Below are 72,089 nucleotides of genomic sequence, written 5' to 3'. Positions count from 1 at the left end.
TATTGCTCTATCCGTGGTCATACTTCTCTAGGTGTCTATGTTCTGAGCCTCCACAGCCCTTGTATTCTAACTTCATATTTCAGAAATCTAAAGGTAAGTGTTCACTGCCTCTGATAACAAAGGGAACTTACTGTTCCCCCAAAGTCTCTTCCACCTTGGAGAATCCACTGTGTTCTCTTAGTAGATAAAAGTTTGAACAATTTTCCTTTCCTGGCAATAAATGACCTTTTATAGAGAAAATACCAAGTCAAGTAGCAGTTCTGAAGGTAGAGGTGTCAGGATGTCTATTGTGTAGCAGTTTCCTAAGATAGACTTCCCTCTTAAAAGGAAGAACTTAAGATTCCCCATGTTCTAGCACAGTGGTTCTTAATCTTCCTGATGCTGTGACACTTTAATATAGTTCCTCATGTTGTGGTGACTCCTAAACATAAAATGATTTTCATTTCTGCTAAATTTGCTACCCTTATGAATAGTAATGTAAATATCTGATATGTGAAAGGGTTGTTGGACTCCCAAAGGGGTCAAGACTCACAGGTCAAGAACCATTGTTCTAGAGGGGGGTGAAGCATTCTATCCTACAGGGAAACTCATTGAGCTCAGAAAGTAAACAACTGAAAGGCTTCAGGAAGTCCCTGAAACTGACCAGATTCATTTGGATGCTCCAAGCTACCTAGAAGACTCTCAATAAGCTGGAAAATGCTCAGACCAATTAAAACACCAGGAAGAGATACAAACCAGCAAAGCTGCCCTAAAGAGCTTCAGACCAATTGATCTAGGCGGGAAGGACATTCTTTTTTTTTTTTTTTTTTTTTTTTTCATTTTATTATTTTATTTTATTTTATATAACAAAGTCCAATTAAATGAAAACAAACATTTATACACAATATTTGGGAATTTTGGCGTCATTCTTTCCAAGCTACTTCCTGCTGGTAAGGGGCGCTGTCATGGGGATTCGAAGAAGATTCAGAAATCCTGGCTGTAGTCTGTAAGGCTGCTTTGTCCAGCTGTTTTGAATGTAGGATCACCTTGTACTCTGTTTCAGGCGGTCTGGCGTGATCAAACCACATTAGTCTGGAATCCGGAAGGAATCCGGAAGGACATTCTTTAACCTGTAAGCTGCCTACAGACTATACAATGTTTTCCAGGTTTCACGTTTCCATGAGTCATGACCCATGCTGGGGTGGGCTTTGGGTCATTTTGGCTCATGTAGGTAATCCCTAACCTATATCTCTGTGAGTAACCCAGTGAAACTCACTTTCAAAGGATTGAACTTTGCTATATTCTTACTTTGGTCTGCTGATGGTTCCTTATCTGGAGTGAGTAGACATTTGTTCACATACTACAGAAATGCTGTCATATAACAGTGTCAGAGTGGATTAGTAATTCTGTCTGTAGAGAACAACCAGGGCTGATCAGGCACATTGAGCATTCCCATCACACTGACTTTCTACAGGTCTTTGTCAGATCCACACATGCTACAGGAAGTTTGGGGCCAGACACTCAGAGTCCAGAAGCTAAGAAAACCTAGCATCACCAGGGAAACCTATAGTCAGGGCTAATACTGTTTGGGGAAGCAGCGAGGGCAAGGTATGTCCTGTTCCGCTGTGCAAACCACTGATGGTAACAGCAGCAAGCTAGCCAGGAAGCCACAGCTCCCTCTATTTTGGTGGTGGAGGTTGTTTATTTGTTTTGTTTCTGCTTTTTAAACATTTTTTAAATTTTTAAAATTTTTTAAAAATTTACCTGTGTCTTTCCATTCTTCCTCATCTCCTTTCCCCTATTCCAAAATCATGTAGCTCTATAATGAACTCTTCAGTTTTCCACTGGACAGTGGTGTCCAGTGATGGAGACTGTCTACTTTACCTATCAAGCACATGCTGAGTACAAGTGAGGCCGGATATGAGCAGTGCTCCTCATCAAGAAAAAGAACTGCAGCAGGGAATGGGCTCTGGACTTAGGTAACCTGCTTTCAATTTCAGCTCTGCTGCCAGCTGTGACTTTGAACGTCTTACTAAGCTCGCCATGCATTCATCTCCTCAAATGTTTCTTAAAACTTGACTCTTCAGAGCTGATCATACACATTATCCAAGGCAGAAGTGGTATAAAACATGAGCCCTGATATAAATCCCAGTTTGAAGGCATTCAAACACAGAAGTCAAGAAACAACCTTCATGGGCTCCTACACAGAAAACATAGCCACTCACTACAAAGAAACCGGAATTTTCTTAAAAGTCTATACAGAAAACAGCCCATACCAGACTGTGTAACAATGTCCATGGGATGCTGAGGAGAATGTGAGTCAGTCATCCTTCAAGCATTCCAGCCACAGAACACCACAGGCTTTCTTGAGCAAGCAAACAAACAAAGTATGGCAGCATTTAATCCCATCAGCCAATGAGAGACTGAACAGGAAACCATGAACCGGGGTCGCCGCGATAAAAGGTTGCTGATGGTAAACATTCGTGTTATTTAATAGCAATAAAAGCCAAGGAACCATTGAAGTCGCTGTTACAGAACAGAATGTAAGTGCCATAAAACTAAAATATAAAAAATAATATACACAATAAAACAAGGAATGCACATTTCCACATTCTTCCATCAGAACAGACAATAGATACTATCTAGTGGCTAATGTTTGCACATTGTTCTTCCAAGCAATAGCTTAGAGACAATCGATTTTGTGAAGAAGCCTTTTTTTTTTTTCCTCCTGAAGTGGAATCGTTCCTTGCCTTTTCCCCTTCAACTCTGAAGCCAGACACACATGGCAACTGAAGCTTTTGTTTTAAAATATTAACCTGATTTCTATATTGATTATTGGTCTCCTGTTTGTCTTTCCTTCTTTATTCCAGTCATCCATCCTTACTTCCCCCTTTCCCATCTGTCTATAGACATAGAAAGATGCCCATAACAAAGATCTTCCAAAGCAAGTAGCCGTTGTTTCTAGGTGAAAAGTGATACTATGGAATTCCAGATTTTATTTTTAATGTTTTATTACTTGAGTGAGTTAGTATGAATGTGCATCATTCTCATAAGAAAGCTATGACAATATCACTTTCAAAAAGGATAAGCCAAATGTAGTGATATACTCCTTTAGTCTCAGCTCTCAGGAGGCAAAGGCAGGCAGATAAGTGTAAATTAGAAGGCATTCTGTTCTACATAATGAATTCCAGGTCAGCCAGGGTTACATAGTGAGACCTGGCTCAAAAAGGAGGAGGAAGAGTAGAATGGGATGAGATATGTCAGTACAATAAGATGAAAATGGGCACGGACAGCTCTATCTGTGTACAACAATTATGTGAATGCATGTAGACACCTACTCTTTTCCTCTTTTCCTTAAGAGGGCCCCTTCAGAAAGACAATAGAACTAAAGTGAGTGGCATCTTTTATTTTTAACGTTCCAAACTTTCTCTGACATGTTGTGATATTTGTTTGTTTGTTTGATTGGTTTTTCAAGACAGAGTTTCTCTGGGTAGACCTGCCTGTCCTGGAAATCACTATGTACACCAGGTTGGCTTTGAACTTGGAGATATATAAGGGCTGGAAGGATAAGTCAGTGGATGAAATGCTTTCTGTGAAACGGTGAGGACCCAAGTTCAGATCCCTAGCACCCATATAAGAAATATGACTGTGGATATGGGTGAATGCAATCCATTATTATGAGGGTGAATATGGGGCAGAGGAATTGAGAGAGGAGGAGGGATGAAAGGGGAAGACTGGACCCCTGGGACTCATTGGTTAGTCAGTCTAGCTGAATCTCTGAGCGGTAAGTTCTGTGAGGTGTGCTGTCTCAAATAAATAAATAAATAAATAGAGTGGAGAGCAATAGAGAAAGATGCCTGACTATCTGACTTCAACTTCAAGCTTTCATGTGTATACACAGGCAAATCTTTGAAACTATGTTCTCAGAGTCCTCAGACCTTTAAGGTCAGAACATTGAGGCAGCATGATAGGGAAGCCATCCCCCAGCCTCCAAGCAAGTTCTGATTTCCCAGCATCCCTGTTTATCTGCCTTATATGCACTGTTGAACCTCAAAAGTTGAGTACTTTGCTTATTAACTCTTAATGCAGGGCTTGACTTTGCCTCTTGTTCCTTAAATACTACAGGAAAATTCTTCCCAGAAGAGTGAAGAAAGCCTGGAAACATATCAAGCAGGTCAGAGGCAGTAGGGACTGCACTGGGGAGATTTGCATTATCCAGAGGGAGTATCTCATTCAACAGTGACCCTCCTTCTAGAAGATGACATGCAGAGCAAGAGGCTCTAGAAAACTTAGACGCATGGTGTTTAACTAGAATGTACCAATTTTAAGACATTACTCCACTAACTCAAACAATGGGTTTTTAAAGATGCTAGGAAGAATATTCATTATATCCATCTGGGTTGGAGCTGAAGCTCTAGCTGCCATTTTCCAACTTCTACTTACAAAGGGCTAGCCTTTGTACTGTGATGCTGGAGCTGTAGGGACCCTGGCTTAGCATAGATGTCATCATTTAAATTATACAGCCATAGATAAGGGTGTTTGGGCCTACTATTTCCTTCTAATATCTTGGAAACCTTTTTCAACAAATAGAAGGCTAACCAACAGGCATCCACAGAGGAGGTAATGCCTAGTGTCCACCATGGACATCTGAAAATTCTTTGGAATTCTTGAACAAATGTAGATTATAGAAAACACCTCCCAGTGAGGTGTAGGGAAATAAGCCTGGCATGGCGTTGTGGGCAGCATTCCTTTGAACAGAACTTGGCATGTTCATTTCTGCTGGCCTGCTTGAACCACCTATGATGTTGCTTCTCCAGTTCCTCTGAATATTGCATTCCTTTTCATAAAAACACCATGGATGTAACAAACAAGGCATCGGAACACAAGACAACACACATTTTTGCCAAGCTCCTACAATCCTATGCCATGAAAAAGCCCAGCATGCTACCTGCTTCAGGATGTCCTGTGTGATAGCCCCACCCACTAACTGTTTGATTAATACTCCTGTCTGTTTCACCCCTTAATTTGTTTCCTGGGAACATATGCCTTTGATCTGTCACACTGGGAGGGTGTAACCTAGCCAAGCTGTTCCCCTGGAGTGAAATGTGTAGCACTTCTTAACTCCCAACTCCGTTTAATTTATTGTTTGTTTTTGCTCAAGGAGGGCCTATTTTTACAGCTGAACAGGTTTGGAAGCTGATTTGGGGTGTTTCATTTCCTCACGTGAAGAGTTATAATGAAGAGGATGGTGACCAGCTGTTTCCACCTCCAGCGAAGGGGACTGAGCTGCCATCGAAGCAAAAGGGACTTAGGTTAGTTGCCAGGAGGAACTTCCTGAGAGTTGCTGACTACCTTCCTGAGAGCTCTTTGGGATGACTGTTTCGTTTCAGAGGTGATGAATGTGAGAGCAAGGTTAATAGCACTAGAATCATCTGAGTCACTGTCCCTAATTATTGCAGTACTGGGTCACTAGTTGATAACTGTTGACCAAGGCCGAGACTTACAGATCTGGGTAAGTACAGATGAAGCCTCCCACATGTTAGATGTTCTGTTTCCTTTCCATCTGATTTCCAAGTAAATAACTTCGAAGTGAAGGGCTGGAGTACCAGCTCTTAAATATTTAAGGTTTGTTATTGTTGTTGTTGGCAAGTCAGTTATTATACAAAGCTTTTACTAAAACCAACCACATAAACTTGGACTATAAGGAACTACATTAAAAACAAAGGGATAAATATTCATGGCTTCAAGTCCCAATAATTTCACCGTGTTTTGCTCCTATGCCTAGCCCTGGTGTCTGCATCTATTGTCTTGATCCATTTCTGGGTGTTACAATGTAGTACTCCGAGAGTGGGAAATACACAGACTGAAAAGAACTCTTCACAGTTCTAGAGAATATGGAGTCCAAGGTCATCAGCATGCATGCAGTGTGAGTGAGATGATGTTTTGTCACATGAGAAAGGCAGAAGGGGAGAGGAGAACTGGGAATCTTCACAGGGCAGGACAGAGTCACCCAGGGAGGTGACTCCATGTTCTTGGGTGACAGAGCAGACCAGAGCCTACTCCCACAAGCTTCCAGTTGCAGCATCAGCCCTCCCTGGTTTCCCCATTTCCCAGCACTGTGTACTAGGGATAGACTCCAGCACATGGGTTGTGAGAGACACTCAGAGCATACTAAAATCTGAGCAGTGAACATAGTGTGCCAGGTTAGAGCTGGGCAGCCCTTCCTAGATCCACACCTGGTGATGGAGGTGCTAGGGTGTACCCAGTTTAGGTGCAAGCACTTACACCTCTGAAACTCAGACTGTGAATCAGGTTTTTTGCCCAAGTGAAGCATTAAACATTTATCAGCATTCATGGAAGGGGGTGAGGAGAAAAATAACAGGAACCTATCCCCCTGGTGACTAACAGGCCTTCTCAGTGTTCTCACAAATCCTTCTAGAGGCAAATAACACAAATGAAGGCTTTTGGAGAAAGAAAATGCTAAGCCTTGAATTTGCAGTCCTGCTATCACGAGTCCATGTTCACAAGTATATGGCATCATACTTGCCTTTAAAGTTTAAGTCCCAAAACTGTTTATTTTACCTTGAGCTAATTAGCACAGAATTTAGACTGACGATAGCTATTCCAAGTTCTGCATCTACTTCAGCACCTACCACATGACCCAACACACTATAACAGAAAAGAAGTACAGGTAAAATGTGCAATTTCAACCTTCCTACTAGATGAAGTAAAGCCAAAAGGGATAGAATAAATGAATTTTAGTAATTTATTTATTCTACCCAATACCTTTCAAGGAAATCTTATTTTATCATATAATTGACATCAAAGTATTGCTGGAGTGTTCTGTGTTTCCTTTCCTTTTCTAGTTTTGATAATAGTGTTTGAAATCTGCTGTGTATTGTGCATTCACAGCCAATCTCAGGCTACATGTATTTTGAGTGTTCAATGGCTTATGTGACTGTGTACTGGTTACTATATTGGAAAGGGCTGCTCTAAATTTTGGAGACTGCCAAGACTGGGCTAAGGCCATTGCCCTTGAAGTCTTGCACATGCCCAGATAGTGCAGGCAACGAGCAGAGGGTTTATGTCATGTTAGTGCCAGATGAAGCATGGAGTTCAATTCATCTCTCGACTCACAGATTTGGAGACAACTGAACTTCTGGGAGATTGTTGACTTGTTTTAAGTGACACGTTGCTACACTGGGTGCTTTTTGACTGTTTCCATTATATGATTTCTGAGTTGTACAATACTTACCCAACTGTCACACACCCCAAGTCCCTGTCACCTACCAATGGATTACTTTAGGCCAATTACTCAAATCCTTGTATTAAGAGAGAGAGAGAGAGAGAGAGAGAGAGAGAGAGAGAGAGAGAGAAATAATTCCTAGGATGTTCATATATATGCTCATTTTAAAACACATTATAGAAAACAGACAGTGGTTGGAATCTCTCCGATATATAGTGTTGATTCATGTTTTGTAATATAATCAAAAGTTTGGCTAAAGAGATCACCTGTGATGAAAACGGGTGGAAATGACAGGGCAGTGTTTTATCCAGCAGCTATGCTGCCCGACGGTCACCTTGATTTTAGAAAGGGAAGCTAGGGACTAGGTTGTTGTCCTTTGAGTACTTTGATAATAACTTTGCTTCCTGCTTAAAGGGTAAATAATGCTTCTATTTCTAATATCAGTATTGTAGTTAAAGCGGTGTATATATATATATATATATGTATATATATATATTTGCTTTTAATGAGAAAATGTTGATATATGTATAATGACATCATATTACTCAAACTTTGGCAGTTGAGAATTCAAAAAGATTTCAGAAATAGACTGCCGCCCATTCCCTCTCTTCCTCCTCCTGCAAGACCCTTTCAGGCGTACACTCAAGAACACAAAGGATTTCTACTGGGAACTGAATCCTTCATGGTAGAGGTGGAAAGAGAGACCAATAAAAGGAAAATGTATCTGTCTTCTATCTGTGTATGTTTGTATGTATCTAGCACCTATCTAAGTACCTAGCATCAGTCTGTCTACCTACCCATTTATCTGCATAACACTCACTCACCTCTCCTGGAGGGCTTTAGGATTTGGTAACTGATTGGAGTTTCTCAGCAGAATTTGCACATTGCTTTGTGGTATCTGCATGGGCCATTCTTTATTTTTAGCACAAGCTTCGGCATGCTCAAAGGAGCCATAGTTACTACAGTTCTGATCGCATTTCTTTAGAAGTCAGGATGGCATTTCCATTACCCCCAGGGTGTTGTAGTTAAGGAGAACAAATGCCCCTGCAATAAAATTAGGGGCCGATACTTTTAGATGATGTTAGTATTTTAATAACATCATTTTCTCCTAACGTATCTTTCACCCAGGCCAGGGAATTATGGGAACATTATTTAATTTAACTGAAAAAAAAAAAAAAAAAAAACTGAGTTCTCACAGTACATTTAGCTCTGTTCATGGTGCTTTTAGGGAATGGTTCTTTAAAATGTAAATAATGCAGTCTTTCCATTAAGATCATTCAGATGTTGTTAGTTAAGACCAGACATGAACACATTGAAAGGCAATATAAAAAATAAGTGATTATGTCCTCAAATTAATAATTAGTGTTTTCCCAAGCTGTCTTTTGCTGTATAGTAAACCGCTTAAAACTTGTGGGCTTAAAATAGCAACCATTTTATTTAGTGTCTATCTCTATGTCTCTGTGATTCTCCTCATTTGAGCCAGATTCCCCACCATCCCAATATGTTCCTGCAAGGCCTGTAGTTAGCTGGCAACTTGACTTCTATTGGGTGGGGTGGATGATTATTTCATCCAGCTCTCTTCAACTGATAAGCTGGTTAATCTTTGTGGGTTTTTATTTCATTGAATACTCTTTTCTCTAAGGTCTCTCAATCTCCAGCAGGCTGTCTTGGGTTATCTGCACATTTACAGGAATTGCAATGAATATAAATTTGGATGTGGGCTACATCCCATTTGTTAGAGTTCCAGTGTGAGACCAAGCCCCAAGCCATTGCATAAGGGGATTATGGACCATGAGACTCCAAACTGCAAAACAAAAGATAAGGAGCTTCCTTGTTTTTAAGTCATGGGAGGTATTTGGGATTTTTTTTTTTTTTTTTTTTTTTTTTGTTACTTCAGCACAGCCTGACCCATTGTGACTGATGCAGTAGCTTAGTCAGTCCCAGGCATTTGAAGCCAGTTCTACCATCCTTCTTTGGCATGGCTGCTGACTTTCCAGACAGCTGAACACTGAGTCCTTATGCACACAGCAACTTTTTGTATTTCTTTATAGAATGAAATTCTCAGAAGAAATCCCAAGAGTTTATGGGAGATGCCCAGGTACAGATGAGTGAGAAGAGGCTAGGAAGTCAGACTGGTGTGACAATGATAGACAATACTCTGAGTCAGGAAAGGCAGGATGGGGTGATGTCTAGAAATGACTGTCAGTCTACATGAGTATTCACAGAAAGGTTTCCTCGTGGCAAGGTGGCAGTTGGGAGTGGTTATCTCAGAGCATCACGGACTTTCCCTAGATGCACCTTCCAATCCATTCTCCACACCAGGAAGGAGGCAAGCTAGGGTTTACTGTGTCTTTTCTTCTAGGCATATATTGATATATTGATGATATATGCCTGCAGGAAAGTAGGTCTCACAAAAGTGGATACCCATATGAGTATGATGATGCACTGATATTTCTATTGGAGTTTACATATGGCTATGTGTAGGAAAAGAAAAGCAGATAATTTGTCATATTAGACAAAATATCTATATATATGGAGACAAAATAAGAATTTAAAATAAGCTGGATATGGTGGTGCACTCCTTTAATCCCAGAAATAAGGAGGGAGGCAGAGACAGGTGGACCTCTGTGAGTTTGAGACCAGCCTGGACTATATAGTAAGTTCCAGGACAGCCAGAGCTACAAAAGAGAAACTTTGTATCAAAAAAAAAAAAAAAAAAAAAAAAAAAAAAAAAGAACAAGAAGGAGGAGGAAAATAAAATGGCATGCTCTGAATGACATGGAAGGTAAAACAACACTTATGAGGAAAATTGCAGTATAATTTTCATGAACGATGACAAATACAGATCAGTAGTAAAATGATAAGAACCTAAAAGGTGGTCTCCACAGAGACATCCCTTACAGATGCTGGGAACTTGGTTATTTATTGGAAACATGGATAGAGGCTCCCACCCCAAAGCTACTGGATCTGACACTCTCGGAGAGAATCCAGATACCTGTATTCAGAAGAACACTCTGAGCTGATATGAGGGGCCCAGATTTGAATTTTTAATTTGTTATTATTGTGTATATGTGTGTACACAACAAGGGAGGGGTTGCACATACCATACCATGCATGTGGAGATGAGATATTTTTGGACTCAGTTATCTTTTTCCACCTCCATGTGGGCTTCAGGCATCCAACTGAGGTTAGCAGGCTTACACAGTGCAGTTTGAATGAGAAATGTCCTTTACAGACTCACTTGCTTGAGCCCTTGATCTTCAGCTGGTGATGCTGTTTGGGAAAGTTCTGGAAACTTTGGGAAGTGCAGCCTTGCTATAGGAAGCATGCCACTAGAGGTGGGCTTTGAGGGCTTACGGTGTGACCCACTCCGGGCTCTCTTTCCTCTTCCTGATGGCCTTGTGCTCTTGTGTTCATGTCTCCCTGCTGTGATTGTATGTCTACCTGAAACTGTAAGCCAAAACGGACCTTTACTTCCTTGTGTTGTTTCTTTCAGGCTACGGCAATTGCAATGATACTAAAACACACAACAAGTGCCTTTACCCACTTAGCCAGGCATTCAGATGTAAACGGCACTGCTATTTAAAAATGAAACAAAACTGGCTGGTTGAGTTGAACTGAAGAACAGCTAGAGGTAAAGTATGACTGATCAAATCAGAATGTGTGTGTGTGTGTGTGTGAGTGAGAGAGAGAGAGAGAGAGAGAGAGAGAGAGAGAGAGAGAGAGAGCATAAAGCAACATCCAAAACAGAGGAAGAAAATAACTGAAGGAAAACATAACCAGAGTCCTGTTGATCAAAGATGTTGTAGAAATCAGGAAAGATCTGTATTTCACATCAAAGTCTTACCTCCATCTTCTGTTGATAAGTTGAAAGGTATGGCAAACATAAGCCACATCTTTCAATAATATGACTGAGTTCACCAGGGACTATAAGGTTTAAGTGGGGTGTTCATACAGAATGAGCATGTGGACACTGACCACAACTAGTCTCATACCCTATTGCTATCAGCTGTTAACTATGTGGCATGCAGTAACCTTCCCAATCTCTATTCCTCATCTCCAAAGGGATGGTGGATGTTTACAGTGCTTTAAGTTTGTATTTGAATTTGAGATAACATATCCAGGGTTTTCCTCACCTCCTGATTCACAAACCAAGTATAACGGGCCTCATTTAATTCTGCACGTTTTTGTAAAATGAGGCAAAATTCCACAAAGCCTTTAAATTTGCCAGGCTTTTTAGCAAGATTTATTCTAAGCACATAGGTCATTGTCGTCTTTCAACAGAAATAGATTCTAAATATCAAAATGTTTTTTATAAAGTGTGTGTGTACCAGTACACTGACCCAGGACACATGTAACCATCTTTCATATCCTGTTCACCAAAGCACAAAGTAGAGATATATACAAAGAGATGCAATGCATTATGGGATCTCAAATAGGCTGTGGGAGCCATTTCGTTAGTGGCTATTCAGGACAGAGTTTGCTTCGAATTCCTTTCCATGTACAACAAGGGCTCAGCTAAAATGCAAAGCCCCCTGAGAAAAGTATATGGCCAAATCATCATTGGGAGAAATGAAAGACACAAACAAATATGATTAGATTTATGAATGAGTGTTCATAGAAATATCACCTTTAAAAAACAAAAATTACATTAAAAGTAAAGTCCAGGAGAGTCTCCTATAAATGCAGACTGATGAGGAGGAATTTACAAGGTTACTTATAACTGTAAGGATCTATTCCAAAACATAATGACTTAAAAAGCAACATTTATTCAGTTATTTTCATTCTAAGCAACACCTGGGTTTATTTCTTATGGGTTCTTCTGGTCATATGATATCAGCTAGGGGGTCTCTAAAGTGTTGGCTTGACTTGGGCCAGGACACTTGAAATGGCTTCACTCACACATGCAAAGTAGCAGATTTCATCTGAATAGCTGAAACAAGTAGAGGTTGGCTGGGTCTGCTTCTTCCCACACAGTTTTCCTGAGTTTATTTATGTGGCCACTGGGATGCAAAGTGTTCAAAGGGTAAAAAAAGGACACTTCCTGAATGCCCAAGTTTCAGAGAGTTGTTTTGGCACATTTGTTCAATCAAAGTACCTTACAATTAAAGAGCAGAGGGAATAGACTCATTTCCTTAGAGAAGTCACGGTCACAAATGCAGCCAAAGACTCATAGAGACTGTAGCCAATGAGTTTCTAGCTCAGACTTCTTCATTTCAAAGTTGGCTTTCCTGTTACCTGAAACTGACAAAGCTTTAATGAACTTCAAAAACATGTGGAAACACAGAAGTACAGAACAATAAAGAAGGAAAAACGTATCCCAGTCCATCGTGTGCTGTGTGGTAAATACAAGGCATGAGAAGAAAGGCTATCTGTGAAGCAGCTTCAGACGATGGCCTTTTCTGTTTCTTTTTGGTGAAAGTTCTGCAGTCTGGAGTCTAGGAGTTGTATTTGGAACTAGAAATGTGATTTTTTTTTTCTTTTATCAAGAAAAGTTCCATGTTTTAGAACAAAAAAAAATCCTTATCTGAACTCATAAAACTTGAGTTTCATCTTATGATTATACAAATTCATGATTGCCTAAAACTAAAAATGTCAGTTATAATTTACAATAAACACTGGAAGGGTGAGAAGCTCTGAGGTCATCTTGACCTTCAAACCTTAGGATGAGAACAAGGGGAACTATTTAAATTACATCTTAAGTGGCAGGTATAATAGGCCTACACATCTGTTTTCCAGTGAGAATGGTTCCACCAACAGAGTAAAAATATCAAGTCATTTTCTGACTATGTCTTCATGTGAGGGGTATTCTTGCTGGCGGGGTGGGGGGGTGGGGGGTGGGATATGCCCAAAGATGGCTGATTTGACTCTCTCTCTCTCTCTCTCTCTCTCTCTCTCTCTCTCTCTCTCTCTCTCTCTCTCTCGGTAATATTGGAGCAGAACTGGAGATCTCAGCTTCCAAGACTGAGCCTGTTTTAAAACCCCATTCACTTAACGTTGGGAAATGGTTCTCTGCAGAGAAAGCGATCCTTGATGAAGTTCTAATGATCTATGGTAAAATAAGAAAAGAAAGCCAAAATGCATAAGCTGACAAATGCACCCCACATTAATGATGTAAAATCACACATATTCCCTCCTTCAAGAGTTTCCTTTGTTCAGTATTTGTCCTGAGATGTCAGTTCCCAGATATTCTTTAGTGTCTTATTGGCCCAGATAGCTTCACAGGATAGGATGTGGGCAGCCTGAGACTAGAGTCCCTCAGGGGGTTGCCTCCTCTTATTCCCATTGCTGCTGCTTCAGATCCATGAACATACTGGTATTAAGCCTCTGTGGATTGAACTAATTGCTGTTCCCTATGTGGGTTGTGCGTTTGGTGGTAGTGGTGGTGGGGCTACTCGGTTCTTCATTCTTATTTGTAGTTCTAGTGTTCTTACCTGACAAATTTATAATCTGGAAAGTGTGTTTTATTTCATTTTTACACTGACTCATTTATGAATCCCAAAGTATGGGAAACACTTAGCCAGCTGGCACTGGAGTGAGGCAGTGCGAGCTGAGGATCTTCGCTTTGATCCTTCATTAGGAATGTTATGAGGTTTGACCTCTGGATGGAGCAAATTTATTCTTTTGTCCAAATGTCTTGAAACTTCTCACTGAAGCTAGCATTTGCAGCTTAAGGACACATACCAAAAGATAATGCCTGTTGCTGGACTATGCTTACGAATGGGCAAGGTGATTCCTAGGGAGGCAATGTCTTGAAAGGACTACTGAATTCAGGATAAAGTCTTGTAGTGTCTATGCTGCAAGGACCTGAAGGCAGAAGCCACTCATCTCCATGAACAGACCTGGAGAGTAGAAGCTGGCATTTAGTCAAGTCTGTTGTCCACGGCTCCTTTAACAAGCCTAAGAAGTGTGCTCACTATCTAGGATTCTTGGATTAACAACTTGAACCTTATCAAGACAGGCAAACACGCTCGGGGTTAGACAGCCGGGAAGTGGTAAACTCACCCAGACTGAGGCAAGGCTTTTCCTCCAGATCAGAGCAACAGCTAATCTTTCTGCTAATCCTTTCTCATTCTCTTTCTCTTTTGCTTTTGGGGGGTAATAAATCATCTCTAACGTGTGAAATCCCAAGGAAGCCATCCTGAGTCAATTTTAGGCAAGGTCCACAGGAATGTAGGGAGGTTGTCACATTTGTCCACACGGACTTACTGAGCAGTCCTGAAGCAGGGTACTGGTCACAGATCTGCTGCAAGCCTTAGAGAAATCGTTGTCAGCAAAGAGATAGCTCTCTTGCACATTTTCCAGCAGGGTAAGGGGAGTCAGAGCAGCTAGTAGGTGAAAGAAATTCACAAAGAAGCCCAGGCCTGATTATTAAATAGAAAGCATCCAAGCTTTCAGAAAAACAAGCAGTCACTGTGCAGGTAGTGAGTGATAGAAGGTTGCCATTACTGCTTTTTGGTTGGTTGTTAGACAGGGTTTTACTCTAGCCCACACTGGCCTCAAACTTGAGAGCTTCCTGTCTCCACATCTCATTTAACTACTATTACAGGAGTGTCACCAAACTTCACCTGAAGAGCCCTCTTTTTATCTAAATAAGTTTGGTGTGTGCAGTCCCCCTTAAAATAAGGCAAACACCAACAAAAACAAAACTGCATTTGTCATCATGGTATTGATTACTCAAAATCTCAGGAGAAAAGTAATGATTGTCTTGAGCTTAGTACCATGGCTTATTCTCAGAGCTATCAGAACAAACTAAGGAGGATATGCACTGTTGATCCAAGGCAGTGAGGGCTGCATTTGCCTTGGTGACATAGAAGGCTGTGCAGTTCTTTCTTGACAAGGAACCCAGTGTGTATTTTGGAAAGAAAATAGCAATTCTAGACTACAAAACTGCCAACCATCCTCGACAACTGCAAAGTAGATTGGGTTTGTGACACGCGTCTCTCTTTAATGTTTCAGACAAGTAGATGTCATGTATGTGAGGCAGTTATCGGGATCTTTAAAAGAGGTTTCATAGCGTCCATGATAAAAAACAAAAACCAAAAACACAGAAGTAGAGAATAGTGTGTTCATAGCAGGCACAGTATCGGAACTACTGTCAGGCCTGGGCAGTTTGGTTCATGGACAGAGAATGCAGCATTCCTCTCATTTCAACACTATGATAAGTGCTTGACTATGGGGAATGCAGATGGACAATCTTTTAAGAGCAAATGGTAGAAATTCATCCAGATAGTGTCAGAGTCCGAAGTGAGACCACTCTTAAGAAACACAAGTGCTCTGAGAATTGTCAGCATCCTCCTCCATTTCCTGTCTCTTGACTGTGCCTTGGCTTCCCCACATGCTGTTAGAGATGGACGTGTGACCCCATTCTTATATCTAATTGAGTAGCGACTTCAGACTACAAGTGTCAACCCTAACAGAAGCTCCGAGGTGACTTAATTCAGCTACCTGAATTAATCTTGAAATGGTGTGGCCAGCTCAATGGAGTATTCTGATTAGCCAGGTCAAAATCACACAGCCACCCGTGGAGTCAGGGTGTCAGTTCCACCGAAGCAACCTGCATAGAGGTGAAATTAGTTTTACTGTGAAAATTAAGATATCACAAAAAGAGAGTGTTTTTAAATATTTCTTTTATTCTTGAGTTTATAACATATTACATCGTTTCCCCCTTCTCTTCCCTCCCTCCAAAGCCTTGCATATACCCGTCCATGCTCAAAGAGGAGGATTTAAAGTAAAAGTACACATGAATAATCACTGTCCTTTGAAACAAATACTAATTTACAGGCGGTGCAGAGCTGATGGTGATAGCTAAGATTGCTAATAGTCCCACCGGGTTTAATACAGATTCTAGGAGTCCGCCATACTGCATGCAGGGAATAGTCACATACACTGGAGATCTATCTAGTTCCTTCTTGGACATTCAGTATTAGCAGTATCAAAATATACCTTGGCTAAACTTATACTGCTGAGGACCAAAGAAACTCTGTACATATACTAAGTACATACATTAAATATAGAATCTTTTAGGCGTAATGCAAAACAAAAAACAAAACACAAAAACCCTATTGTTAAAATGTCTTCTTCACATAGACACATATCTCTTATATATGCGAACAAAGATGACTTTGACTTATTATATTACAGATAAAACACAGACACAAATCCAATCAAATGCACATATCTAGGTTTGTGTTTGGTCCTACTGTAGGAGAAGTATATATGGGTAAGAATAAGCCATAGCGAGCACTGGGACTTGCTGGAGCTGTGGTAAAGACTATGCTATCTGAAATGTCATTTTGAACCTCCTTGTAGTGACACATTAACTTTGGTACTGTTGACCACGGCACAAACTGCTTTCCTTCACTTCCTGTTATCTCTCTCCTACTTTATAGTGAGACTCAGAGGATATTTGAGAGGTGGGACCATTGTGGTGCAAAGGTAATTGTCAAACAAGAAAAGCAACTAGCTCTCTGGTTACAGGTCGATAAGGACAACAGGGAAATGAGCTTCTTAGACCTCTTTTGGACTGCCCAGCTTCCCTACAGGTCAAGAGGTCATAGGGCAACTTAAATACAAAGAGAAGTCACTTCTGGACTTAAAACAAAGAAAGAATTCTTGGCTAGATTATAAACACTGCAGACATGCCATTGTCACCTGGGGTCTGCTGGCTGCATAGATCTGATGCGATCATGGGATAGAATAGACTTCGTGAACCATGCCAGTTTATAGGAAGAGTTTGTGGCTACGAGGAAGGGAATCTTCCGGAGAACTTCTATAAACCGTATCCTCTCTTTAAATGCTGAGACAAAATGGACATTTACACAAAGGATTTATAAGCAAGAGACCAAAAGCATAATTCATAAAAGAAGAATCCTTTGGACTTTGTCAGAGTTCAGGACATTTCAGACTGGAGAGATGGCTTGGTGGTTAAGAGCACGTAGTGCTCTGGCAGAGGACCTGAGTTCACTTCCCAGCACCAATGTTGAGAGAATCACAGTCACCTATGAGTCCAGGACTGGAATTTGAAGATCTCTGTAGGCACCCGCACTTACTTACACATATGCCACACACATGAATATATATGATAAAAAGTAAAGATAATTTTTAAAAAAAATGTTTTAAAAGAATAGAAATGTTTTGCTTCAAGGGAGACTCTCTAAAAGGATGGAAGGTAAGGAATGGGTTAGGAAACACATGTGCAAATCATGTGCTGGACAAAGTCTTGTGTCTACAATATGTAAAGAACTCTCAAAGTTCAGCAATGAGAAAGCAAGCGCTGAATGAAAAACTGTCATGCACTCACAAAGAAGACACCAGGAAGCCAAATGTCTATGTTTTCTGTTATATGTGCCTATGCACTTCTAACCTGGAGCTGGAGAAATGACCTGTCATTTTGAGCTGTGTGTTCCACACAGATATTAATCATAAAGTCCTTTATCCCACCATAGTGAGCTATACTCAGAGGATTGAGGCTAGAGTAAATAGCACTGAGACCCCTTGAATTTCTTCTAATCAAGCAACACTCTTAGGCCATTCCCTGAAAGTCAAAGGATGTCCTCTTCAGATCTCACAGCCCGGTTATGTGGGAAGGCAGCTATTTACTACTCCTAGCTCAAAGTCATTTTACTAAGCCCTTGCTTGTGAAACAGAGAGGAAATACAGGGTTGACTTTGATTTCCAAGGTATATCAAAAGAAGACAGTACAACTATGATCCTCTTTTTCTTTTTTTGTAATTTCCTTGTCTTTTGTGCTCTATGGTTTGAAAAGAGGTAGATTATCTATGTGGCTGACCTCAGAGAAAAGTATTTTAACCCAGATTTTGAATCTGATCATGAACTGGAACAATAAATCAGGCATAATGGCACACACTTAAAATACCAACATTTGGGAAACTGAGGCAGGAGGCTTGAGAGCCCATGACCAAACTGGGCTACAAAGTGAATTCCAAGTTGGTTTTGACATCTACCTACCTTAAAAATGAAAACAAAACAAAACGAAATGAAACAAAAACTGGCTGCTAGATATCACTCTGTGGCTCTGCACCATCTGAATGAAGCTGATGCATTTTCAGAGTGGAAAGTCAGGGATCATAAATTAGTTTTAAAACAGAAATTTTATGGTATAAAGGATCAGGTATACGGATGATTGAAGCTTTGGAAAGCTTCAAAGAAAAGTCCAGTATGCAGCCCTGAAAGTAACAACATTGGAATCTTTTGTCGTGGGAATGGGAGGAACAGGCAGAAGAGAGAGTTTCATTGGTACTGGGTTCAGCTGATGCAAAACAGAACCATGCATGCTATAGAGAAAGAGTGTTAGCTACCTGTAAGGGTTCAGACATAATGCTGGCTTGCTGTTGTCCCCTGGCAGAATGCACTCAGACAGTACCCTGGTCTATGTAGACTATATGCAGGTGCAAAGGACTCCTTTAAAAGAAAGACCCCTGACCACTTACACTTTCCAGCTATTCCCCTGTGGCAAAAAGGACTTTTCCTGTCTCTCTCTTCTCTTCTGTCCTCTCTGTGTCTCTTTACCTTATTATTATTATTATTTTTACCTCCCCTTCAATATAACTTTCAATATGAGCCATGTCTACAGGTCTCTGTTTCCCCATTCATCGTCCATTCATTACCTGTGTGGTCCATCCTACCGCGGGACCAAGGACCTCCTTCCTGCATGCCAGGCCCTTCCTGTGGTCCCAACCCATTATTCTTTATTCCTAACACTACGAAGAAAATCCAGGTATGGGCAAGGATGATTGTCATGGTTAAGAAGGGGCCCAAGTCAGAGTCCTTTACCCTCCAGGAACTCAATAACACTTCTCATTAACTAAACCCAATTTTAAAAACCCACTCATAAGACAACCTAAACAAACCTACTCAGAAGACAACCTAAAAAAAAAAATCCACTCAGAAGACAACCTAAAAAATCCACTCAGAAGCCAACCAACTTAAGTGGATTACTAGAAAGTTCAACCAAAATGAGATCAACTTCCTCCTTCTAAGATGAGAAGCAGATCAAGGGGATTGTAAAAAGAAGGGGTCTGTGGGAAACAGGCCTTTGGCCATCTGGGTCAACATGACACTAACCGCAGATCAGTCTCATGCCTTGAGTTGAGTCTGTTGGGCCTGGCACGTAGACTCTTCGTCTCTCTAACAGAGCACTTTTAATCAGATTGCAAAGCCCTCTGTCTGTCTGTTATGGGCAGCAGCTTCGATGACAGCCATGGGAGCCTGGCGTGGGGAGCTCTGTAACAGGGTGTTCAAATTCCAACTTTGAACTACTTCAAGGAAAGGTCCCTCTGTGCTGTCTGCAATCCTCCTGCATTCCCCTATGCAAGACATTCTATTCTCACATTTCCCAAGTGTGTTCCAAGTCACTTTTTGTTTATTTTTCCCCTGTGTCACTCACTTTTACTACCCTACTTGTCACCTAATGATGTCTATCTACCATTGGTTACTTGTTTTAGTCCCGCTTCTCAATATAGGAAGCAGATTCTACTCTGCCATTTTACAGCATGGCTGCCAATGCCTCTCCTGACACTGTCTTTGAAAGACGAAAACCATTCTTGTGTAATTCTGAAGCCATTCTCCATGTTCTGCTTCCTCCAATAGTTGTATTAAGTCAGTGTCCTCTAGAGAAAGAGAATTGATAGAATGAGTACATATTAAAGGGGAACTATTAGATGGGCTATACAATATGGTCTGGGTAGTCTAACAATTGTTGTCTTGCAATAGAAAGGATAAGAACCCATAGCCGTTCAGAGCATGAGGCTGAATGACTCCAGCAGTCCCAATCTAACACTGAAGGTCTAGGGGATCTCTGGAGAGCCACTGGTCTTCTGTCCATGCTGGAAGGCTTCAGAAGTTGGCTTCTGATGTTAGCAAGTGGCAGCCATAGCAACAGACTAGATGAGTTTGCCAGTGGGACATGAAGGCAAGCAGATGAAAACAAAACTTTCCAGTTGGGTCTCCATCTATCTGGGCTGCATGTTCATTTAGGGTTAGGCCTTCCCTGTCAACTCACCGACCCAAGGCAATCAATCTCAAACGTGTCCAGAGGTTTGTCTCTTAGCTGATACCAGACCCAACCAAACTGACACAAAGATTAATTATTAGTAACTTCCAGTGGGAATCCTGTAGCTGCATGCCCTGATAAACACGCACTGTAAGACAAAAGAAGTGTTCCCTGGGTGTATCAATCTATGTCCAGACTGGAGCACAGAGGCCATGCTGGGTGCTTCAGTAGAAGGAATTGGATGTAGGGAACCAACTGCAAAAAATACTAAAAGAACTACAAAAACACCCAAAGGCCAAAAGGGAGGGAACAGTGTCAGAATCCTACTACTTCTAGCAGGACACCAAGGGTGGAGGGATGATCTGGTGTTATCAGGACCTGGGAATCAGAACCACCCACAGGGAACAATTGATAACAACAGCAGAGGTTTCCTGTTGGGAGTGAAAAAGAAACAAAGAAGACACAGCTACTTCCAGAGCCCCTGCCCACCCTGGCTTCCTCTCCCACCTCCTTATTGTCTCTGTCCTTTTCACTGACAAGGTCCCCATAAGCAAGTCCTGGAGACTGAGTTAGCAGAGGAAGAATTTAAGAGCAAACAAGTCACCCAGCATGGGTTGTACCTTCAGTAGTTCTCAAGGCTTTACGGTTTGTTCCCCTGCTCCCTGGAGAGAGAGAGAGAGAGAGAGAGAGAGAGAGAGAGAGAGAGAGAGAGAGGGAGGGAGGGAGGGAGGGAAGGAGGGAGGGAGGGAGGGAGAGAGAGAGAGAGAGAGAGAGAGAGAGAGAGAGAGAGAGAGAGAGCGCAAGCGCTTACTTTTCCACAGAGAATGATCCCATGAGCCTGGGTCTGGGTGCTGATCTAGTGTTTTAATCAATGTTAAGGGACAACTTAGTAATCAGTTGCAGGCTCTCTATTCCAACCCCTGCCTCAGGTGTGCCATTCCTCACCCAATTATAATTCCGTGTTTAAGGTCATAGTATATGTGAGAGCACATGGGTACTGATGCTGGCAAAGCATGTATGATAATGGAACCTGAGTAAGTTGTCAGCGGTGTCTTCACTTTTCGTTACCCGTGGGTCGGCTGAGGTAGATCCCTTTCCTATTCTACTCTTCCTGTGCAGTACCTTCAATCGTTTCCCTTGATTTATCTACAAATGCTTCCTTGCCAGGTCTAACCCACATCTAGGGATGGGATATGGCCAAGAAGGGATTAATGCTTAATATGAGGACTTACTATTTATGAGTTATTAGTGCCCCCAATTGATTCCTGATTCTTCCCCCTCTGTATCTCCTACTCTGAGTGTGTGGCCTTTCCTTCCTTCAACATGGTTTAACTTGCCTGGGTTGATTTGTTTGCTGTTCAGGAGCTGTTATTTGATTATGATTATTGACTTCTGTTTTTAATCTCTTCAATGTCCCCTTTCTTCTTACTGAGCTGTGGGATTCTCTGAGAGTGAGTCCCTCTGTACACTATTTAATTGGCTATCAAACAACTCAGGACTTGATTGACAACTTGAGAGGGAGGGGTTGGTGCTAATAGGAAGACTCTGCTGTTACCTAGCACTGACCGCCCACTTGATGCTTTAGTACGGGAAGCAGCAGGGCCTTTCTTAGGGAACCATTAGGGTCATTTACTCTCTTCCATTTCTGTCACTGTACCTGGTCCATTCCACAAGACACTCCTGTGGCTTCCTGTTGTCATACTGGAAGTTAACTTTCCTTCTTGTCTGAATAGAATCCAACAGTTACAAAGGAAGCCCCTTTGAAAAGCATGGTCTCCAGCTTAACACTGCACATGCAGAAGCCACCTTCTAGGGACCAGCAGCAGCAGAGCCCTTGTTCTCTTTGCTCCTCGTTATTTCAAGGCTTCTGCTTGTTTGAATGGATTTCCATTTCTTGCAATTAAGCAAGCCATGACTAAGGGAGATAACGAAGCATGAAACTGCCCTTCCCAGAGAAACCACAAGTATGGAATGAGGAGTCCCTGCAGAGGCCTTTTCTGTCCTGCCTTCATGCTGCAGGGACATTCTTTTCACAGTCAACAAACTCCTGAGCAATGCCGAGTTTTGCTGAGTGGGTTCACAGTGTCCTATGGCAAATGTCTCAGATCCTGGAGTCAAGATGAAGGATGACAATTCTTATCTCTTTTGTCCAACCTTGGGAACCACCTCTTTACCCTGAGATTGCTCATATACGAAAATCTTACACTACAATTGATCTTCCATTAGCCTGATGTCATATGACAGTAATCCTTTGCACACTGCAGTGTTGAGTTGCAAGCTTGCTGGTTTCTGGCTTTTCCAAGGAGACATACAACCTAGAAGCATCTTACTTCATTACGTTATTTAATATAATACCATCAAGCATCCATTGCACCCCTGTCCATGTTCCTCTGCATCCATTTACTATGGAGAACTAAAATCTTACTGGTCTTCTTTCTTAACTAATTGAAATATTTAAGTTGGGACCTGCTGAGATTACCATGAGGTCATTGGGCACATGCTTTTAGACAGACAATTCTGCTTGATCAAAATAAAATCGTGTTGGTGGTGCCCACTTTTAAAGAGCAAAAGGAGTTTAGGAGGGAAAGTTTTACAATCAAACAAACCAAGAACCAGACATGGAGGCACACACTTGTGAACCCAGAACACAAGAGGCTAAGAAAGGGAGCTGCATTGAACTTGAGGCCAGCCTGGATTGCCTACTGAGTTCCAGGCCAGCCTGGGCTACCTAGAGTTTCAGACCAGCTGGACTACAGTATGAGATCCTGTCTCAAACAATCAATCAAGCTAAGGAAGGTATTCTTCAGAAGGAATGGAGGAGGTGGATTGTCATTACCAAAACCAGTAGAAAACAAAGACAAGGGCTGTGGCCACATATATTTCTTAGGACCATCTTTTCATATATTTTTATGGTTGTTCTCTCTCCCTCCCCCTTCCCCTGTCTTTTACAAAATCTCCTCTGACTTTCTGTCACTCCCTTCGTAGTATGCTTATTATCTGAGTGACTCTAACCTGGCAATGTGGGAAATGAGGGTCTTTACTACATGTCCCTGGACTATGGGACCTATGAACCAAACACAATGGGTGTGATTCAGTTTTTGCAAGCATCAGGTATGAATCAGCAAGATGAGCTCAGTCAGACTTCTCTGCTTCTCTTAGGGGAACATCAGAAGAAGACCATGAATGGCCGTTTGTCTGCTAAGGGAGAAAAGAGTTTAGGAAAAGAAAAAAAGAGAACAGAAGAGAATAATAGGTGGGACAAAAATGGTCATAATCCATTGTGTACTGTGAGAATGTTATAAAACTCATCATTTTGTACAATTCATATATGCAAGTAAAAAGAAATACTATTAATAAAAAAATCATATGCATCAGACACCTAGGTATATTCAGTTGTCTTTGGTCTAGGGACTGTCACAGCTCTAGACAGAAACCTAGAAAGGATGCTACACCTGGAAACTACAGTCACGATTTCATGGTCCAAAATAATAAACAATTATTGTACTTAACATATACTCCCATTCTTTAGTTTAAAGGTACTGGCCTGCTGTTCTCCCAGAACAATCGTCAGTCAACTCTCAAGTCATCTCTTCAAGAAAATTAGAACAAAACAAAGTTACTCAGAGTCAATGACAAGGGACCTTTAGTTTTACCAGCTAACCCCCACTGTTGCAGTGTTTGCAGAGCCGTTTTTCCTTCGTTTCTGCTTTTGCCTTTCTTTTTCATGTCTCCGTTTGCCACTATCTGTTTGCCCATATTCAGATGGACACAGGTTATATAATGCTCAAGTTTACATATGGCATTCTCTTCTGGTGCTGAAGACGAGGGAGAAATCATTACAGAAATGCTAGGAACATGAGCTTGACATGGAAAACTAAGTCAACAGAGATTTTAAAATTTAAAACTTAAAAATATAGCACTCAAATAATCCCCCTAATAATCTCACCTGGTATGCTTTAGTTTGTATTTTATTTTATTTTGGGGGTTTTGTTGTTGTTGTTTTTCCAGTTTTAAACACTTTCACATCTGTTGTATTTGCTCTGGTTATCTTTTTGTTTGGCAATTGAGGCTAGTATGGTCAATCAAAATCTACTTTTATTATTCATGAACTGGATAAAATATGCCCCTCATACAAATCCACATGTTCTCTTTGAACTGCAGCGAATATGTGCCCTGTAAATAAGGGATCTCTGTATCTTCTGCTTTATTTGTTTCCCATCAAATCAGAAAACTTGCATATGGAGCCTTCTAAACTTTACAGCTGGGAAGAAATGTCTCTGATAATATGGCTGGGCTTTGATAGTTTATCTCCATTCACAGTTTCCCAACTCTACAGACCAGCTTCTAGATCCCTCCACCCCAGCCTTCTTTGTCTCCACTACTTATGCAGCTGTCTGGTCAGGAACCATGGGATTCATTCGCATGCCGACTTCCCAGCTTTCCTCCTTGTCACCCTAGAAGTGTTGACAGACACGGTGGGCATTTGTGCCAGTCATCCCTTTGCAGGGTGGGAGACAGGGATGCACAGAACCTGTTGCAGAGGAGTTCTCAGGCTCAGGGTAGAATGGCACAAGATGTCCTTGGGTCCAGATGCTGCTAGGAGAGATAAGTGTGACCACACAGAGAGTTAGGCTTGGCCTGGGCTTTCCAGATAAGGGAGGTGAGATCGATGGCCACTGTAGGTGGAGTTTTGCAAGTCTAGTTCTTTTGGCCCATGGATGAGTGCAAGGCATGGAACCCAGCGGTCTTATTTTATTGTTTTTTTTTTGTTTTGTTTTGTTTTGTTTTTTGTTTTTTTTTTTTTAACTTAGCCCAATTCAAATGACTAATAAGAAGTCTTTCCTATGCATTTCAATCCTTAATATATCTCTCTCCCTCTTGCTCCCTTTTTTCCTCTTTCCTTCCCTCCCTCCCTCTCTCCCTCCTTCCCTCCCCTCTCTGTGTGTATGTTCATGTGCCCTGACACACATGTGGTGATCGGGGCAAACGGTCTTACGGGCTCCCCGGATCCAACACAAGTGGTCAGCTTTGGTCAATAGTGACTTTTGCTGAACCATCTCACAAGCCCAAAGTGTTTCATGATTTTTGTTTCCTGTTTTCTTGTTTGCTTGGTTCTTATAGTCCTGGGACTTGAACCCACAGCTTCAAGCATGCTAGGAAAGCACTATACTGCTAAGCTATATCCACATGTGTGTCTGGGCATATGTGCATAAACACGGACAGGGAAGGGAGGGAAGGAGGGAGGGAGGGAAAGAGAGTGGGAGGGAGGGAGGCATGGCTCCTGAGTTTGCTGTGTTCTGTCACATGCAGTTGTGTGCCCTAAGAGATCCCCCAACCTTTGGTTTTCACTTCCACATCTAAAGAGAAAGGAACGCCAGGAGAACTCAAGTCTCCTGGGCTCTGGTTTCTGTAGGTCTCAATATTATGCTAACTTTATATATTACATTAAAATCAGTGGAGTTGCATTCGAAACCCTAAGCCATTCACTGAAACTTAATAAATAAATGAATTTGTAGAGTAAGCCTGGCCAACAGAAGGCTTAGAGTGTACAACTTAGAGAGTTTCCCAACAACTAATGTGTTTGGGAAAATGTCGAGATTATTTTAGCTGTCTCAGAAACCATGGAAAACTCTTCCAGCAAAGCCTGTATCCTGGGCAATGGGCAAAAGGGCACCAAAACTGAACAAATGATTCAATTGCATCCCAACAAGGGCCTTCCGAGAAAATAGCTGCACCTTCCTTATTTAAGAAGAGGAACTCAAGATGGGAAGTTGGAGTGAGCCCTTGGAGTCCTCTAGCAACAGTCACTACCTCCAGCTCTCTCTGTACTCAGAGGAGAGGAATTAAACTATTTCCTGGGGGCTATCCAGCCCCTAGATAGTAGAGATAGAGGTGAGATTCCATTGTTTGCAGATAATGGGATCCTCCTGCAATGGCCACACTAACACCAGGCTCTTCCTATCTGCCAAGTGTAGCTGGAAATGAGTTCTCTATAAACACCTCCTTGCTGTTAGATTTTTTTTTCCTTTGATATTAGAGAGAATTGGAGGACTATTTGTATGAAGAACTAGGAAATAAAACTTTTTTTGAGGTAATCAGTTTACCTTTGAATCTGATTTTATCTGGTTATATTTAAAATATTATTTATGTAAAAAAAATCTAGATAGAATTGCTTTCCCGGTATCAAAGATAGAGAAATGGGTAAATATTTCCTTTTAACTGGTGTTGCCTGTGTTTAGGCTGAAGGCATTGCAAGGCTCCACCAGGTGGCGCTCTGGTGAAGACATGGTTCTCTAAGGTTCTCCACCCCCTTGTTTCTATGCTTGCGAATACTTTTAATAGGTCCAGTCATTATTCCTAGGCTACACAGTCAAAAGAAAATGATTAATCATCTTAGAGAAAAGATGGCTTGTAGACATAAAGATGACACACAGCAGTCCTTGTATGAAGAGTAATATCCCGGAAAATGTCAGGTCCCTTCCTAAACATCCAAGGAAGGTCTTGGATCTGAGTCCTCTGGGGCTAGAGTGAGGAATTTAGAGCCTTTGCATCCTTTAGAGACTTCATAGTTCTCTGGACCACATCCATAGCATGTTTGAGTCAAGGGGGAATGGGGGTAGGTGTCTCAGGGTTCCTTAACAGGGAGCCAGGTCATTTGTGAGCCAGCCTCCTGGCACATATGAAAACAGTGTGTACCAGCAATTTTCTAGGAGGAAGGTCTCTTGCTTTCCATAAACTGAAAACAGGCAGCTAGTCCTCAAGTATTAACATTTGAGTTAGGTCATTTCTGGGCTTTCTCTGGGTTTCAATAATCTATAATGCTGGAGACAAGTCTTCACGCGTTCCTAATGGTTTTGTTGCGGGGGTCACACTAAGGTCCAGCAACACCCTGTCTAGATTAGGTGGCACATCATGTGACTGGGTTCATTAGGCAGCAGTGGCCAGACAGCCTAGAGAAACAGTGAGAGCAACTTGCCAAACCCCACAGGAGCTCAGAGGTGGAAGCAGGTGCTAATTATCGTTCGGACGAACAGGATATGCATTTTTTTTGGGAGTGGATAAGAATTTCTGGTTAGACAAGCTCCAAATTCTTTGGCCTACTTTGAAGGCACTGCCTGTGCCATCAGGGAGGATGAGATTTGGTTCCCTGATGAGTACCTGCTGGGCCAAAAACAAAGCTCAGCAAGAAAGTGGGGATCTTCTTTTTGGAGCCATTGTCATGCAGATAAAGGTTCCTTGCCAAACTAGGCCATCGGGGAGTGTTGGGTCCCTCCTTTCTGGTTCAAGAAAAAGAAATCTCTCTTAAAGGCATTTTATAGGACTCCGGTTCCATAGCTGCATGGTGTAATTAGATAGACTACTGGCAGGAAAGGAGATTTTTAAACTGTCCTAGATAGACAGTGTTTGGGAGGGGAGGTGCTTAGGAAAGGGCGGGGATTCTGGCTGGGAACATAGCCAATGGGAAAACCCCGTTATTAAACCAAGCCCAGTTCATGCTTTCATCAGCAGCAGGATTTAAATGTGTCCAGGTGCTAGAAGTGGAGATCAGATAAGTACTTGGGTGCTGGAGGCAAGACTGTTCTTCCAAGGTGTCTAAGTTGGGGTGTTGTACATGATGGAGTTAATATGGCAGGGTCTTCTTAGATTTTGGAAGATCTGACCTAGTTACTTTTTTTTTTTTTTTTTTTTTTTAATAACTATCCGACCTATTACCTAAACCAATGCTTCTCAGCCCTGGCTACACATTAAAATCACCTTTAAAAAGTTGCTGATGTTTTAGCCCCACCCAAATCAATAAATTAGCGTCTCTGAGGGTAAGGCATAGACATTGCCACTCAGGAGAGTTTCTCTCTTGGTGACTTCATCCTGGTGAAGAACCTCTACTCTAGAACAATTATCTCTAACTATGGGGTCCACATGCTAATAATCTCCTCCCAGACTCACAGCATGTGTTGGACAATGACAACATTCTTAAGTACTTTTTAGGGCATGTCTAAAGGTAAGCTTTCAGTTAGAGAGATGAAAGAAACATTTAAGACGCACACAGGGCAATGTCATTCTTCTGGGATTCAGAGAGCTCCTAGAAAGAAAGTATGCCTATGCTGTGTAATAGATGCTTTCACACTCATCACAGCCATAATAATTAGCCCCATTGGATCCATTAAGATGGAACTGTGGGTCCTCAATGCCTTTCATACATACATACATACGTCACTCCAAGTTATTGCTTGATGAATGAATAAATTAATGGGTGAAAATAACCTAGTGTGGTTGTAAGAAACTGATAGAAGATTCAAGGCTGGGACGGCAGGGGTTGGGGCTGAAGACTTACCTCAACAGTTAAGAGCATTTATTGTTTGTGCAGAGCACCTGAGTAGGATAGTCAACCTCCACAGGGTGGCCTAACAGTAACTCCAGTCCCAGGGTCTCAGATTTCTTCTTTTGACTTCTATGGGTACAGGGCACAAAAGTGATACACACACACACACACACACACACACACACACAGAGAGAGAGAGAGAGAGAGAGAGAGAGAGAGAGAGAGAGAGAGGTAAAGCACTCCTACAGACAAAATTACAAAATAAAGAAAACTTTTAAAAATGTATTTGATTGTGTCAAAATGATTAAGCACTCAGCACCCCCACACTGTCTTTTCTGCCTTATATCATTAAACAAAAATCCTCATAACATTTCTGATTGAACATTATTGTTTATTACAACATGATTTGAAGAGGTAGGTAGTGAATGATAACAGATTACAGTTATTATTACACCTTCCACACAAGGTAAGAAAGAACTGACTGCACACCATCCTCTGACCTTAGTGTATGCTATAGTTCATGTGTTTCATGTTTTATACACGCACATGCACACACATACACACACACACACACACACAGAGAGAGAGAGAGAGAGAGAGAGAGAGAGAGAGAGAGAGAGAGAGAGAGAGAGAGAACGTAAGTAAGCCAGGGCAGTCTTTTAACTCTCCTTTCTAACTGGATAAGTGTGGGCCTCTTTCTGTGGAGTCTACTAGGGAAGCTAAGAGAAGTTATTTTGAGGCTGTTGTTCATGTATCAGGGTACCCTGGGACACACGGAAAGGTAACTATTAAAAGGGAATACCACCCAAAGTGATACTTGGAAAGAAAACTAAGGCGATGATGCCGTGGAAATGGAAAGCCTGAGCTCCAAGGTGGAGAAGGCTTTGGGTATGGGTGAAAAATGGATCAGTGGGGCAAACACAAGGCAAGCGAAAGAGGTTAGGCCCAGTGATGTAGGAGATAACAGAGAAAGCCTACAATGAGGCAGCCGGTGGAGATGATAAAGATGGACAGATAAAATGAGAAGGAACCAGGACTCTGGTCAGAGGCTGGTGACTGACTAGAGACATTCTGAGAATAATGGAAGAGAGACTGAAATCACCCATCCCTACAGGACCAAGAAAACCAGGCCAAAGGGTGTTAGGAAGTTGAACCAGTAGAATAAAGGAAGGGAGTGAAGGGCTAGTAGTGTCGAAAAGCATTGGGTAGTGGGAAAATGGTGACGAGGCAGGTCTTGGATGAGAGAGATAGAAGTGATCCTAAATGCTCTACACACAAATTAAAAATAAGTAATAATCAAATAGAAGGAGGGGGCATGGCAGCTAGAGGGAAATCTAGGACCAAGATAGGACTTTTAATTTTACTTTATCCATATTGTAATTTTTAGTTCGCAAACACAATAGTGCATCCCTGGGACATTTTCATACATATCAGTCATCCTCCAAGCCCTCTTCCTCGTTTCCTTCCCCCTAAATAGTGTCTCTTCTGCTTGAATTTCTTATCTATTTTCTTTCTTTCAATATAATATTCTTCATAGGAGATGAACACACAGTATTTGTTTTTCTGAGGAGATAAACACACAGTATTTGTCTTTCAGAGTATTTGTCTTTCATTTAACACAATAATCTCCAGTTGCGTTGGTTTTCCTGAAAATGATACAAGTTCATTCTTCATTCTGACTGAACAAATATCTATTGTGTATTTATGGTGCACAAAGTGTGGCTTTTAAAATGGAGGAGAGCGGGAGAGTTAGCCCCCCCCCTCCCTCCCCTGGCCAGAAAGAGAGTTGGCTTTGGTAGTGTGAATTTGGGAAAGTTGGCAGGATGACCAACTCAACTACCCTCAGGTCCAGATCTAGGGCCACTCAACATCTTCCGCATCTAGGAGCTGCTGGTCTTGAAGCAAGGAGCTAGGAGCAATTCCATAGCTGAAAGATATCCTACAACTCAGGGCAACAGCAAGATACCTGAGAGTTTCTATGAGGGTTTACTATTGATGTTATAACAGAAGCCCAAGGCCTTGAACTAGCCTCATTCACAAGTAAAGCTGTTTGGGCTTACTGTGCAAAAGGGTATACTGCATGACACACTGAACTTCCAGTGCCACTCTGATGAACAAATAAGTGATGGAGATTCAGGAAAGATGGAGGGGTAGACTGGTACATGCACACAGTTGATAAAGGAGCAGGTTGTTACTGTTGCCCAGAGGGGTCAACAAGATGCTTTTCTGTTTGTTTGTTTGTTTGGCTTTTTCTTACATTTATTTTCTAATCTTTTTTCTTATTAACTTTTGTGGGAGAGCTACAAGAGTGGAGGGCAGAAGGACTATGAAATGAGTGGGATTGGGGCACATGATGTGAAATACCAAAGAATCAATAAAAAATCATATCATAAAAAAGACAAACATCCTTAGCATTGCATTAAATTTCTAAGCTAAATTTATGTAAAATTTGGAGCTAAGAAATAAGTTCCATTGTTTTCTGTAAATTCCATATTTTTTCCCAAATTTGATTTTTGATACAATATATCCTGTTTAGTCTACTGTATGTGGGTGAAAATTATTCTGGTTAGAGATAAGGTTCCAAGTTCAAAATAGTCTTGTGGGCACCTGGTTGGTTGGTTGGTTAGTTTCTTTTCTGGGACAGAATCTCCTAATGTAGCCAAGGTTGGCTTTCAACTTATGATCTTCAATTTACTGAATGCTAGGATTATACACATGTATGGCCATGCCCTGCTTGCATGGACACATTAGACCACTATACTACTGTCATACAATGTGTGGAAAAATGTGTGGAAATCTGATTTCTATTCCTTTATAAATGAATAAAATCACTTTTGTAAAAGTAAAATAAGATGGAGGAGATTTTTATTTGTGTAGGTAGAGAGTAACCATCAGATGCAAAGTGTGTGTGGGGGGGTGAGTGTTGTGTAGGTGATGTGTCTCACCATCCATTCACTGTGGCTCTCAACTGTAAGCATATTTGTTAATATCTCCATGGGTCCCTTTCCCTGAAGCATTCTGAATCAGACTGACAACTTCAGGTTATTTCCTAAACAAATTTGGTCTATCATTAGCAGGATTCTAATAGTTGGATTATTTTGTCACTTGGTTAGAAAAGTCTTAATGTGACCTCCAAAGATCTCCCAGAGGCCCTAGATAAAAGTAAACCTTAATATAATTCTTCCCTTCATGATCCTGTGGTTTCTGGGTTATGCTTTTGACAATGTTGCTCTAACAGGCATATGTTGCCTTCCTATTATGTGAGGGATGTCTACAGATGGTAAAGCTCTTCACCACATACGTTATGAGTAGCTTTGTATTTATAAATGAATTCTTTTTTATTTTGCTTATCATTCATCCTGCTTCAAGTTGATTGATGAATCACAGAAACTAGTAGGCCATAAATGTCTTCTTTGAGTGTCTCAAAGATGGTAAAACTTGGAGCTGGAGAGATGACTCAGAGGCTAACTCAGATAAACTCATGTATTACTCTTACCAAGGACCTGAGTCCAGTTCCCAGCAGACACGTTGGCAGCTCACAATCACCTGTAACTCCTGCTTGAGGGGAACCTAATGTTTTCTTTTGGCCTCCACAGGCAACTGCACTCATGCACACAACCTGCCCCCAAACACATGCACATAATGAAAAATCAAACAAACCCTTGCAAAAAAGAGATATTTAATGATGGTAAAAACTGTCTTCAGGAGACAAAAGATCAGATTCCAAAAGTCTACATTTTGACATCTCACTCTGAAAGAGCCTTACTTAATATCTTCACAAAGGAGATCAAGAATTTGTAGTTTACAAAAAGGAATCTTTTGATGAAAGTGGCCTTTGCCCACAAGGACATGCATTACTTACCTTCCTGTTGTGATTTGAGTGTGAAATGCCCTCTGTGGGCTTGTGTGTTTAAACACTTGGTACCTAGATGGTGGGAAGGATGTGCAACCTGTAGAAAGTGGGACTTAGCCTCAGGGAACACCTCACTGGGTGGTGGTCCTAGGGTTTAGAGTCCAGACTATAACCCAGCCCATCCTTTCCTCTGCTTCCTGCTTGGTACCACATAACATGCAGCTGCCACTGCCACAGAGTCATCAGCCACCATATTGCCCCCACATGATGAATTACATCTCTTCTGTGAGCCATGATGTACATCTTTTCATTTAGGTTTCTATTTTCTCAGGTACTTGGTCGCAGGAGTGAAAAAAAGAAATTAACAGGTTTTCTTTTTATTGTCCCTTCCTATAATTTCAAACATTTGTGCTTCTTTTGACCAATGTCAAGTCTTCAAAACTAAAGCAGCTAATCCAAATTTCCCAGAGCAACACTGTCATGTCTAATATTTGCACAAGTGGATTAGTGTTTGCCTACATATCAGGGGCTCATCACATTATGGCCAGAGAAGTTCATGGAAAGTCATCGCAAAGGGAGGGTGTGTGGCTGTGGTTAAGGAGCCTGTCATGATGGAGGACAAGAGGAATGATGCTTTCAGAGGGAAGAGTTTAGTATACAACTTTTAGAAATAGCAAATTTTGTAAAAATGAGAAACACTATTGACAGGAGGTAGCCCAGTGGTTCATGATGTGGTCAGGGAAAATAAAGTCTAAATAATACTGTTTATGAGGGTTTGTTCTCTATAAATATCCACAAACAAAACCAGGAATCTCTTACAATATGAAAACATCTAGCAGGTCCCCTGGGGAGAGATCTTCCACACCTTGTAAAAATTTCAGGTAATCAAAATGGACAGACACAATCAATGTATAAAGATGTCACGTTCTGAAGGAAACTTGTGATGGCAGAACTCTTAGCAATGCCCAAGTGACTTTGAGCTAGTGAGTTATTTTGCAGATATAATCAATGGTCTGGGGAGGGGCACAATAGAGTGACGTGGCTTCCAAATCTAGCAAAACTTTTAGAGAGGTCTTCATGGTTCTATCCTTCCAAATCCAAGAAGAAATTCTTTCATCTCAAAGTTCATGGTCCAGGAAGATCTCTAGTCAAATGACTGTTGACAAAGTTGAATCAATATATTTCAGAGCCTCTCACCTTAGCAATGAGCTTTTTAAACTATAGTTGTAAGTGGATTTAATCAAGACAGAGAAGATAAAAGATACCATGTCTGTCTCTAGCAGGAAGGGAACTTGGTGCATGTACCTATAATTTTTCCATGTCAGTGGGCTTCACAATGATCTGAAGGTATACTGTGTCAGATTACTGAGTAATCCTGGACTCTTTTGCCACCCCCCCACACACACAAAATGTTTGTCTATTCAATAGTACACACTAGGTGTGTTTGTTGATTTGGTGCGTGAAGCTGAATGTTTATCTATAGAAAGGCATTAACTAAAACCTGGAGATCTACTTTTCTGGATGAAATAGTCATTTTGCCACAGAAATAGTCAATGGGCAGCAGCCATCAATAACAGACTCATGACAATGTTCAAGGTCATCATGTCAGCATCATTCTTACCACATACTGGATGTAATCATTAACAGAGAAGTTTTTTTTTTTTTTTTTTTTTTTTTTTTTTTTGTGTGTGTGTGTGTGTGTGGAATTAGTTCCTCTTTGAACCAGGGGAAATTAGATGAGGGATGTGTTTTCTCCATGCTCTCACGGAACAATGGTGCTTGTATTCTAATAAATTTTTCCAAAATAATAAGTGAAGACGTGCCAACTAAGGTCTTCCTAACAGGCATTTCATTATGATTTGGTGGCTACTTCCCTGCGCTTCCAATTCCTGTAGAGCCTTATTGTAATCCTTATTATAAATATGAAAAAAATATTAGAGACAAAAACCACTCAGCCTTCCTTGCAGGCAGGTCGAGGGCACCTGACCATATATCCTGGTTTCTGGGAGGTAAGGGCTGCAATGAAGGTCAGGAATGAAAGACTTTCTTCTCCAGTAATAGATCAGTGTTTAAGATGTGATCCTCCCTCCTCCCCACCCCAACCCCAACCCAGCATTAAACTCAGTTGTAAGAGCATGTGTGCTTATGATTATAGCAGACATGTGTGCGATCCTGAGGGAAAACCAAGAGACCATGAAGAAGATGCCACACCAGTCATGGCACCATGCTCCTGGGTTTCTTGCTAAGAATAGATTGATGTTCTTCCCTTTACAAAGATTCCCTAGTACTTCGCTATTTTCCTAAATAAATTATTCACCTGGTATTCCCTAAGGCCTGGTTGTGAGGTGCTGGGGTTCTCACTGTGAGTGTTGTAGACGTCACTGTTGGCCTTTGGGAAGTCCCTTCCAGGGAGACAGAAAGTAATTAGAGGCTATCAGATAGCCATTTATCTTGATTTTGTGGGAAATCTGTGGTCACAGAGGCTTCCTGCGAAAGTGACCGAAGGGAATGAGGCAGAAGAGGAGGGCTTTGCTCACTGTGCATCTGTGAATGGGTTAATAAAAATAAGAGCCAATGGAGTTGAAGGACAGAATCTCAGGAAGAATGATAGCTACCTTAGTCGGCTGTGCAGACAAGGTCTCCTAAATCAGAGTGAAGCCAGCTGCATGGGAGGGAGGCTGCTGTGGCCCCAACCTCATTCTCTCTCCTTCGGCTTTCCACGGTCCTTATTATGGTCATACTTATAAATAGAAAGAAAGCATCACCATGCTTATGGTAGCTCCGCCACAGACAGCAGTTTTCATCTGCTTGCCAGGCTTTCTGTTATAAATGATCTAATGACTGATCCCTTTTGGCTGAGAATTCCCATAATAGGTTTCAGCCTCGGGTACTTTTTTGTTTGTTTTTAAACATTCAGCCATTTTGATTTAGGTTAAAGTGAAAATAGCCACATTTTTCTTTCTCTGTTGCATACAATCCACAGATAGTTATTTAGCACCCAGAAATCTCCCAACTAGCTGAACTTTTCCCACTTACTTAGAATTCACTAGAGTCCCCAGGGTAACATGAAAACATCTTCGAGCTAGGGTAATTTTGCAAAAATTGCTCACAGTCCAGCAGCTATTCCTGTGCTTTCAGAATTCTGTAAACGTATAGGGGAAAGAACTTATATTCACAACTATGCAGGTATTGCATAGGGCCCAGGATTCCCCTATCCCTGCATTGTTGGGAAGAGCCAGAGCCACAGGCTCCAGGTGGAGGGAAATAAGGAGGTCTGGAGATCTCACTCTCCATCTGCCCTGTTAGACAATACTTCCCGGCCTTCTGTAGAGAAAGTCAGGCTGTTTTCTCCCTTCCCTCCCCTCCCCTCTTCCCACCCACTCCCATCCCCTCTTCTTCCCTTCCTTTTCTGTATATTCTTTACAGATGCTTCTCTGCCTAATTTCTCCTAGCCCTAGGTTCATCTCCTCATCCCTATGTGCCATAGGCCTAGCAAATCCTCTGTAGTAGTAACAGAATACTTTGTGTTTGCATTAAAAAAGGGTTGTCATGTGTACTGGCAGGAAGTGTTTTGGTTTGCAGATGAGAAAAAGAGAGATGGAAATCTGTCTTAATTGTGTTGTTTAAGTACAATATGGCTTCTCTTTTGGGTCTGGATCTTGACTTTAACAGGTACAAACCAGCAGCTCCTTCCCCATTTTGGCCAGGTAACATGGACTTTCCAGCAAACCTCAAATGTTCCCTTTTCACATCCAAATGAGTTAATAAATAAGGGTCTTTTCCCCAGACAAGGTTGTGTGGACATGGTTATTATAGAAATTGGCAGTGAGTGTCCATCTTAGAGCTTTAAATTTTTCTCCTTTTCCCAAAACCCTTCATTCTTTAGGAATCTGTAAAGTAATGCCATTCATAAGCATGTGCATTGCTTTTGTAAATATCACACTACATTGTTGAATTAAAAGTGCCATCATAGGATGCTCCGGGTAAATATTTAACAGATTCAGACATTTTAAAAATCAAGATGTAATATTGTTATTGTTTAATATTACAGGAACTTTTGAAAGCCGGGCAGGTTAGATGTTTCTTGACTTTTGAGAGACCTTATCCTTATTAATTTCTCCAAGAAAGTCTCACCATATTTTTCATGATCTGGCATGATCTGGTGTAAAATCACATTAATTTGGGTCTTTTCCCACTTGAATTTTGAAAATATTTGGGTCTACTATTTACTGAGGCAGGTACCATTTATTCCTGTGTGCATTTCTTTTACTGTTTTAAACTTGAGAACACTGTGCAATGTTTAACATATACTGGATGCTTAACAGAGCTATTAAAAGCCAACTTTCAAGTAAGAGAAATATCCCAGAACTGGCAGTTTTCTTGAATGAAAAGGGACTTGAGGGAAACAAATGGAATCTCAAGTATGTATCTCATATTTCTGAGCCTGAGAATTTCTATGGCAGTATGAAGGATGGACACTTTTTGGTTCAAGTACATGTTTTCCCATATAGGCTCACTGAGAGTTTAACCTTCCTTATATTGCTAATGAAAGTAGCTTGCATGTGCGTTATGGTGTGCAATGGGCTTCATGAGAATTAAGCTGAGTTTTTAAACTGTTCATATTTAAATGTGTCATATTTAAATGAACATATTGCCCATGTGTTTCTGAATACTTACTTGAGCTAAAAAGAGAAAGCTTTCTAAACTAGTGAATATAGGTTGAAAAAAGATTCATTTTCAAAGGAGAGGAGGTACTGATAATGACTGAGGACTTGATGTATCTAACCCTGAAGTCCGCAGCCCTTCTTGAAAACAAAACCCAAGGAAACTGCAACCAGATGCCCCATGTGCTGAATCCTACCAAGAGCTGATGTATGCAGTCGCTGCCGATTTTGTGATGTTGTTATCCTTGGCTGTCAACTTGCCTAGATGGAAGGATTCCTGAGAGACTGAGAAAGCATATCTCCAGGTGTGCCTGAGAGGCCTTTTCCAGAGACAATAGGCTAATGACAGTCTGACTTAATGGATGGCTAATTCATTTATATGTTCAATGTTTTAGTAGACTGTTGAGAGGTAATGGAATGGCTGAAGGTAGGGCCTATGCGGGGAGTCAACCATTGTGGGGTGCTTTTAGGAACTGCTTCTTTACTCTTTTCTGTGTCTGCCATGATGTGAGATAGTTCAACACACCTCCCTTCTTTGACTGACTGGAACCATGAACAAAATGAATCTTTTCTCCCCTTGGTTGTCAAACATTCTGCCACACCAGGAAGCTGGCACATGTATCTGTGACCTATTCTTCTCTCCTCCACAGATGTATTTATATAGTCACCTCTATTTTTCAACCTTCAATTATCTACCCATCTTATTTATTGTGTATCATGCATCCAGAGAAGTATCTATAATCAAGAATCATGCATGTCTGGAAATGTCCAATGAAAAGAAATCTTAACACAACTGTTCCCAGCAGAGGGATTTCATGGTTCATTCCAGTGTTATTTTGCTCTATCACAGATGTTAGATATGTTTTCCCCAGAAGGGCGTCTTAAATAACAGGCTCTGAGATGGGGACACTAAAAGTGACAAGTGCTCAGAAGCAAATGATGAAGAGGGTGTTGCATAATTAATACATTACCTAGAAGCAGGGGTAAATGCTTTTAGGTTAAGCAAAGCTGGTGAGAACTACAAATAACATTTTCTAAGAATATGAATTCTTGACAGCTGGAGGACCACTGTGGTGATGATTAGGGCCTCAACAAGCATTTAGTACAGAATTCCAAATCATCTCCACAAAGGCACAACTCTTGGTTTGTACACATCCCATCCTGACAAAGGCACACCCCTTGGTATGTACACATCCCTCTACTATCCAGGCAACTATTCATGCCAGTGCAGCCTTGAAGGGACTCACAGAATAATTAGAGTCCTCTCTAGATGGGCTTTGAAAATGGGATTATTTTTTATTAAGTCTGAAGCTGTTGGATGAGTCCCTCAGGGGCATAGGGATCTCCCTCAAAAGAAATACTGGGGGCATGTGAGATCAGGTCATGATGGCTCTTCACACTACTAGCTGTATCATGTAGCAAGGAGTGTGCGACTCCAATAGCGGCATGGAACTGAACTTTTTTCCATCTGAAAGATCACAGAAACAGACTCTTTCCCAGGGGCTTCAGATATGAACCTTTTTGGTAAATACTTTGCCAACCCTGTAGACTTCTTACCCCAGAAAAAGGCAGAAGGGGGTAATCAATATCTTACATGCATGCATGAAACTTTCATAGTGAACCCCATTGTTATGGATAGCTTATAAATGCTAATATAAATGAATGGATGAATGAATGAATGAATAAGAACACTTTTAACCTGCTGAATGTTTGATGATTTATGCTGTGCTATAGAAGTCTTGTACTAAGCCAGTACAAAGAGGAAAAGAATTCCGGGCTTGTTTTGCTTTGGTTCTTTTCTCAGCTTTTATACTTTTGAGATAAAGGCATTTCATAATTATTTAGAATACAGCCTGTGCTGCTGGGGGAAGAGCCCTAATCTGAAGCTTATTTAGTTCAAAGCCACAGACAGATGTTCTTGGTGAGGACATAGGAGAGTGTGTCCCATGTGGAGGGATGTGTTCTTCACTTGTGGGCACCTCTGATTTTCAGTGATAAGGTGACTTTAAGTGACAAAGGCAGTGGGAATATCTAGATGGCACATTATTTTATGACTCTGTCCCTTTTACTTACAGTGAAATGAATCTCAGTGTTCTAGCTCAGTCAGTAGGGGTAGCTATCAAACAAAGCCTTAAGGCCAGGACTTCCCGATTCTGACCCTACAACAGACATCACTAATCAATCTGCTTGTTTTCCTCTCTGAAATGGTATACTTAGTATGTCTGTGCTCCAAGTAGCAAATAATGGATTGAAGTTCACATACATTTGCCACTTTGGTTTAGTTTTGGAAATGGATCTAGTTGAAAGAGAGCTCCTTGGGGGTTGGGAGGGGGAGGCGGGCTTGGATTTTATTTGTTGAAGTTTTTAAATATTTTGTTTATTTCTATTAGTCTGCAAAGGTTGCATGAGATTAGTTAGCCCACTGTGAACTTGTTGAGAAGGCAAAATGTGTTTCTTGCAGCTTGAACAACAAATGTCAGGAGTTCATTCATCCCTTTGAATATGGCTAAATGGAATTGTGGTGGCAAGTTACGAGAGTCAAATATTATAATTCCTAATTTTTATCCTGGGAACCAGGCCCAGTCCTTGTAATACAAGATGGTACAAGGCTGAAAGTCAGTATACAAGAATTGATCTCTTTCTGGGTCCAAATAGGTAGGATTTGCAGAAATCCTTGCCTACTGATCATCGCCTGTATGTGGCAGCCTGCTGCAGCATCGTGAAAAACATTAAGATCTCTAGAATCACTGTCTGAAACATAGTTTATATGACCCAGCCTAAAAAAAAAAAAAAAAAAAAAAAAAAAAGCTTAGGCAACTCCACTTCTGGATCACAGGGTGTTAACATATTAGTCAACCCGTAAAAGCTCCCACTGGTTTATATGGAGTTGTAGCATTGCATCACGGGTGGAGGGGCCCAAATTGTTTTTGGAGAAATATAAGGCCCTGTCTTCAGGATCATGACCCATGAGTTACACCCAGGTTCCCAAAGCCAAGTGGGGACATGGAAGAACTTGGCGTAGACACAGGGATGTGACTCATCAGAAAAGATGAACTGGTTTTGAAAAATAACAAGAACCACCTTCTATTCTCTGCCTGCCTGCCTGCCTACCTTCTCTCTGTAACAAAGAAAAGAAATGAAGGAGATTGTAAAAGATTCATGAGCTGCGCAAACTATTGTTACCTGTGTGTGCTTTCAGAGCCCTTGGTCATTCTACCACTAGATATAATGCTCAGAGTTATACTCAGAATGGATGACTGGCAAAATGACACCTGCATTATTTTAAAAATAAATCACTTGCCAAGTGTAAGAAAATGAGTAAAATAGCAACAAATTCATATGATGTGGTATCTAGGTCCAGTTTTTTTTTTTTTTTTATCAGATAAGGGATTCTGATTTGCAATTTATAAAGTCCGCTATCAGAAAGCTCAAGGTCATTGTTGGCACACCACTGTCCCCCTGTCTATACAGTGACAGAAGAAGTGCACATATAGTGACAGCATAAGCGTGGGTGGAGATGATGCTGTGTCATGAACCCATGTGCAAGGAAAGCTTGTCATCTTTTGAAACATGGGGCATATGGACTAAGCAAAGCATTGTGATGTCAGGCCACTCAACGCATTTCATGTTTTTCTTTTTCTCATCTCCTACTGTCCCATTTGTTTCCTCTACTCTCCTCTCTTTCAACACTGTCCTTGAAGTAGTGACCTCCTGCCTCAGCCTCCCCAGTTCTAGGATTCTAGGTATATCCCACCCTGCCCAACTTTATTTCTTGATTTTCAGAGTTTAAATTAAAAAATAGTATTTTAATATTTTCGTGTCTATTTTATGTATATCTAATTCTATTCTGATGTGAGGAATTGTAATTCCAAATGTCAAAGATTTGTCATTCTCTTCCTTTTGGCTGAGGAGAGTCACAATACAAAATGAGACAGAGGCTGAGACCCTGCAAAACACAGCAGGAGTGGGAGATGCAGTTGAAGATCTGGAAGCTGCTTCCACTCTTGTTTCCCACCTGTCAGGTGAGCTGGGCGAGCATTATGTCTCAGAAGCAGCCCAATTACAGCCACTCCAGGAATGAGCATGTGTCTCCTCAAGCTTGGAAGCTGCTGTATCCCCAAGATCTCTTTAATGTCTGAAATGTGCCCACTGCAATATAACAGAGATACACATTTTCTTTAATTTCTGTTAGTTGTTTCCTCCAAAATAGGCTTCCTTTATTCTCTCCTGCAGTGCCTTCTATACTATGGAGCTCTCATTCGTCAACCAGTCTTTCATTCATGTGTCACCACCATCTTGCCTGAATGACAGCCCTAGTCATCTCCTTGCTTCTACCAGTAGCTATCATGGTCTTGTCTATACTAGGTGCCAGTAGCATAGCTTCAGAGGATACTCATTGGTATGTCTCTTTCCAGCTAAAATCTGTCAGTATTTTTAATTACCTTCAGCAGAGGTGATGGGAGATGTCATTCTGTAAATATGTTTCTCTTACTGGTTAATGAATAAAGCACTGTTGGCCAATAGGAAAGCAAGATAGGCGGGACTAGGAGACAAAGAGGATTCAGGAAGGAGAAGGGAAGAGTTTCAAGATGTAAGACCAACAAGGTAGAACTCCAGGTCCTCTCTCTGGTAAGACCACATGGGAATACTTAGATTAATAGAAATGGGTTAATATTTAAGACAGAGCTAGCCAATAAGTAATGCTAGTAACAGACCAACAGCATTATATCTAATACAGTCTCTGTGTGTTATTTGGGGCTGGCTCAGCGGTGGGACCAGGCCAGTGGGAAAACCTCTCATAACACAGAGGTACAAGATCTTGAACGTTTGGTACCACAGGTCACATGGGCATTTAGACAGCATTTTATACATTCTGCTTCATCCTCAAGGTTGTAGGCCAACCTTTTGTTCTGGAGTTTCTTCTCACTCTAGAGCAATAGTTCTCAACCTGTGGGTTGCAACCCCCTCGCCCAAAAAAAGACCATAGGTGATATTTACATTATGTTTCATAACAGTAGCAAAATTATAGATATGAAGTAACAACAAAATAACTGTATGGTTGGTAGTCACCACAGCATGAGGAACTGTGTTGAAGGGTCACACCATTAGGAAGGTTGAGAACCACTGCTTTAGAGTTAAGTTGTTTCTTTTGTATGTCTTCCCAGCTGGCTTTCAGGAGTGAATGGACAGTGTGGCTGTTATAGGGTGAGTATGGACCATGTCACAAAAGAGGTGCCCTATGGATACTTACAAGATCTTTCTGGGAATGCACTAATTTATAGCCTTTTAACCATTCTATTTTCTTTGGGGGGGGGTGATAGTTTTTTTTTTTTCAACATTCTATTTGTTTACATGTTCTTTACCAGCAAAATGGCTTCTGATATATTTGCTTAGCATCCTGTTCTTGGTTCATGCATCATGTCTTTCCTAAGTAATACACTTGTGTGTCCTCTGTCCTAAACTAAGAACAATATTCATATCTTTTCTTGTTATGCACTGAAGATGAATTCCAAGAATAGGGACCATCTCAGGCAATTACAGACTTTTGTATTCTCAATGGAGAGTGCTATCGGGCTTTGATGAATATTTGTTGAAAGAAATAGATGGATGGAGAGATGGGTATGAAAAGAGATGTAAATATGAAAGGATGGATAGTAGACAAATGTACTGTTAAATAGTACTCTCCATTATGAACAAGGGGTTTTAGCCCATTTTCCTTTTTGTGTGAATGAGTTTGCTGAACCTCTTATTCTTCAGGGAAATTGTTAACTTAACAAATCCATTAGTTCCTGAAGATTAACAAGAGCTTGAAGAAATAGCTGCAGAAGCCTCTATCTTCAAGTTAGCTTTTTAGAGGAATCAGTTACTTTATGTTTCTCAATGCTAAGTTATTCAAGGAAAAGTTTGTGTGATCCAAAAATTAAGTGACAACCTCATTACAGGAAACTCCTGGCTATCGCTATGTACAGTTCTTTACCCACAGTCTCATGGTTCTCTTTTTAAAGATTGCTGTGTTTTAAGCAAGACTTGGGGCACACCTCTCTCCTCTCCTTGACTCAGGGAGTCTTCTTCCATGAGCATGTGTAGCAGCAGAGAAAGGCAGAGAACCTCGATGCACCCTCCTAACTGGTGCTGAAATCTGCCTCTGGCGTCAGTTTGGCAGGGCCGGCCTCTTTTCTTCCTTTGCTCTGATTTCCAAGTTCCTAGGTCCCAGTCTCCTTCAGACTTGGTCTGACTCTCTCTTGGTATTTCTGTGCAAGGTTATGAGTTCACATGGAGTCCCAAATGCACTGCTTTTTTGGAAAAAGCAAAACAAGAGAAAGGATTTTTCCATATTCACAGTTTTCCACAGAAACGTATTCATAAACTTTAAACTAGCCCAGGCTATGTTAATGTATGTGGTTGGTTTCTGTGCCAATTCTCATTGTGGACAAGATGCTAAATAAAAGAGCTCTTGTCTTTCCCTCTCTCCTCCCTCCCATGACTTTAAGATCATAGCCCATTTTGTGAGTGAATCAGGTTTTAGCAGAGTCAGAAACCATGTTGTTCTCTTAGCCACTCACAGTGTTTGCTTTAAACCCTTGATAGGAACATGGGGCTGTGACAGCAGTGGCTGATGTAGACAGATGACCTTGCATAATGCTCTTTTATATGGCAGGTCAGTTCATTCCTAACGTCAGGGAAATTCCACACTCCACCTTACCCTGCACCTTCTCTCTTCAAGGGAAGAAAATGCCCATTTAGCCTTTAGCTTCGCAGCTCCTCCCCACAGTAGATCTCACACAGCACACCCCAAAGCCCAGGGGAACCCCAGCAGTCACTGTTATTTTTATTTTAACCAGGGGATGTGAGTGTTCACAATAAAAGCTGGAACCTCTGTAAGTCATGAGCTGGCATGTCCTGCCACTTCCTGGTTGTCCGGTTTCTGTGCATTTTGCTTCAAATGTTCCCTGCCTTATTTATTCCTGGTCATGCCACACCTCCTGGACTGTCTTTATGAATTTTGCTGAGCTTGACTCAAGTTGCAGAAGACATAAGGGATAGCAGAAGGATATTTACCCCACTGACTCCACAATTCTGAGGACCCCTTCCTCAAATTCCTGGATGGCTCCATGGCCCCATAACTGATTTCCTAACTCAAACTAGCCAGGAACGTGCAGAGCCTAGGAAACACTGATGACACAGTATAGTGAGGACCAGCAGCCCTGAAGGCAAGGATGGTGTCCAAGCACTTTCTGCCAGAGAGGCTTCCCTACATACACCAGACTTCTTTGTGTTAAGACTTCTCCATGCAGAAAATAACAACAGCAATCCTCTCCATTTAGCACCAGCTACTGAAAGCAGAATGCACAGTCCATGATCTAGCACATGGCAGGACACAGCATTGCTATCCATACTATTAGCTATCATGAAATTATTAGAAATTAACAGAGCTATAATTAATATAATAAAAGTTCCAAGCATCACATTATAATGTTATTCATACATATAATCTGTAGCTTTGATAATTAGTAGTACTACCTATGATTGATATCTATTAATATATACTGCTTTGTCTCAGAGTTTTCTTTCCTCCATCTGAACAATGGATGTGTTTATATTTATAGTGAAAAAAAAAGATCCCTGAAATTTGTAGAATATTCTGTAAAGACAGATACATGGCTTTATATAGTTGCTAGCCCATCTGCTTGGACTTCAGGGCTTTCTTTCTGGTGGCCACAGATCCTTCCTCCTTGAGGCAGAAATTCAGGTAAAAGGTAGCAGGCTGAATCTCTGCAGTGAGCTTTGAGGGACCAGACTGGCTTTTGCCACAATTTGCTTGTCTCTTTCATCCAGAGCTTCTGTCCTGGACCTGTGTACCTCTACTGAAGTATAGGATAAATACATATAGTATGGAGTATATGGCATTGGAAATACTTGAAAATTATAATAATATGTGTGTTCCTCTAATGGTAAATCAAATAAGCCTAAAACTATCATAATTTAGAAGTTGTGATGAGTAGAAATTGAAGTATCTGGGGTATAAAAATGACAATGATTTTGTTTTCTAGGGACATAGTAATGTGTCTTGCTATTCATTGCTACTGTGGTTTGCTGCCTATATTTATAATTAGAGGAAAAGAAATGTTTCAGGTGGCTTTTGGTTCATATAAGCTTTCCCCCAAATCTGGTTCACAAGTACCATGATAAAGATCCTGCCTCAGCTTGCCCTGACTCCTCTGATCCTCCAAGCCTTATTGTTAGAGATACTAACAGCATCTTCTCACCATCTTCTTAATTCCCATGGCTTTCTGTGTATGTTTTCATATTTCCTCCCTGACTTTAAAGACAGAACTTCCCCTTTACACTTACCTACCTGAAGAAGGCTTGGCTGATTTTTCAGTGCTTCAGTGGACAACAGAGCCTTTTGAAGCACTGGTGAAGCCCAGACTGTGTTATTCTTCATTTCCAGTTTAAGAGGACACGTCTGGAGGAGTGACTTGGTTTCAGTAATTTTGAAGAACTCCCCAACTTTTCTGAAGGAGGTGCCTCTTTAAGAGTACAACACCTCTATTAAGAAAGAAAGCCTTTTCCAGCTTTAAAATCTATTATTTTCCTGTATGCAGAGTTTGGAGTGAATGGGCAGTCAATGTTCAGTGGTATGAGAAACACAGATGCAGCTTTAAGAATATGAATGAAGATGGAGGGTAGAGAAATCCATCTCTGCTGCACTCAAGTGGAAATACAGGTGTCATTCTTACAGTATTGTGTGGTGAGAGCTGCAACAAGCCTTTAGTTATGGGGTTGTCACCTTTGTGGATGGCTTGAGGCCACTGACACTAGGATGGGTAGCTACAAAAGTGGGAATAGGTCACGCCCTGCTCTCCCTCCCTTCCTGATGCTCCTACAGTACTTTGATAGAAATTAGACCAGCCCCTTGATCCTAGACTTCCTGGCCTCCAGAATCATAAGCCAAGTAGAGTTTTGTCAATGTAATACTTTACATTAGCGTCAGAAGATATACTAAGAAAAATGGGAAGAGAAGGAAGGAAGGAAGATGAAAAAGGAAAGAAAGAAAACATGAAAGACACACTCTATTAAACTTGTGGGAAAGTAAATTTTTATCTGCAGGAATACAGAGATAAATATAAAACCAGCAGGAAGAATGGAAGGATTTCGAAATTCAACAAATATTTATCATGTGCTTTCTCGATTCTAGGGCAAGGGCTGCAAACTTAGGCACATAAGGAGCCATGCAAGACGGTGTTGATAGACAAGGTCAGAACATTCTCTGCCCTCTATTTCCCCCCTTGAGAAGGCAACAACAGGTGACATTTGACAACATGCCAACAATCCTCAGCCTGCAGTGTTCAGCATGGCTCTTTAATCCTCATGAACCAAAATTTCTTGTCTATTTTTGCACTCCAAATTTTCCAGGAAATAAGGTATTTTCCCTTTTAAGAAAAATATGAAAATTTCTGCCATTTTATTTAAATAATAAATTCTCTCAAAACATAACCACTTGAAGCAAACAAACCCATTGTTTCTCATGGATCCCCCAGGTTATATTCACAGATGCATTGGGAGTTGCCTTGCTTCTGCTTTTCCGTGTACGAAGTCTTAGCTAATAACATGGAAAGCCAGAAACTGAAACCATCTAAACAGCTACTTAGAGACCTTTCTGGGAAGACTCAATAACCAGAATTACCAAATGACCTGGCCCTCTGTCTCACTATGGTGGCCTCAGAGAAGTTGGGAATTGTCCTTGTTTGGTTTTCTATTGCTATAAGAAAGCATCCTAACCAAAAACAACTTGGGAGGCAAGGGCTAATTTCATCTTACACTTCCAGATCAGAATCCATCCTGGAGGGAAGCCGAAACAGGAACTCTAGGGAAGAGCTGAAAACCATGGAGAGATGCTGCTCACTGGCCTGCTCACTAGCTCTCTCACTGGCTCATGCTCAGCTAATTTTCTTATACAGCCAAGGACCACCTGCCCAGGGATGGCACTAACCATGGCGGAGTGGGCCATTCTGTATTGAGTAGCAACCCAAGAAATGTACCACAGAAATTTCCACAAAGCAATCTGATTGAGGTGCTTGTTCAACTGAGGTTTCTTATTCTTGGGTGACACTATACTGTGTCTAGTTGACAATAAAATCCAACCAATACAGACATTTTCCATGGTGGTTCAGAGCTCCATGAATGAGTATTCCCTCAAACAAAGAGGATGCTACATGACCCTTTACTATCTGGTCTTAGACATGGAAAGGTGTTCCTTCAATCTTAATCCTTGCTCAAAACAGTGCCAAATTCATCTGCAATTCCAGTGCAGGAAATTAAACTGTCTCTTACTTCAGGAGTGCATTTTCATCCCAGAAGAACATGTGGAGCAGGAGATGTTTTTATGGCACTCTTTGAAAACATATCATCTATTGAATAGCTGATTCAAAGCTTTGCTTCAGAGCTGGGGGTGTGGCTTAGTGGTTGGTACAGGGTTTATCTAATATGAGACCTTGAATTCAATCATTCAGCAACAGAAATACAAATAAACACCCCTTTACTTTAAAAACAAGCTACACATTATATGTGCAGTTTGAAGCACATCCATAGGCTGTACATGGTGCAGTTGTATGTGTGTAAGGTGGGCACTAGCTTTTTACACTGACTTTAGAACATGATGTGTGTGCGTGTGTGTGTGTGTGTGCGTGCATGTGTGTGTGTGCGTGCGTGTGTGTGTGTGTGTGTGCGTGTGTGTGTGTATGTGTGTGTATGTGTGTGTGTGTGTGTGTGTGTGTGTGTGTGTGTGTGTGTGTGTGTATGCATCTGTGGGTGAGAGTAGAGGCTGCTTGTGTTTCCCTCTCCTTTGGCTGTATTTGAAACAGTCTTTTATTTTCTGCTGTGTATTCCAGCAGAAAATTCCAGCTGGCTCGTTAGCTTTCATGGATTATCTGTCTTTACCTTCAATTTCCCCATTTTAAGGAAGGAATAATGGGATTACAGATGCATACTGCTACACCCAGCTTTACTTGAGTTCTGGGGATTCGAACTCTGGTCTTTGTGTTTGCAGCAAGCACTTTACCTATTGAGCCATTTCCAGGCTTTTCTTTCTACATATAGTATTATGAATTAGGTATTTACAATTCATGCTCTCTTGTCCAAGTTGAGGGGACTTGGGATATAGGGAAGAGATAATAATATTAGTTATCATGATGAACCAGGAATACAGGAAAGTGGACTTCCTCTTTCCTACCTCTAAGTGCTATAGTATGTGGCTAAGGGACAGACACTTGCTTTTCAAAAATACTTCCCACAATGTTCAGAATGTGAGCCCCTCATTCCCCCCATAGGAGTGTACCATTCAAAACAGACCTCCGCATCACAACTGATATCTGTGAATTCACAAATCATTTATGAAACAGCGCTACAGTCTCCATTTGCTTTTAAATGACAGGGAACTCCAGGCGCAGATTAAGGCATTACTCAGCTTGCTCCATCCTCCTGCAAGCAAGCCTTTTGAAATATGTTTGGGAACTGACACAGGGTTCAAGTACAACTGAAAGGGCATCCACCAATCCAGATGGGGATGTGTGGTTCACAGTTACACATTGATCTCAAGGCTCAGCAGTGGGTACGGTGACTTGGGAAAGAAATTCTGGAGGACTCTCATCTCTCTGTCTCCATGGATATGGAATGACAGGGCTAAGTATCTCCATATCTTTTCTGACTAATGATAGATCCCTCACCCTACAAAGCACACTTCTCACTGTGATATTACCTTCAGCCTACTTCCCAGCTCACACAGTGATTCTTTGCTAGGTCTGTGCATTTCACGTTGTGTTTTTCAAAAGTTATACCTGAGCCAGGGTTTCTATAGCCTTCACCATGATCCTGTGTGTCAGGGCGAGTTGTGTTAGGGAGGTTCAAGTTTATTGTCCAAACATGAATTGTGTAAGTGAGGTACCAGGGCTGGCAGTCTGATCCCAGCCCCATATGCATTTGGCAGGTGTCCAGGTAGGTATGCGTTCACAGCCTCTGAGTTCACCTTTACAGGTAATGGGACAGGCATGTGGCATTAAAGAGCAGGGAGGCCATCAAAGGTCGGTAATTGTTTAACTCTTCCAGCACACACCTGAGTACATGGCCACACCCAACAGCCTGGTAGGACGTGCCGTGCATGACTGGATGGAGGTACTTGATACACCCTGAGCAAAGGAAAGGGTTTAGGCAGGAGCATGGGGCTGACCCTGGAGACCCAGCCCATAGCTTGCCTAAAATATTAAGTCTCAAAAATACCTGTGCTTCAGGGAGATAGCTTCTCATTACCTGGAGAAATAAACCATAGTATCACTGTTGGTCATCTCAGTTTTCTCGCTGCTATAGAGTGAGGTATTTGAGAATATCACCCTAAGACTCATTTGATCTCTGACATGTTCTGTTGTAGTGGCTCTCAAAGTAGAGGAACTCAGCTTAAACAAACTCTGTTCAGGGTGTTGCTGATCCAGAACCTGAGGCAAGAACTTGCCTTCTAGTATATCCCCAATGATACCAAGCTGCTGATCCAGAGAGCCACTGTTAGCCTCTCTGATGCTTGGCTGTGCCTTGAAGACCTTTCTGGACCTTTCCATGCTTTTAGTAACACAGGAAGAGAGCTCTTTTGAATGAGAAGATTTCATTTCTGGAATATGCTTGGTCCTTTGCTTTGCTGTCTTCTACCATCAGATCAGCTATTTGGGGGAACACTAGAGTTTGAAAGGAAAAAATAAAATGAAGCTTTTTAGCTACCATCTTGCAAATTGCAGAGTATTTCTTCACAACTATGTACCTTAAAGGTAAGAAAGAAGTTGTCTACTATTTTTAGTTTATCATAATTCATATTGCTTATAATTAAATTACAAAAAATTTGTGTTAATCAAGAACAGTGTGGCATCCTTTTTATATGCACAGCCTTCTCTTGATATCAATGTGGGATATGTTCTAGGACTTCCATAGATGCCCAAATCTGATGATACTCAAATCTCTTACATAAAAGGGCATATTTGTATATCCTGTTTATATTTTCCCAAGTGCTTTAAAATCCTGTCCAGTACTAAATGTATTTAAAATATAAATGCTGTGAAAAAGTGGTTGTTATACTGTATTTTTTAGCAGTTCATAGCAAAAAAGCAATAGATGTACATTTAATACAGGCACATTTTTTTTTCAAGCATTCTCTTTCTCCACAGATGTGGAGCCCAAGGATACAGAGAACTCACTGTGGTCTAAGAGCTCATGGTAGGTTGTTTCTAAAACAGCTGACAGGAATCTGGGCATCCTGGTATCCATGCCCTTGTGTATTTTTTCCCTTTGAATGTGGATTGCTATGACTTGCTTCTTACAAAGATGATATGATGCAAGTAATGAGACTTCCAACTTCTGTTCATTCCTCCCACCCCTCTTTTCTCAAGCAGAACAAAGCCACATGGTAAGGAATTATAGTGACCTCTAGCTAACTTTCTGTGTCCTATAGATTGAGTCTGGAAGTTGATCCTTCTCTAGCCAGGTCTTCAAAAGAGACCACAGAACTGGCCAGCACTTGCATTTGTAGCCTCCTGAAAGAGGATCTAGCCATCATGACCAGATTCATTAATTGACCTGAATGAAATCTGTTAACACAGCTCTTCATCCTTGACCAACATCAGAAAATTAGCAACAACAGAAGTGATCTGTTGTCAGCACTGGGATTATCTAAGCCTTGTATACCATGGGGGAGGTTGCACTGCACCATCCTTTAGTGAACAGTGTTTGACTCCAAAGAATAAGTAAAATTCTAAATAGAATTTCAGCATGTGATTGTTTCTACCTCTAGTTACTGATGGGAGGATTCTGCTTACTGCCTTGGGCTAAATTTTGCTCCTGGAATAGTTTTGTCTTCTGTTTCAAGTGAACCTTCTGGGCAAGACAGAAAGTCAAGCCAAACATCCTGGCATTTGGTACCTGTTTATGATGAAGTGTTTGTACTTATGGAAATGAGCTTTTCCAAATTGTCATCATCTTATCTGATGGGGAGGTAGATGAGAGGATGACTCACTAGCCTCTTATTGTGATTAAAAAAAAAAAAAAGCTGTCAGTATCAATGCAAGGGGACTGATAATTATAAGGGACAAATTGACCAAGGTCATTTTGCACTATGGATTATCAAAGCCCCAAGAAAGGGCCAGTACACTAAGAATCTTCATTTGCAGCTGGAGATTTAGAGTATATGCCTAGGGGGTCAGCTGAGTTTCTATGACTTACACTGGTTTCAAATCAGTTGACTCGCAAGCATTCTTCCTTCTCCAAGAAAGACCACCTCTCTGCTCTTCTAGTGTTGAGGTAAAAAGATCTTAGAGGGAAACCCTAGGAGAAGACATACTGCAGGTTACATTGTGTTCTGTGAGGAAATACTCATTAACCTTGACCTTACTTGTTATCTACTGTGGTTTGGAGCCACATTTTCATTTCTGCCCACTTATGTTATACACTTAAAACATCTCCATTTTCTGTGCTTGCTGCCTGAGGCACATATTCTACCCAAGTTACAAGTCTTTCATGATATGATGACCTTGACATTCTACCTTCCTATCTCAGAGCACCAAGAACAGTGACTGCCCCCCACATCTGGGCTCTTGGCTGTGCCTATGGATCATTTCTGTAGAGTGGGCCTTGGAGAGGAGAGAGTAGCCACTAATATTCTCTCAAGGACATTTCCTAGAAAAACTGGGGGAGGGATAAATACAGTTGTTCCAATCATAGTTTTGTCTTTTGCAACCTATATGATCTTAGGAGAGTTATTCAACTTTATGATTGCATTTGCTTATCTGTGAAGTAGAGTATTACTAATATGATCTACTTCATAAGTCCTTGTAAGGATTAAATGAGGTAAGACACATGAAATATTTGGAGCAGTGCTAAGTGTAAAGAAATACTGAGTTAATGTTACTCCTTGCAGTGTATGAACCCAGCTGTTAGGGCTGCTTCCTGGATATTCCCATGTAAGATGCAGTGGATGGCTTTGTGCTATTCAACTTGTAGTTGGCCTGCTTTTTTATTTATTCAGCTTGTCTTTCACTCATCAGAAGAGTTGTATTTGCTATTTGTTACTGTACAACACATTCTGGCAAACATAGCTACTTAAAATGCATGTTTATCACCTTAGTTTTTGAAGTCCAGAAATTCAAGAGTAGTTTAATAGTGTAGCTCTGGCTCTAGGTCTCTTGTGAGACTGCAGTCACTTTGTTAGCTTGGAAAAGTCATCCTTGGGCTCAAGTTGAGGATAATCAGCTTCCGAGTTCACTCACAAGGATGACAGCCATCGTCATCTGCTTATCACAGGGGCCTGTCTACAGACATGGCCCCCTGACATGATGGCTGGTTGTTTCAAAGAGAAAGAACCCAAGGCAATATTTTATAGTCTAATCCTAGAAGTGCCATCTTATAACGTCTACTATAACCCTACTCACTAGAAGCACACCAGAATTTCAGCACATTCTGAATAAGTAGAAACAGGCTTCATCAAAAATGGGAGTAACTATCATAGAGACCGTGATGTCTTTCAAAGTATCTTTCACAGTCTAGAGACCATGGTCATTTCAATTTCAATGGGTTCTGAAGAGCAGTAGTTCTCAATCTTCCTAATGCTATGACCCTTTATTAAACAGTTCTTCATGTTGTGGTGACCCCCAGCCATAAAATTATTTTTGTTGCTACTTCATACTGATAATTTTGTTACTATTATGAATCACAATATAAATATCTGATATGCAGGATATCTGATATGTGACTCCTGAGAAAAGGTTGTTCGACCCCCAAAGGGACCATGACCCACTGCTGTAGAACAACTAACACATTTGCCAAATGACAGCAGAATGAATTGGCTTCCCCAAGGTCACACAGCTACCAGGTCAAAAGGAGCAGAGTCAGATCTCCCAACTCTTGTCTCTTGTTTCTAAATCATGTTGATGGGATCATTCCATTGATGTGTGGTGGTATGTCCTAATGCACTAGGTTACTATAGCCACTTTGTTGAGACACTGTCCTGTCCAATGTGGTAGCCAGTAACTGAAGTGAATCTAAACAACTTCATTAGTTACATTTTTATTGATTGTATGGGAAAGTAACAACATTTTTATATATATTGAATAGCTAAAATGCATTATTATTCAAATGCATTTTCTTTATTTCTTATTACTTTTTCAATATGGCTTCTAGAATATTTGAAATGGCCCACACATCTGACACATCATTGTTGCTGCTCTAGGCTGGGCAGATTGCCAGCCACATTTCCTACATTCTGGTCAGCCATTGTCTTGCATCTACTTGCAGCCTCATTTCCAGCCACAGCACTTGAGCTACAACGAAATAAGCTGCCTGAGGCCTGTGTTCCCCCAGTAGAAGAGGGGAACTGCAGAGTGAATGCAGGTTCTCTCAGTAGTTTACTCCTTTGGGTCCTTACAACGGACAACAAAAGCTGAGATAGCGGGGACAACTCGCGGCAAGCATTGCTAGTGGCAACTGTTGCTTGGGAAACTCAAAATCTTCTCCAAATTTCTGCCTAATTATTGGGCTCCAAAACCTAACGACCTCCAGCAGGACCCTTTATGTTCTATGCTCTGCACCCCGCCACCCCCCATTCTTCACTCTCACCTTAGCCACCTTTCCTTCTTATGAATCAGCACAGAAAAATTCAAAGCCAGATTTGGCTTTAAACGATATTGTAAAACAAAGTAAGAGATCACATCTCCTTGGCTGGACTGGATATTTGCAAGACTGATTAATGAAAGATACTGCAAAACAAACATTTATGGAACAGATTTTCGACCTCTCACTGTGGAGTATTCAGAGGGCCTGTTTGCTCGGGGCTCTTGTTTATAACTGATTCCATGCTAGAGAAAGAGAGATGTCTCTTGCATCTTAACTCAAAACGGTTAGTCTGCATGTTCTTTCCACACAGTTTCCAGTTCTGTCTCTGCTCCATGGGTTGATCAATGAGAGGGCCACAAAGCCTCCTGCAGGCCTCTGCCCCAATCATCCTTTTTGTTGACATTCCAAACTGCTAAGCTCACAAATGTACTGGGAGGACAGTAGCTCCAGGACACTTATTCCCTAAGAGAGAATCCTTGACTTTCACGGTATGTGACTTAGCTATTTTCCCATCCTTGTAAGGGCTTGACATTGTTTCAGAAAATAGTGTCGAAATGGGGAATGTCGTTTCTAGTTTCTTTCTCACTGACCCGTGCCATTCAGTTTCTTCACTCTACTCAAAACCTTTTTTGGAATGAGGCAGGATATAAAATAAACAAATAAAACTGTCCCTGAAGTAAAAGAAGGTTGGAGAGAGAAGATTAATTCTCTCTCAAACACTTGAAGGAAGCCAATGCATTCTAGACTTAGATGAGGACACTGAATACATCTTAAGAGATGAGCAGTGACTTGACAGAGGCTGCCATGTGTTTTTCCAACTGTATACGGCACACAGGTCTCAGAAACATACAGATCTGCTACCCAGCTTTCTGGAAACTCCTTTACGGACTTTGTCACTGATCAAATCCATCTAGCACAAGGAATGCTGGGATCTGGTACAAGCTAAGTTCAAGCCAGTCATCACTGGAATCAGTAAGTGAAAATGGCACTCTGAAGGAACAAAACATGCTATGTAATGGCATGTTTCATTCTACAAATGTCCTACCTCCACATAAGGATACCTCACAGGTAGAGATCTGAAACACCCCCCAAAGATCTGTGAGGTAAAGCTGAGGGGCTCTGGTCTTGCGTTTCTCTCTTGTTTCTCAGCCATAGGATAAAAATAATCTGCTCTGCCACCAATTCCTGCTGAGGTGTTTGCCTAGGCCCAGGCCCAAAATAGCAAGGCTAGTAGATCATGGACCTCACCTCCAAAGCTATGAGCCAAGGAAAAGTGTTTTATCCTTGTAACAGTACCATCTGTGTATAGGAGGGCTGGACAGCTCACTGACACAATACTGAACACCAATTACTTCAATGGAAGAAGGCTATTTACAGTAGAAAGTAGATTAAAGTTGGATTTTGCCATTTCAGAAAAGAAAGCAACAACAATAACACCACTAGAAAACACAGGAATCATTTGACTGTGGGTGTAAGATGATGGGAAATAATGAAGAGAGTCAGAAGATATTTCCTCTCCATGGAATTTTCTAGAAGACAACATTTCTAACACTAAGTTGGGATCTACTTTGTAAATCCTCCTGTTATGACAACAGAATTAAGTTGATATAGAGTTATAGGCTGTCTTTGGATTTTTATGACAATAGTATAGGCAGAATTAGTGCCTAAATAGCAGCTTACAAGCAGAGTGATGTTAGTAGTGCAATCTATGTCTGGGGGACATTTGGACATATCAACAGATGTTTTTTGTTGTATAATCATAGAGGAGCATCCTGGTACCTAGTGGGTAAAAGCCAGGATGTTTCTAAGAATGCTGCTAGGACTACCTCAGTGCAAAGTCAACATTTGGCAACAAATAATTATCTAGTACAAAGTGTCAAAATGTGTTGAGGCTGAAACACACTGAATTAAAGCAAGTCCAGTACCCTGCCTGTGGGTCTAGAGGAGCCTATAGCAGACACCTAAAAACAAGGACAATGAATGTTTTGTTCTTGTTTTTCATGTTCATAAGAAAGTTCTTTGCTTGATTTAATAAAATGGAATTTCAAGAGGAGAGAAGCTGAATATAAATAAACAACACAGCTACTGCCTATAATCTCACTATACACATTCAGAAGAATAATCACAAAAGGCAGGCTTATGAAACCTTACTCCTGATAGGGAAGAAAAATGTGCTGTCATCTGAAGTTCTGGATTACTTGACAACACCTTTCTAGAAAAACCACATTATACTCTTGAAATCATGCACATTAGTGGCTCCCAATCTCTCTTGGCTATAATTTTGTAACAATGTATATATTAATTAGAAGGGACCAAGATGTCTTTGAGTAAATACATGAATGAAATTAGAGCTGTAAATCCATAAAAAATGACACAAAGCTCAATTCCATCTTGCTAAATGAAAGAAGACCAATCCAAGAAGGCTGTATACTCAGTGATTCTAACCTTGTGACTTACTTAAAAAGTCAAACAGGAAGATTTTTGACAGGAAAAAATATCAATGGTCATGTCAGACTGGGAGAAGAGAAAGAGGGATAAATCGGATAAACAGTCGATGATTTTAGGGCATTGAATGATGTCTAAAATAGTAGACAAAAGACATGTGTGGGTAAAATTCATAGACTGTTTGTTCATCAGTATAATTCTCATGCCAATGGTAGACATTAGTCAAGAGTAATGAATAAATATTTCATCATCTGCAGCTCATGGTCCACATCAAACAAGAGATATTAAATTCAGAGGCAAGGTAAGACATTCACTTTTAGCTTCCTTTTTCTGTAAACCTGAAATGTCTCTGAAAACAATAATTATTCATGGAGTATATTAACTAAATGTACATGGAGATAAAAACCTACCCACAACTGAGTGGAAATCTTTGATTTCTCTCAGTTGAATTTGTTCTGGGGAAATGATTTTCTCCTGGCTAGTCTCTAAATATTGTTGTTATCAGACATACAGTGCAAAAATTACTACAACTGACAAAGTACTGATATTATCATAGCCTCATTGTTCATAATATGCACATCAGTAGCTCTCTGGCTGACAAATTAAAGGCAATATAACTCTTTGTTTCCTTGGTAATCTCTGGGCTTTATATATAACAATGACCCAGTATCCTTATTTACTTTAGATGATTTTGATTTGGCTTGTTTTCTGAATGCATTACTAGTATCACCCTGTCCTGGATTGGAAAATCATTAATAACATCATTCTGTGGAGACTTACCTGGGCAAGGAATTTTATAGTAAAGAATCAGACCTAGTTACCCCTGGGTTGTCTGGGTAGTATCTGGAGTAGACAGGCTATACTGAAAACAGAGGTGTGCCTGCCAAAACAAAATGTTCCAAAAACAAATGGCTTTATCAGATGAAACTATAACCCAGATCTGAAAATGATTGAGTACAACTTCTGTGATAGAAAAAAAATTATATAGCTTAAATAGTAGGAGGATTGGCTAAAGTTGAACTTCAGGCCATGAGAGATCCTCACAAGCTTAAGACATGGAAGGGAATTGCAAGAAGCTTTCAGAGGTCATGTTTCTACCACTCAGATTGCATGTGAGGCATAGAGCACAGGGCCCTTGTTTCTAAAACCATATAGCTACAAGGCAGTTTTCTACCTGCCAGCACAGGGACTTTCTAATTGTCCTTCATTATTGTCCATTCATCTAACAAATACCTACTCTAGTCAAGCTTGTATTGGAATATGTTGAAGGACAGAGAATGTAAAATAATTGAATCCTAGTAGGCAGATGTCAGACCAAGAATGGGGTCCTGTGAGGAGAATTCTGAGTGTGAGAAAACTACAAGAAAATAAGACAAGAATCTTGTGACCTCAGTTTCTTAAAAAACACAAAATTGTTCTTGGAATGTTTTGCTTTTGTTTTTTGTGCTCCTTCAAGGTGTAGTGGATAGGGGTGAGTTTGCTTTGGATTATTCATTATGACTGGTAATTGTATTTGTTTATATGCCTCTATGGAAAAACACATATTTGACGTGAGCAGCTTGGCCTTGTGATTATATATAGCTTAAACTCATGAGAACTTTACTCATGTGATCACAGAGTATAAACTGTCTGATGCTCTGAATAACATTAGCTATTGCTTGAGACTTTAGTCCACTTCATTTTTTGGCTCTATTCTCCCAGGTTTCACTGCCTTTAGAGTGGTAAACAGGCATAGACAATAAATGAAAAACCAAATGAGTCAGTGAAATAATCCATATATGATTAGTATTCTGAAAGAATTGTCTTAGTTCAAACAACTCCATTCTACTCACTGGCCCCTATAATCTTGTAGCTATGTCATTATGTAATTAATATAAGTTTCATCCAACTTCAAAAGTCCCCACGGTGTTTAACATTCTCAACACTCTTTAAAAGTCCAAAGTCTTTTCTGAGACTCAAGGCAATTCTTAACTCTAACCCAATATAAGACCCAAACAAAAAAGCAAATCACATATTTCCAAAATATAATGCCACAAAATATATATCATTGTTCCAAAATGGAGGAAAGGGGGGAAAGTGAAAAATCCTGGACCAAAGCAAAACCAAAACTCAACTGAGAAAACTCCAAACTCTGCATCTCCATGTCTGATGTCAAAGCCCTCTTTCAATTTCTAACTCATTTCAACTTTGTTGACTGCAACACACTTCTCTTTCTTGGTCTGGTTCTACACGTATTTAGCAGCTCTCTTTGGCAAGTACACCAGGCTCTGAAACCTCTGTCATCTTGAGGTCTCCAACACAATCCAGACTTCTCTTAAACACAGCTTCACTCAAAAGCCTTTCTAGGCCTTCATGCATGGATACCCCTGTCACATGCTTAGCTAGCTGCTTTCTTTAACTGAGGAAGAAGAGTCCCCAACCCTTTTACTCCTGTATAATTCTTGACTTTTAAAATTACTGGATTTTTTCTGCTTGCTGGAGCCAGAACCTAGCTCTGACCTTGAGTTACATTTTCGTAAGTTTCTATCATTGATGGTTTCCTTTGTTACTTAAGCTTTCCTTTAATTCCTTTTACAAATTGGAAGTTATGCTGGGGGAGGGAAGGGTCATGCCTTGAGGGTACCACTCCCTTTATTTCATCTTAAATAAGCCCTTTCTTCAAACTTTTTGTCTTCTTGAGCATAGGACCTGGCTCCAACATTATCATTTTTGGTCCTCTTTTTCTCCTCAAACTGTACATTTTATAATTTCTCTTTACTCAACTTGATCCTTCATTGTTGATCTGCCTAAGAGTGATCAATAACAACCACATGACACAGCCAATTCTAGGCTGTCTTGAAATCTTCTCTGCCAAGGCCATTAATCTAAAACTCTTCAATTTAGCCTCTAATAGATTTTTAGGATAAGAGCAGAGAGAGCAGACACATTCTTTGCCAAAACATCACAAAAATGGTCTCTAGGCTAGCTAATAATACTCTTCCTGTCTGAAACCTCTTGAGCTGGGCCCCCACATCACCTTCAGCATTACTGACTTCTATCATCCTTCTAGGATGAACCATTAGGTCCTGCTTAAAGCATTCAACTGCTTCAAGTCCAAAGTCCTAAAGTCTTCCTATCCCTTCAACAAACAGTATGGTCAAGCCAGTCACAGTAATACCTTATGCTTGGTAGCAACTTCTGTCTTAGTCAGTGTTTTATTGCTGTGAGGAGACACCATGACCAATGCAACTCTTATAAAAGAAAATAAAAGGAAGCATTTACTTGGGGGCTTGCTTGAGGATTAGTCAATGATCATTGTTTTGGGAAGCAGACAGGCATGGCATTAGACCGGTAGTTGAGAGATTTTCATGAGAGAGAGAGAGAGAGAGAGAGAGAGAGAGAGAGAGAGAGAGAGCTGGTGTGAACTTTAGAAACCTCAAAGGCCCACTCCCAGTGACACACCTCTTCTAACAAGGCCACACACACTCAACCAAGCCATACCTCCTAATTCTTCTCTAACAGTTTCACAACCTGGTGACTAAGCATTTAAATATATGAGCCCATGGGAGCCATTTTCATTCTAGCCACCACAGATACATAGAGGAAATCTCTGATTGAAAGCATAGAAGGATCTTTCTGGAGATGAGAACCCAGCTAGTTCTGAAATGGTCACAAGAAAGCCAGCCATATGAACACTGATAACTACATGGAAGTCCATCTCACAGCTCCTATGGGATTAGTGAACTGACTAAGTCACATGCCAGAAGAAAAGATGACAAATATTTTTAAGTTTTCTTAATAAGGAAACCAGACTCCTGGGTATTTTATGATAATTTCAATGAAAAGAATTATTTCTTGTTAGTAGTTGTTTATTTTTTATTATTACCCCACCAAAATGCATCCCTAAAATTAAGTCATGTTTAATCTGCTCCCTTGATTTATAACTTTTCCTATTTGCTATCACATATAAGAAGTTATCCCAAACCTTAGTGGATTAAAAGTCATGCTATGTTTATTTGTATGTTGTTGTATAATCAAGGCGGAGGTTAATGGGAATAGCTCATTTTCATTCCACTCAGTGTTTCACAGTTCAACAGAAGAGTGCTGCTATCACTCATTAGTACAAGTGCTTCAAGGTATTGCCCCTGGTGTAGCTGTTTATGAGAGAGGCTAGACCATTTAAAAATATCTCAAGGTATAATGGACAATAGGAAGTCAAGCCAGTGAGGAAAGAACATATATGTTTCTGACTGTCTGACTTCCCTTTGCCTCCTTTGCCCAGGTTCATTATTTGAGAGTGGTAAAAGTAGATGAGGCCATCCTACCAAGAGTGTAGTAATGGGCATGAGGTCTGTAGGTGAGAAACCTGACCAAGCACAGAATGTCATGACTCCATTTAGAGAGAAGGGAAATTGTGGAAATTAATATGAAATGCAGATATCCCATTGGAATTCAAGAAACTGGAAATTGGTCAGGCCAGAAAAAGATCTAGAGAAATATGACAGGGCAAATTTCACAGAATTTGCAACATGATATTTAGAATGGAAATGAATTTGTTTTGCTTTCTACAGCAGGAGAACAAACTCCATGTGACAATGACAAAGGAAGCATTCTGATATTTCCAGATCCTGGTGAGAGATGTCACTGATATTGCCATCTTTACAACAAGAGAAAAATAACTTGTTAAAAATTTAAAAGCTAGTGGAATACCATTGGACCTGGAACGTAATGGGTAAGTAAATCAAATCATTTTCTCCTTCTAGATGTCTTAAGTCCCAATGATCACCTTAGGACACATTAGGAAGACCATGAAAATTCTGGAAGGTTCCAAAGGAAATGTTCTTTCCTGTAGTAAATGAAGGTTGAAACAGCCAAACAAGGAAGGAAATGTTTGCTCCTGGAGGGTGCAGAATTTCAACCAAAGACCAGAGAAGGCACTCCATCCTCAGAATGCTTGAAGTTTTATACAAGGCTATTCATGGACTGGTTGGACCCCTTCTCATCAGGCAAGAACTAGAGTGTTTGATTATGTTTCCAGCCATGAATTTTCCCTAGCCTCATCAGGGAGGCTTGGAAAAGGTGAGACACCATTGACGTTCTCACTGTTGGGTAATTGGTAAGGGATGCTCTTCATTGTCAAGAAAAATTGTCAAATAACAGAATACATTAAACGAAAACTCTTGCCATATCTGCTGTTTTAGGGCTGTGTGCATGTATCCTCAGTGTTGTCAGGATCATAATCACAACCATATGTCTTCTGCATTGTTAATTAATCTCCCGGATGGTGTCTTTTTTTGCTTGATTATTGTTTGTACTCTGAGCTTCTGCTCCCTGCTTACTTTGTTCATTCTTCTCTCTCTTGCCTTCCTCCTTCTTTTCATGATAGCTGTGATTTTAGGCCTAGAAGTCCTAGTTTTAGGTCATCAGATTCTTGTGAGGGCCTCTTCTGGGTATAGACTGCTGTCCTCTTTACACATATTCACAAAGTGGAAAAGCAAGGGCTTTCTCAGAGCATGGATACTACTCCCAACTGCTCTCCCTTCATGACTTAATTTCCACCTCCAAATCCCAGTTCTCAATGCTATCACAATAGGGGTGAGAATTTCAATGTTTAAATATAGAGGTCATGGAAAGATTGAGTGTATGGTACTCCTTCTCTTACAGTTGCTTCCTCCATTGTAGACTGGCCTACCTTTTATTAACCATTCTTGGTTCTAATCTTTCCATTTTATTCTTATTTCCTTGTTCTTAAACTACCATTTAGACACAAGAAATTATTCTTCAATGAGAGTGTGCTAAAAGATGTTTGGATCTGGGGTACCTCAGAGGCACCTTTTTCTTTGTAGAGGAAGGATTCTATTTTTGCTGAATGGACAGACAGAACCGTATCTGTGGCTGAGTTTAGCCACAGCTCAAGTCCTATTCTACTTCCTAGTTTCTTGTATTATATATGTTAGTTACTTTGAATAGTATTTTTAATTAATTTATTTATTTGCCAAGACAGAGTTGTAAATAGCTTATGCAGTCTTCCAACCTGCTGGATAATCTAGAATGATTCTTGATTCCTGATCTGCTTGCCTTTACCTCTCCAGTTCTGGATTTAGAGGATGTGCCATTAACCTGACTTGAATACTCTTTCTAAGGACTTTTTAAACTAATAAAACTGCTGGAAACACCATTTGTCATCTCTACCACTTAGTATTTTTGTTTTAAAATAGGAGACATTAAGTTAAACCAAATTTATTATTTTTTTTAGCTCTGATGCTGTAAGATTACATATATAGAGGCAAGATTATCTATGAATCACACATACTTTAATTCAGTAAAACATCCCAAGAAGTAAACTTATGCACTTCTTGCTTAAGAGCACAAATAACTCAAAGTCATTGGAGAAAATTGATATAGTAGAAGGTTACAGTTGTGAATATTTCCTTTCAAAATAAGGCATTTGTTTCTTAACAAGTGTTGGGGGCTTCAAAAGGAATGGGAGCATGTTATTATACAGAATATATATGATACACCAATTTTTTCAATGATACATCTCAATTGCAAAAACCTTTAAAATATAGCCAGTTACTAATTAATTTATTAATTTAGACAAGATCTCAATATGTTGCCCTGGCTGGCATTATACTAGCAGACCAAGCTGACCTGACCTCATAGAGATCTACCCTCTTCTTCTTCCCAGAGGCTGGGATTAAAGGTGTGTACCACCATGCCCACCTTATACCTAGTAACTTTAAGTGCTTATTGAAAATATTAAATGTGTATTAGTAAAAAGATGAAGAATTGTTTCAAAAGAATTAAAATCCTAAAGAATTCCCTAGCCTTGCATCATTATCCACGGGCATTTATGAATCCGCGGGGAAAGCTCCACTAATAGACAGATTTGGTTTCCTAGACAGTGTTTATTTTGTGGTGGCTGGGTGGGAGGAGGAAATGAAAGGTAAGATTAGGGGGAGAATGCCACTTATAATAACTGTGGATATTATTAAGCAATAATGCTTAGGGACTGCAGAGCTCATCCATTCTGAAATAATCTGATACCAGCTCTGCTAGATGATGGATGAAGCATATTTTGATACTTCATAAATTTAATTCTGATCACATTTAGCTTAATTATGTGCTCCCTCTGAGTGTTGAGAGAAATACACACACACACACACACACACACACAGTGACAATTCCAGTTTTCTAAATAAAAGGCATAAATTTAAAATGAGAAGTCAGAAAAGAGAGCAAATTGCATTGACATCCAACTCCACCCTGGTGTGACTGGTAATTGAACATGGTCTTTGCACAAAACTAAATTTATAGTTGCCCACATCAAACCTGAAATTTCTAAGTTAACTAAGGAAGCTCCTGTGTTAGTAACAAGGATGAAATTTACTCTCTAGAAATAGACTGATTTTGATCATTTACATAAGAATATCAAGAGCTTTTGTTGGTATTCATAGTTCTAAATGTATCACTTTTGTGTAAAAAAAAAAAAAGCTTCATCATTACAGGTTGGTAGGGGAAGAAGTGTTGGGGATGGGTAGCTTTGATTGCATGAGTTCTTATTCAACGACTTGAAACCATTATACTCTCAAGATAGTCTGGTAAACATGGGCATCCTTCTCCTATGACCAAGAGAACATAGATGTTACCCATGTCTAGACCCTGCTAATATAAAAACAGATACAATGGACTTCACTTCAAAGAGTATCAGACACCAGACTTCTCTAGCCCTTTGATCTAACCTTTGCCACAGAGTAGGCTTTCTGGTATGCCACTTATCTGCTCATACTCCCCACCCATTGGCTTCCCATTGAAGGTGGAATAAAATCACCCTGGTTTTAAACTCAAAATTCTACATGAGCAAGCATCACTTACATTCCTAAACTCATGCCCCTCCAATCCAATGCCACTTCAAAGATTTTTCCTTGGGGCATTCTTATCTTGATCTTTTAAAGCCACAGCTCTAGGGCTGGTGAGATGGCTCAGCAAGTAGGCCTTGCTGATAAACTTGACAACCTGAATTCTATCCCTGATAGCCACGTAGTGGAAGAGGGAATGGACTCCTGCAAGTTGTCTTCTGGCCTCCATGCATGTGCTTGCACACACATACACAAATACTAAGAAATGCAGTATTAAAAAATTAAGACCATAACTCCAAGGTCACCTCTTTGAGATATTTTGTCATCTTTCCCCTCCTGCTTGTACACACATACACAAATACTAAGAAATGCAGTATTAAAAAATTAAGACCATAACTCCAAGGTCACCTCTTTGAGATATTTTGTCATCTTTCCCCTCCTGTCTAAACCAAGCACATCATCACCTATTCTATCACAGCTTGTCATTTCTTTGTTTACTTATTGCTCATCTCTCTTGATAAACCGAGTATAGAACCCAAGATGGAAGGGGTATCTTGTCCAGCTGACTCTATCCCAAGAACTTGAAATATTTCTTGCACAAAGCTAGTGCCCTATATGTCTTCTGAGTGAAGTAACATATCCATGACTACTGTGCCATCCCACTGAAGCCAGAAGTGGCCTCTGAAGGTCACTCTGTATGGCTACTTCTAGTCTATTTGTTGTCTCTGTGTGTTGTCCTTCCATCCCCTGCCGTCCTTGTGTTTAGAGCCTACTCTCAGCTTACTCTTTGAATCTCTGCTTATTTTCTATTTCTACACACTCCCTCTTTAATATCCTATACACAGTCCAGTGCTTTCTCTTCATGTCACAGGGGTAAGAAATCCAGGCAAGTGGTCACTTTGACCATCAGAAGCAGTTCTATCTCTCAGCATCTGGAATGTGCAGCACTAGCTTTCCTCACCAGAGCCTTGTGCCTGCTGAAGATGGAAATGTAAAATTAAATGTGTTCAAACATGTTGACTTTATGAGATGCCCATGTTGTGTAAAGAACATCTGTGATATGAATTTGTCAACTACATAGATGTACATTAGAATCACAGAGCATCTTCAAGCATGACAACTGTACTACCTGCCCACATTTGTACATAAATATATGTAGTGCTCCACAGGGAAAGCATAAGCCACCAGAGCTTTTTTTTTTTTTTTTTTTTTCCTTGTTTCTTCTTCTTTTAATATTTTCCAGTTTCTCTTTATTTTTATCATTATTAGCATGTATGGTTTTCTTTAGATTGTACACTTGGAGAGCTCAGCTTTTAGCCGGTGGCAATCAGCTACAAATTAGAAACCAGTGAGTGAGCATCATCCAGGTGTGATTTTGTAGTGCCTACAAACATGGTTTAATGTCACAGCTTAGGAGTAGGCATGGATACTGGCATTTGGTGGGTAGAGGCCCTGGACACCATTAACTTACTTCCTTTCTTTCTTTCTTTCTTTCTTTTTTTCTTTCTTTCTTTCTTTCCTTCTTTCTTTCTTTTTTTTTAAATTTAAATTAGAAACAAGCTTGTTTTACATGTCAATCCCAGTTCCTTCCCCCTCCCCTCCTCACCTACCCCCCACTGACCTATCCCATCTTTTTTCTGCCTCCCAGGGAGGGTGAGGCCTTCCATGGGGAGTCTTCAAAGTCTGTCATATCATTCAGAGCAGGGCCTAGTCTCCCATAGTCCATTCATATACTAGGGATAAATACTGATCCACTACTGGAGGCCCCATAGACTGCCCAGACCTCCTAACTGACATCCACATTCAGGGGGTCTGGGTCGGTCCTATGCTGGTTTCTCCAGTTGGTGCTTTTTTAATCCCCAATTTTCAACCCAGTAATTAACACGATTAGAAGTCTTTATGCTAGGGTAGACTTTAGTTGTAGCCTTTGCTTGGATAATCTCCCTCCAGCTGCTCTAGGATACAGGGCATGCTGGACCCACTTGTACAAATGACAAAACTCAAAGTGAATCTCCTAGCATCACATCACCAGTCCATTCTAGCAACAAGATTTGAACTCAGGCTGTGATGAACAGTGGAACCTTAAACATGGAAGTCCACTTCTCCAAGATTACGCAACACCCCCAGTTACCTCTTTCGTTCTTGCAGACTCAGTACAGTTGCAAGTAACACATCTTGGAATTATGATCCAGTTAATTTTTTTTTCCATTGCTCTAACATCAATCATGAAAACCTTAAGAGAAAGTACTCAGCTCCCCACTGCTCCCCTGGCCTCAGTTGAATCCTTCACTGGTTTTCCCATCATTATACAGTGTGAAGAATATTCCAGCTATTCACAGCCTATTCTGGTCTCTTTTTACCTGCATGCTCATCTTCTCTGCATTCTACCCATCCTCCAGACTCAACTCATATATCTTTTATCACCTCTAGAGGAGTTGATGAGTATTCCGTGATGTGTCTACTGTGTCATTCACTGGCCTTTGTCACATCTTCCATCATCCTCAGCTGTGTACACTGCTTTATGTCTCTTCTAAGATGAATTTCTCAAGGTCAAGCTTTGTTGCTTGCTCCTAGGACATGCTTGATATCCTGATATGTTTCTAAAACTTTTTTTTAAATTCTGAAAAATAAAAGAGTACATATACCAGAATAGCTAAAATATTAAAAGTGCCAAGTGTACAGCTTTTGTGAAGTTGTTCGGCTGTATCTACAGAAGCTAAGCATAGTACAATATCTAGAAATTCTACTCCTGAGTATATTCTCCAAGGAAACAAATGTTTATGATCACCCAGAGATGTGTTCTAGGTTTATAATGGTTACGGTTTATGATACCAAAGACTGGAAATCACCCAAATACCCACAAGCATTGTAATTTACAAAGAGATGATGGTATTTATTGGTATGCATGTGTACATAGGTCTACAAAGTGTAACGGTGAAGCAACAAGAAGGAAGCAATGATGGGTCTCATAAGCAACACTGAGGACAATAAAAAGCCAGGAGCAGAGGGGCAGTCTGTGTAATTCTACCTCACAGGCAGAAAGGGAACAAAATGAGTTTCTGGGTTAGCAGTACAGTGCCCCTCGTGGAGGAAGAACTCACTGGAAGGGATCACAAGGCTTCTCCCTGGCTGTTGGTGTGCTTTGTTCTTAACTGGGATCTGGCTCCAAACAATCCTCACTCAGGGCAGAGAGTTTGCTTCTCTCTCAGATCTGTTTTCTGCTGTGATAAATAGTGAATAGTGGAGACACAGTGCAAGGTGAGGGAGGAGGGACAGATTAAGGAAACACAGTGAGGAGAGGTTGTTTTGGAAATCGAAGTGAATTAGGAAAAAGGGCTCTTTATATGAATGAAATGCCTGGTCTCACGATTTACTTCAAGGCTCTCTCCAAAATGGTAGAATCACATCCAATTTAGCATGGAATCCTCCAGTGTGTGTGTGTGTGTGTGTGAGAGAGAGAGAGAGAGAGAGAGAGAGAGAGAGAGAGAGAGAGAGAGAGAGAGAGAGAGAGAGAGAAAGAGAGAGTGTGTGTGTGTCTGGAGGTCTGAAATGCAACTGGGGTGCTATTCCTTAGGTGTTGTCCAGGTTTTACACTTTCTTACTGACCTGGAATTTGAGATATTCTTGCTGACCAGTAAATCCCAAGGACCTTCCTGTTTCTACTGCTCTTCTGTTGCAATTACAAGTGCCTCCTTAGAATGTGGGTTCTGGGGACTGACCTAAGGACCTTGTGTTTCTAAGGCAAGAACCATAATGACTGAACTACCTCCTGAGTCTGGTAGTTGGAGTCTTGTTTTATGTCTAAAAATTTAGGTCACTTTCTATCCAACTAAACCCTTCGTATTTGTAAGGCACAATGTGGCATCCCTGATAGTGGACACAGCAGCTCAAGCATCTGCATACCTAACAGGGAACATACAATTTCAGCTCCTTCAGCTTTGGACAGTTTTCCTTGGCTTGTAGAGGATGGTGACTGTCAATTGTGCATGAAGGAAGTGGTTTGATTACATGTAGACATCTCTCCTTTCCAGACAGTGGAACCAACGGGTGTTCACAGCCCCTGCTAATTTGCAAAGAGTGGATTCTTTTCACAAGCCAGTGGCTCTGTCTGGCAATGTTCCATGGCAATGACACATCCATACCGTTTCCTTTAATAAGTTCAAGGTTATATTTCTTCCCTGTCACAGGAATGGGATTTGATCTGTGTTTCTTGGCTAGGGAAGGGACATAAAAGATCAAACACGAGCTTTGTCAAATCAGACAGTGGTCTTCTGCTGAAGAAAATGAATTATTCCTCTTTTCCTAAGGCAAGTAAGTGAGAACATTGGGAGTTATGATAGTGTTGAATTTCAGATTCAGTAAATTGGCAAAAGCCTTGCTGTGATACAGTGTTTCTGTCTACACATTTCCTTGGCTCCTTGAGAGCACAAAATAAGCCTCAGACTGACCACTGTGATTGATGATATTTCTTAATACTGATACTGGATATAAAAAATGTTGTGTATTTGATTTGAGATGTGTGCTTGTGTGTGTGTGTGTGTGTGTGTGTGCGCGCACAAGTGTACATGGACAAGTGTATGTGTGTGTGGTCCATACATTAGAGTAACTTGAGGACACAGGGAATCACAGGTCATAAATGAGTGAGTAAAACTGTTTGAATGACACCCCCCTAGCAGCTCACCTTTTTTAGAGAGGTACACACCTTTACTTTTATGGACAGTTAAAAGCAATTGTGTCCATCCTATATGCTTGTAATTGTCTTTGGTCTGTGTGTAAGGTTTGTGTTCTCATATAAACTCAATAGCCAGAGCCTCATCTACGTGATGAAACACACAAAGTAATGTTTTATTAGGATAATGGTGAACACTTACTAGCTTCACTCTTTTCCTTACTACTTTGACTAAAATTTCTCCTTATGGCACCCAGAATTATTGGGTTTCCTTGTAAATAATAGACTTATCTCCTCAAATAAAAATATTACTGTGAGTTTACTCTTTATTTATTATGGATTATGAGACGTTGTGATAAGTCAAATAATAATGTGTATACGTTTTAAGGTTCCCATAGACTGGTTTTAATAGCAAGTGGGGTCATATTCTGTGGCTTGTAGAGGACATGGGTTACAAGAAAGGAAGGAGAGGAGGTTTTCATAGGGTGGAAGCATGTGTCATAGTGTCCCTTATTACTATTAGTATGGTATCTTCTGATGCTTCAACTGATAAAAAGCAAAGTGACTGGAGTAGGTGTGGAAGCACATGTCAACCAAATACCTGAGTAGACCTCTGTAAACCTAGCATCTAGCCAAAGCACACTGGGGTCCTCTAGATCACTTTCTAAGCCCTGTGTAAAGTGAAGGGGAAACCACCAGATGCTATATGCTCCACCGGGGAACTCTAGGCTCCTCCAAAGGAGATTAGGAACCATGTCCTGATCCTGCCTCTGGCCCTGGCTCTGTTCATTCTTCTACCCCAGAAGCTGGCAGAAGACACCCCTAGTCTGTTTACTTATATGAAATAAATCATGTACTTCTTTGGGAAATGATAAAAGGCTCTAGATGCCTTCAGGAAAAAAAAAGTGTGTGTGTGTGTGTGTGTGTCTGTCTGTGTCTGAACAAGGGTATCTATCTTAGTTAAGATTTCTTAGAATGACGCCAACAATGAGGATTTCAGGGAAAGCAGTTTATTTGTATAGTATAAAGGACAAAAGGATGCTCAAAGGTTATCCTAGACCTATTTCTTAGAGAATTATGATTTTGGAGGTGGGGCACCTGAAGGTAATGTAGCCCATGGGTAGATTAATGACCTCACCTATTAACACCTTTGAGAAGGACCAAGTTACATGTTCAACAATGTTGTCAACTTGTAAATTAATCCAGATGGAAGAGAGTCTGTGAGTCACTAGGCACCTTCAAAAAGAGTGGCAGGAGTACTGGGGACTCTTCAAACTCTTCTGACTCACTGTGTCTCACAGTGCTAGTCAGGTGGCTTCTCTTTATGAGAGTCTCTACCTATGGACTGGCATAATAATGGCCTTTGTCACTCTTAGGAAGAAAGGTGCCCTGGCCCATGATGCCATGAGACTAAGAACTCCAACTCCTATATGACACTTCCCATTTAGTCCCAAGCAATGGGTTGAGTCAATAGAGCAATCCTGTCTCAGACTGTAGGTTCCTGAGTTTCATCAAGCTAGTGTACTAGAATTGTGAGTCAATGTGGCAGTAGAAAATTAGGTACTAGAACATCTACATCCCAGGTCATTCTTCAGTTCTCCAGATCTTCCCATCTCCTCCAGGAAATGGATAAATAGGTAAAGAAGGCTTGGTTCTTTCATGAGCCAGAAAGACTTAGTCATATATAACCTGAGGATAAGTTGACTCTTACAGACCATAGTGATATGGCAAAAGATATTGTAATGATGATGGATAGTTGTAATACCAGCTATTCCTGGACTTACAGAGGGATAAAGACCCCAAAAGCTATTGTAAATCAAAAAACCTGTAAATCCAAAGTGCATTGAAGACAGCTGCTCAGCATACTGTGTGATGCCTACTGCGTGCTGAACACTGTAGGCATTTAAGGCTGCCCTGCCTATCTGAAATGGGCTCAGAAGGTTGCTTATGCAAAATTTCCTTTATTATAAAATGTTGGGCATTTCTCATGATTAATTGAATTCTGTACTGAAAGTAACAAATGGGCTGGTCATGTGGCTACGTGGCTGCATTGTCATACAGATGCAAAGGCAGGAGGGAGTTTTGGAGCTCATCCACTTTCCTGTCCTCACTGAAGTGGGGTCATGACTCAGCTAACATACCATATTGTCTAGCATTAACAGACAAGATCGAGGGCCCTGATGGCTTTTGCTTTAACTTTTAGATAACTGAACAAAGTGTAGGCTCTTTTTAAACTCATGGTAGTATATCCAAAATATTAAATTATATTTGCTATACAAAACAGGAATCACACTTATGAGTTTTGACCCGAGAAATGAAAACTGGGACTCATGCCCAAAGCTACATGTAGTTGTTTGTAGCCAGTTTATTGGTAATTGATAAAATGTAGAAAGAACTAATGAATGAGTAACTAGTGTGCCAATAACATACTATGGCACAGCCAGTCAATGGGCAATGGGCTCCTAAGAATAAAAAGCAACAAATCAGTATCCTGAGCAGCACCATGAAGGGTTCTCCATATAGTATTCTATGGGCAAAGGACTACCAACTACACAGTCCCCCAAATACGATACCTATGAGAAAGTAAAATTGTGAGGATAGAACACTGGCCTGTGACTTCCTCAACCTTCCTGACCTTAACCTCGGGAAGCTGGGGTCATAGAGACAGCTCCAGAGATTTTACAGGGTGAGGAGCGATTATGTGCTGCATGACAATATACACTTGTCAAAACTGGCTAAATAAATTATACTTCAGTGAGCCTGCCTCCCAAAAACTAAGAAAGAGAAAACTGGTAGATCTATATTAAGTCACTAAAGTAATGGTGACTTGGGGAGGGGATAGAAAGGCATCAGAAGTGCCATAAAAACCACAAACAGGTTTGGTAGTGAGGTAATAAGATGTTGGGCTCACTCTTCCAGAGCCCAAAGTTGGCAATAGTTCTGGTCTTGACCACTTCTTACAATTACTCTATTATTATCAATATCAATGCTCCCCCACCATACACACACACACACACACACACACACACACACACTGACCACCCCCCAACAAACACTGACCTGACCCTACACACAAACACAGTCACCCAACCCCCCCACTCACCTGACCCCCTCACACTTACCTGACTTCCCAACACACACACACACACACACACACACACACACACACACACTGACCACCCCCCAACAAACACTGACCTGACCCTACACACAAACACAGTCACCCAACCCCCCCACTCACCTGACCCCCTCACACTTACCTGACTTCCCAACACACACACACACACACACACACACACACACACACACACACACACAGCATAACAAGCTTTGCAAAGTGCAAACATTTCCATTGCTGTCAAAGGTCAGACTGAGGATGAAGCCTAAAAACCTCGAATTTGTCCAGCTGTCATCTCCCA

This window comes from Phodopus roborovskii, unplaced genomic scaffold, assembly GCF_943737965.1.
Source record: "Phodopus roborovskii unplaced genomic scaffold, PHOROB, whole genome shotgun sequence".
Lineage (NCBI taxonomy): Eukaryota > Metazoa > Chordata > Mammalia > Rodentia > Cricetidae > Phodopus > Phodopus roborovskii.
This window is presented reverse-complemented; position numbering follows the sequence as displayed.